The following is a 69,819-nucleotide window of genomic DNA, read 5'->3' as shown; positions in this document are numbered from 1 at the left end:
AGAGCAAAAAAGATTCTAGGCAAGTACCAGGCAGGTTTTAGAGCTGGGAGGTCTAGAGCTGACCATATCTTTACAGTATGTATGATGCTGCAGAAGACTTACGAATATAATGTAAGATTAGAACAGCTCTTCATAGACTTTAAACAGGCCTATGGCAGAGTTAAAAGATCAGCACTGTGGGAAACAATGCAGACATTCAAGTTTCCTAAGAAGCTAATAAAATTAACTAAGATGACCCTGGAAAACAGCAAAAGCCAGGTTAAAGTTCAGGGATGTCTGACGAGATCGTTCCCAACAGAAGAAGGACTAAGACAGGGAGACCCACTATCCCCAGTACTATTCAACCTGGTATTAGAGAATGCAGTAAGATCAATAACCACAAACTCAGGAGGCAATGTTTACAATGGACTTCTGCAAATCTTAGCCTACACAGATGATGTAGTAGTAAGTGCTACAATTATGGAGGCACTAACATCAGCCTTCAAAGAGTTTGAAGCCACTGCCAAGAACCTTGGTTTAAAAATTAGTGAGACAAACTCTGAGTATATGGCAAATGAGAGAATAGAAGAAATATGGATGGTCTACTGTTAGAAGGGTACAACTTTGAAACAGTAGATAGCTTTATTTATCTTGGCTCAGTAATAACATCAGAAAACAAAGTGGAGGCAGATATAACAAATTGAATTAAGGCTGCCAACAGATTATACAGAGCACTATGTATCATGCTCAAAAGTAAGAACCTAAGTAGGAAAATAAAGCTGCCACTGTACAAAACAGTGATCAAACTGGTTCTTATGTATGGCAGCGAGGCATGGGTACTGACAGAGGCTTTGGTGATGAAACTAAATATATTCGAAAGGAAAGTGCTGAGGTAGATTTTTGGTCCTGTAAAAGAAGGTGAGATATGGAGAATTAAGACTAATGAAGAAATAAGAGCTCTATACAAAGAATCTGATTTGGTAGCCTCAATCAAAATGGGAAGGCTAATATGGTTAGGGTCCAGTGTATGACAGAAGAAATGCTCCCAAAGAAGATGATAATGGGATATCCTGGTGGTAGAAGAAGGAGAGGATAACCACGTGTGAGATGGCTGGAAGATGTGGAAGCGGACCTGAGAGGACTGGGAGTGAGGAGGTGGCGCAGGGGTGCTGAAGACTGAGATGATTGGAAATCTGTGACTGAGGAGGCCAAGGTCCTCAGAGGACCGTAGTGTCATGGAGTCAGTCAGTGTGTGTGTGTGTGTGTGTGTGTGTGTGTGTGTGTGTGTGTGTGTGTGTGCACAAAGTACAATCTAACTTCTGTACCATTTCAGTGCAGTAATGTGTTCATTGTAAATAAGTACTGTAGTAGTTCTATTATATATTTATTACCTTCCAAAAAACGTGATGATCATTCCACTTGGTACCTGTGGAAGGTACATTAGCGTATTTGTTTTAGTTGTAAATATCTGTCATGTATTATTGTTTTTCTGACATGCTCTACATCTTGGAGGACCTCCTCACTACAGATCAATTGGAATGAAAGTAAATCTAATCTAAAATCTAATCTAGTAGGGGGACCTTGTAGTGTTTTTCTGTACTGCTGTTCAGGTCTCATTGGTTGCTGCATCTGCCAGTATGTTGCCCCTATGTGACCCCATGATATCCAGCTGAATTTTAACTTCTTCCATATTTGCTGGAGGTGAAGGTGAGACAAACTGGACTGATTTCTCTGCTGGCAACATGGATTGGATGGCTTGCAGTAGACTAAGGGAACCACAGCAGATGATTAATTTATACACTTAAAATGTGTGTATCATTGACACTTGATTTATACGGTAAGCAGCTCTTGAAGACAAGACCAGGGCACATCGCGAAATAGCACTTCTCCTTCTTGTATTGCTGTAGTTTTAGAATCTTACTTGACTTCTTGGCTTGGTGGATGACTCTAATCTGCAATAAGGGATTAACTTGGTCCACAACAAGTCCCACAAGGTCTTGCTTGTGATGTTTCCTAAATATCTTTGTTGTTCAAGGGCAGATGGAGGAGGCTATGGCCATGGGTAGTTGATGGACGAGACTGAACTTTTACAAGAATCTGTATGCATGACAGTCTATGAGGGGTCATTACAAGATGTACAGTTGTGCATCTATAACCTTTGCTTCGGCAAATACATTATTTTCCCTTGAGTTAACATTTTCTGTGTACTGGAGGAGAATGAAATATTTTGAACTAAAAGTAATTACTTACTGGGGGGTCATACCCTTAAGAAATTAACAATTTTTCTACCGCTGCATTTTCCGAAATTCCTACCTTCCTGTTTATCTTAACTAACATATTCATTGAATTAATACAAACAATATGTGTCGAAGTATGAATAGCCAAACCTCCAAACAAATAACATTTTATCTTAATGACAATTTCTTTGTGGGTGACTCCACATTTTTAAGAATGATATTATGCACCAGTTAATCAATGATCGACAAAACAAATAGATTGGTGCCAATAATAACTTTTACAGGTATGTTCTTGCTATACTGAATACAGGTAAAGATCGATACTACAGAGGTGTATTCTAACCTCCTTGGTGAGTACCAGTGGCTGTGGAACAGGCGTCTAAAGCTAGCGGAATGAGGGATGCTCAACTACCGGACCTACCGATAGATGGCTCTACCAGCTGATCACTATCGTCTGTATTGCCCGCCATATTTGAATTTGCCAAGAAGTTTCTCTCGGTCTGTACGGTGTATAAGGAATTACGGATTATCGAAATGGTGATTTCTTGTTCTGCTTTCAATTGTACGAAGCGATGGAGTAAGGAAAGTGACTTACCATTTCACAGGTAATAGGACTACCGATACAGTACGACAACAATACAGACTTAGTGCGTTTGCTAATTCGATGTTTTTGAACAGGTTTCCTCTAAAGCACCCAGAGCTGCTGAAGAAGTGGATTACTTCCGTGACGCGGAAAGATTTTAAACCTACGTCTTGCAGTTTTCTTTGCGGAAACCTTTTCCGACAAGATGATTACGTAGTGAGCCCTGGAATGTGGAAGAAACGTCTCAGGCCCGAAGCAGTGCCATCAGTTTTTGGCTTTCCGACACATTTGATGCCGCCAAATAAACAGCCACGACGACATGTTAGGATTTTGAGTGACAACGATGCTTCTCCATTTGAGGTAGCTTATTAATTTCCTTGCTATGTGTGTGCTTTTGACTTTTGTGAATTTATTTCGTACGGACACAAATGGACTACATAGGTCTAAGCAATGTTGTAATACACTTCCATATTTTTGTTTTTAGTGTTCTGTCCTGGAATCCGTGCTTGATTTGCCCTCTGCAGAAGCTAGTGATTGCGTGGAGAATGTTGTCAATGAGAATTCTTCCGTGGAAAGCAAGTCCCATTTATCCAATGCAGAAGCTGCGAATTGTGTCGAAAACGTTAGTATAAGGATGTTTTCACACCCCCAAAGTTTTCTTATAATATTTTTTCATCAAGCCTTGAGTTATTTCAATCATATATAACGAAATTATTTCTTTATTTCAGAGTGCAGTTGGTTCTCAAGTAATTGATTGTGGTATACAGTCGAAAGTAGAAATGGAAGACAAGGCGACCGAAACGTGCAATTTTTTCTCAGACATTGTTCACGAATTAAAACGTAAACTGAAGTGTGTCTGAGAAAAACTTCGAAGAAGAGAGAAGAAAGTGTTTTCCATGGATAACATCATAAGTTCATTGAAGGAGAAGGGGCATCTTCCTGAGAAGTTACATAACTTCCTCAATCATCAGAAAGGAACACAAGTGGAATTAGTGTGCAATTTAGTGGACAACTCTCTCTTGTCAAAGGGTAATAGATACACAACAAATGTGAAAATGTTTGCGATGACTGTGTACTTTTATTCACCAGCAGCATATGAATACCTGCAAAAATTAATGCCTCTGACCCGTACATCATTGATTTCCAAATGGGTGGCAAGTGTCGACTGTAAAACTGGCTTCTTAAAAGATATTTTTAAGTACGTTGATTCGAACCCAATTGTAAGGGACCAGTTCAGCGATTCATGTCTAATTGTAGACAATTAGGAAGCAAGTAGTTTGGGACCAAGGAACTAAGCAATACACAGGTTTTTTAGAGTTTGGTGGGGAAGTGCCTCAGTCAAAAGAAGTAATAGAGGCATCTGAGGCTCTGGTTTTCATGCTTGTCTCTATTAAAGGCAAATTTATATGCCCGATTGCATATTTCTTTATCAACGGTGTACAGGCAAATAATCAGGCCACACTGATAAAATCCGCTTCAGAGAGGCTGCATAGTTCTGGCATTAGGGTTTGGTGTGTTACATGTGATGGCTGCAAGGTAAATATAAGCACTTTACGTACACTTGGCTGTACTTTAAATTTTTCCAAGGGTGATTTTAAAAGCTACAATGTTTATTGTATCTTGGACATGTCATGTGATTAAGTTTGCCAGAAATGCTCTAGCAGAAGTATCTGCTATTGAGTCTCCAACTGGCATTATTAGATGGCATTTCATTGAGCAATTGAACAAGGTACAACAAGAAGAAGGTATGACATTTGCCAACAAACTATCAGGACAACATATAAGTTATGTAAATAGAAAAATGAATGTTTCATTAGCTCCACAGACTTTGAGTTCTAGTGTGGCAGATAGTATAGTGTTTTTTGAGGAGGGCTGGTGATCCAAATATTAAAGGAAGTGAAGCAACAGTAGAATTTTTGTATAATATTGATAGGATTTTTGATATTCTGAACTCCAGAAATCCATTAGGTAAAGGGTATAAGAGCCCCCTGAGACTTGACAACAAATCTTATTGGCTTGGTATTTAAAATAGAATTAAAAAAATGATTCAAATGGCTCTGAGCACTATGGGACTTAACATCTATGGTCATCAGTCCCCTAGAACTACTTAAACCTAACTAACGTAAGGACATCACACAACACCCAGTCAACACGTTGGTATTTTCAGACACACTGAAAATTATATCAAAAGCTTAAAAATCATTCGTGTTCCATTGCTGCTCCATGCAAGAAATACTTTTGCTTTTGGGATAATTTTCATAGCTCTGACAAGTATGCTTCGTGTTGAATCTCCTTTGAAGTATTTGCTAACATATAAACTGTCACAAGACCACATAGAGCTTTTTTCCCCCTGCATTCGGTCCAGATGTGGTTGGAACAACAATCCAAATGCATACCAGTTCAAATGTGCCATGAGAAAGTTGCTCTTGGGTAACAGTGTCACTGCAATGAATGGGAATTGCTCAAATTTTAATGTGTGTTGTTTGCCACCTGTTTATGATTTTCATGCAAGAAAGCATGTAGTAGAAAGTGATGAAAGTGCTGCAGAAAATGAAGTAGAGGAGTGGTGTGCACTTCTTGATGATAAGATTAAGTTCTCATTTCACAAGTAAAACATACTCTATTATATTGCAGGGTATGTGTCATTGCGCCTTTCAAGGCAGATCACATGCAAAGACTGTCATCACATACTGAAGCCACCAGTAGTTAAATCTGCATTAGAATGTGATTCCCTCTATGCTTTTCCCAACATGGCCAGTAAAAATGCATTTGTAAATTTTGTTAACCGGGGAAAACTGGTTAATACAAGTGACTGCGTGTACTCTGTTGTAGAATACTCAGAAACTGTTTCAGATGTTTGTGATTGCTGGGGATATGCGACAGAAATATATACAGGCCAAGATTTTGCATTGGGTTAAAAATAAATTTGTAGATTACCCATTTCTTGCTCTTGGTCATGATTACCATTATGAAATTAGGATTGAGGACTTACATCAGACTCAACTTGTTTGTAAGATTGCATCCCTATACTCCTGAATACGCTTAAAAACATGTGGAAAAAAAGCCTGCTGAGAAAATTTTAAACAACAAATCAAGTATAAGGCAGACGTTAAATAAACTCGTATTGTTTAATCATGTATAGTGCTCAAATTGGAAAAATTATGTAACAAGACATTCTATGCAGATGGGTGTGACATTTTGACAGATTTTTTAAAACTATTTTGTCCGTAGAGTTGTTGTTGTGTAATGATGAACTTCAAAATATGAATCACATTGAAGTAAAATTAAGTCTTTACGTCCTGTGTAGATATTGTAAAAAAATTATAATTGTTTATTATATAAGCTTATTTTAAGATGTTTGGTGTTACAAAATATGCACTTGCATTAAAAACGGGTGATTTGTGTGAAATTAATGAAAAAAAAAAAATGTTCTGAGACTTATTTGACAGATGGCTTTCAGTGTGAGAAAATATTTCCCTCAATAATTACGTTAACTTGAATTTTTCACTTCAAGAAAACAGTTTAATCACAGGATGGGTGTGATCTAATGGAGTATGCAGTGGCCCTATGTTTCAAACAGTAATGTTTGTGGATACTCTGCAACATAAGAGCTATAAAATTGTTACTCTGTTAATTCTTGTTTTAATACTTCCTATAATGAACACAATGTTCCAGTTGATCATAAGCATTCTTATTACTTTATAACCATTCTAGAATAAGGGGGCCCGAGTCAGGCAAAACCTGTCTTTATTTTGCTAGGATGTCTTTCTATTATATTTTCCTGTGTTGGGCGGGGGGGGGGGGGGGGGAGAATGCAAATAATCATATAGAATTATCTTTCTAGCACTACAAAGTACGTAATACAGTGATTACAGGTACACCTGGAAATCTAGGAAATTTCAGTATTCATTTTACATGCCTAATTTTCATCAACATTTACCTTAATTATACGGTTACATTTTTTGCTGATTTGAACTGTGTACTACATGTTAAAAAGATTTTGTTTGGTCATAGTAATAAAAGCATTTCATTTTGTTAGTTCATATGTCCCATACGGAATTGAAATTATCAAGTTATGATGACAAAGGAAGGAAATAACATTAAGGAATCTTACTTCACAGAAATTATGTAACAATGGTTACACTTTTTGCTAGTTAACTTTAACACAAGCCATTTGGTTTCCATTAAGAGTGATAGCAGTTGCACGAGTCACGTAAAGAACAAAGTTTCCCATAGGGAACTAAAGTATTTTATGTTTGAGTTATTGCAGACCCAAAGTATTGTGATCTTCATATTTCTATTTAAAAAAGTTTGTAACTCAAATTCACAGACATTTTGAAATCTGTACATACATGTGTGTAGCAAGGTACTTTTCATGTGCCATGTGGAACCTTTAATTTTCTGGTTTAAATATAGTTTATTTCATGAATTACCTTTAATACCAGCACTGTCTGAATGCATTATTTACCATTTAGAAGAAGAAATACTAGTGTACAGAATAACAACCCTCATGAAAAATGCGAGAGATTGTTCTGTACAGAACTTGGAATGGCTCTTTATCAATAGCAGGTAAAAAAGAAGGCTTGTATTAAATGTTCAAAGAAACCAGTCAGTACCTCTTAATTCACCATAGAGGGGATACAGTAATAAAACAATTTACTTTTTTCAGAATTTCTGCTAAGTATTAAAAGTGTGAAGACCTATTCAATTAGTATTTGCTTTACCAATAACCTGTAGTACAAGCACACGTATAAGCAGATAATTATGAGAGTCAAGAGTTATGTTAAAATTAAAGATACTGACTGTTATTACTTGCTCACAAAGCATTGTAGTTGCTGTACAGTTTATGCTGTATGTGGTGTACCCAATGTGATTCCTGGAGGACATAATATTCTGTTATCCTATGGGAGTGCACTGGTACCACACCTATTGAAAGTACGTTTTGCTGTGGAATAGTTGTATCAGATGTCTGTACCAGAAAACAAATCTCCACTGTGACACCCTCATGTTCTTGGTATGATATTAGCTATTATTACAGGAATGCTCTTCACATGGAGGAGGAAGCATAGTGAGATTTTCTTTTTCATCATTTCCAACATTGTACACAACTTTCTTGCACTTTTATGTTATCACATTTTTCCCTTCATAATCGAAAAGAGAGAGGGAAAAAAAAAAATGTAAGCGAGCTTCATAAAAACTGAAAACTCTACTTGCATCATTTGTTATTTTCAAAATGTTACTCTCTATCCAAATACTGTTCTATTTCTTCCAACCAATTTTGAATTTCTCAGGTTATTACATATTATTTACTGTACTTTGTCCACCAATACTTCTGTTGTTACCAGATAGTTTGTAATGTGGCACTACCTTTGTGCCACTGCTATTGGCTAGTGTACTCTTACAGATACGAAAATCGACTGGACTAGAATGTCCTGTCAGTATAGGACAAATTCAGACAATATGGAACTTTTTACACTAAATTTGCAATATAATGTCACCCTTGTCTCACACAGATTGTAGCAGCCATTGGGGTGCCTGTCTGGCCAGCTTCTGTAGCTTTCACTTTCAGGTTTGTTTTTTGCTTGGGCCGTATACTGACAACTAATCATTCCAGTGATTGACACCATGTCAAAGACTGGAACCAAGATTCACAGAAATAGAATTCTATGGTTGTAATTCAAAGTGTAATTAATTTTGCTCACTGACATGTTTTGAATTCAATTTTAAAATTGTTTGGGTGTCAGACTGGAAAATTAGAGTTTTAAGACACCCCAACCTTAAAATTAACAGCTGTGATCGAGGTTATTTTCAACAGGTCCCTTCACTGCCTAGATCATCATGGATCAGTCCAATATAATATTATTACTAGACTTAACTTCCAAATGATACAAGTCATGCATTTACGAGAAGCCTCAACGTTGGGCTTTGTGTTTGTCTCATTTAAATGTATTTCTTGTCTCGTATCAAAGAGTGAAGCACTGTTAAAAACTGGTGCTTCTACCATATCACTCAGTTTAAATACACCGTATCATGTACAGGCGTTAATAAAATCATGGCATTTAAATTACTGATCAAACAGAGAGCCAAATTCGTAAGTGCGTGTTGCAATTACAGTGTCAGCATATATGTAGATCGGTAATGCATCACTTCAGATAAAGAAAAAATAACGATTTTTTCCGTTTATACGTAAGTAATACTTTAATAGTTCAGTTGTAATTTCTGTTGTCAGTAAAGATACCCCTAAGCAAACGAGGTCAACTTTTTTTCAAGAGACGTCTTCACTGTTGTCCACACTTGATTTTCCGAATTATACCAGCTTCGGCAAGTAAGGTAATTTGTTGACCTCCATTGAATCTTAAATAGTGTTTTAAAACGGGCAAATAAGTAAAGCACTCATAAAATAGTAAACAATTTATAGATCAGCTTGTCAAACTTTCAAAACACACTCGAATTTAGGAATTTCATAGCAGAACTGTCACTGTTTTTTCTCGCTAGATTAGAAACACTTCATTATGTTGATGTGTAGACATCTAGAACATCCAATATAAAATACTTATGAGGGCGCAGAACGAAAAACATTTTCATCCGTGTTTTGACACTTCGTTTTTTGCCAAATTCAGATATGGCGGACACTCAATGATACGGTCTCTTGCCGGCACGCGCTACAGCCATCTATCGGTAGGTCCGGTAGTTGAGCATCCCTCATTTCGCTAGCTTTAGACGCCTGTGGCTGTGGATTCCAAAGATAACAATAGTACGCACAATGTTAAGTTGCGACTGAGTTCAGTCGTCAGTGCTGTTTTAAAATTGTGCCACGATGGGGGAGATGTCAGTGAAGTCTCTTTTGTAAACAGTTCATTTCAATTATTATGTATACCCTTTTTTACGGACTTTACAAATATCTAGTACAAAAAGATGAATACTGTATTCTTATTCTCGGACTTGATAATGCGGGTAAATCCGTAAGTATGCACATTTAAATAAATACACAACAACAGTGTATTTGTCTTCCTGTAATGACGTAGATGCAAATAAATATAACAGCTGCTTGAGTTTGCCATGTCATTAATTCTATGAGTCTGTTTCTATGTCACGTTGTTGGGAAACAAAGTTATGGAAACATTCTTTCGCCCCTCTCGCATAGACATACCTCGAAGCTGCCAAGACAAAGTTCACGAAAAAATATAAGGGAATAAGTCCCAACAAAATAACCACCACAGTAGGTTTAAACATTGGAAAAATAGACATTGCTGGAATCAGACTTAATTTTTGGGATTTGGGCGGTCAGGAGGAACTCCAGTCTCTGTGGGACAAGGTAATGTTCAGCTATGTTGAAATTTTCAGCGCATGGACGTATATGCTCTCATTTCGAACATTGTATACATTTTATTGAAAGATGATTGAACGACATTTTCTTTACAGTATTATGCAGAATCCCATGCTGTGATATACATAGTAGATTCGTCAGACAGAGATCGGATTCCTGCATCAAAGGAAGCTTTTGGTGAGCAATCAATGATTACAATATTTATGTGCTAGAAGTATTATGATGGTGATTGTAAAATAGTGTATGTGCCTGTGGAAAGAAGTATGTTAACTAATTGAGTGAAATTTAGAATTTAGGTAGCTAGCTATGTTGAATCTCGGATATGAACATTTTTGTATCTTTCCCTTGTCACGCACATATTTGAACTAACAGGAAGTTTTTTCGTGGAAACATATTACGTAAGAGATGTCAATGTTGTAACAAATGTCATAGAGTTCTGTTACGCATGGACTGTACATATAACAATTTTATCAGAGTATTCACTATTGTGACCATCTCAGCCTTTTCAGGTCGTTATTAAACCTGGGAAGTTAATTTTTACATCCGTGCCCATTCTGTATCTGCGTGTATGATGATTGTCTTCATAGCTGTTCCCTGTGCATCTCTAGATTTCAGTAGTTATCTGCATTTTAGATATGTGACAAACAGGTATTGTTTGCAGAGGAGCATTTGTTTGATGACTCATAGGCATATACTCATCAGTATGTAAGCCTAATATTCAGTTACTGTACAGGATGAGGAAAAAAATCAAGGTGTCTTGAAGAAAGTGAACCCAGAAGAAAAGCATCATAAGAGCTTGGAGATTGGGATCCTGAAAACATCACTGATAAGAACTAATTTACATTTATTTTATTGGTCCTTTTCATAATTTTTTGTATTTAGAATGCACAGTGATGTAGGATATTTTATAATAATAAATCTAAAAAAGTTGAATAAGAAGTATAATGCAAATATTTACAGTCAAACTGAATTATACATAAAGTTTAGGGGATAACAAATAAGATTCACATTAAGTTTCTTGTTTCAAGAAACTCATTTAATGAGTGATCATAACCCTGAAAGTCGATTAACACACCAATATATGATATTATTCTACATGCTATATTGTACTAAAGTATGGAACTGGGGACCTAGAAACAACGTAGGGGCTGCATCGCCACCGTAGCTCTCAGTGGTTCACAACCCCACAACAGGCTACAGCAGTCCACTCACCCCACCTTCGTCCGACACCAAACCCAGGGTTATTGTGCAGTTTGGCCCCCCAGTGGACAAACCCCCGCCCCCCCACTCGTGGGAATGTCTCACACCAGACAACTGTAACCCCAATGAATGTTTGCATGCTAGAGTAATTATGGTGTATGCGTTCGTGAAGAAAGTGTTTGTGTAGCAATCGCTGACATAATGTAGCTGAGGCGGAAAAAGGGGAATCAGCCCTCATTTGCTGAGGCAGATGGAAAACTGCCTTAAAAACCATCCACAGACTGGCTGGCACACCGGACCTCGAAACTAAGCTGCTGGGCAGATTCATGCCGGGGACCCGCACACCTTCCCACCGGGACCTGGAAAGCAGTGCATTAGACCACACGGCTAACCAGGCAGGCTATGTAGTATATTACTTGGTGCACTATGACCTCGGGCCTAAGAACCTGCCTGTGGTCAAATACTGAATGCCTGTATTTGAAGTCTGACATCTGAAGAGTCTCACTGACAAGAGAAGATATCACAGCAAAAAGTTAGATAAAGAAAAAGAGAGAAATAAATAAATCAGTGACTGACTGATGATGATGATGATGATGATGTCCCATACTCTTCGATAGAGCATAGGGGACAATGCGGGAGACCCGCACCATCTTACTAGGCAAGGTCCTAGCGGAAGTGGTTTGCCGTTGCCATCCTTCGACCGACTGTGTTGGAGACATATTATAGTCGAGAATATCTGTAGTTGTGTATTAAGTTTCTGTATACCATCACACCTGTAAGTGTAATTGCTTGTAAAGGATAAAGATGTAACATAATTTAAATGGGAAAAAAATCAGCTTGTGTTCAAAACAAAATATTCTAGAGTGCATATAATCATCTAACCAAAACTCTACTAAATTTTTCAAGTGTGGTCATATGGGAATTAAAACATAGAAAGGAAGCCTTGAGATTGGGCAGAGATGTAAATAGTAATCTTAGCAATGTAGACTGTTAGTTTGTTATTGTCATTTGTCTTCTCTTTCTTTTTACAGATAAGATGATTTCAAGTGAAAGCCTGATTGGGGTACCTCTTCTTGTTCTGGCAAATAAACAAGATATCCCTGACTGTATGGGTGTTCGTGAAGTTAAGCCAATCTTCAACAAAAGTGCACATCTTATTGGTCGTAGGGATTGTATGGTGATGCCAGTGTCTGCATTAACAGGGTTAGTGTAATACATCTTAGGTTATATTGTTGATGTCCATGTTTACAAATCCATCTTGTGGGATTTTTTTAATGGTCTTTGATCCTTAGTACTCCTGTGTTTTAGCTTTGAGGCATAAATACTTCTAGTGTAAGGACTTCTCCACATTCTGCCAATGCTGTTATCAGAAGGGGCAGAGTAATGGGTAGACGGTAGATTGTATTGTATTGGTCCTGTAGTCTACAAAGCAGTTTATGAATAAGACATTGGACAAGTCAGTTTATAAATTTATAGGTGAAAGTTATTTCTATGCATACTTATTTCAGGTTATAATAATACACTTCATACATTAAGCACTCATATAGTGCACTTAATAAATTTAAATATTTTTCAATGGATTAATACTGAAGTATGACTTTAAAGACTCTCCAAATGTTTCAATCTGGCAGCTGCTTTTATGTTTCTGGGAAGTTTGCAATAAAGTTTATCTGCCATGTGGAAAGTATAGTTTTGACCCAGAGATGATTTGGGTCATGTGTAAGTTTTTGTTTTGTCTGGTAGATTGACCATGGATGTCGCTGTTTTTTGTAATCTACTGTTCTTACCTATAACTTTTATTTTAAAGAAAATAAAGTTTACCAGACTGTAGATACATGGTAAAGAATAATATGAGAGGTCTTCGACAGAGGTTTACACGACTCTCTGGGTTTGCACCAAAACATGCTTCTAATGGCTCTTGTTTGCAGTTTAATAGTCTTCATTGTGGCGTTAGTTTCCCCAGAAAGTGACCCAATATTTAAGGCAAGAATGAAAGTAGGCTTGATATATGTTCATTAGGCCTTACTGTTTCCTCGCTACAGCAGGATTTTAGTGAGCAAAGAAGGTAGTAGGTCTTGCCCAGTTTTGAAATAAAATGTTCAGTATGTTTATTCTAGTTTACTTTGCTTTTCAACCACAATTCTAATGATTTGGTGTCAGTATTGGTACCAAATCGTTCATTGTTGATAGACAAATAGGCTATACACAGTCTTGATTGGAACATTGCAGAGTTTAAGTGCAGTAGGTTTTTTTCACTATTTATTGCAAGCTGAATATTCTGTGCACAGTTGCTAATTTGTTTTGTGGCAGTATTTACTGAGTACTGTAATTCTTACTTACTTCCCCTTTTAATACAATTGTGGTGTCATTTGCAAATATGAATAGTTTTCTGTTAAGCTTCTAAGCCTAAAGATCATTTATCTACAGAAGGAATAAAAGGGTTCCCATTATTGATCTGTGGGTACACAGCATATATTTATTATATAGTCTAAAAAGTGTTCAGAAATAGTTTTTACATTGAGATTTTTATGCTTGATGCACACTGCTTGCTTATTAATCAACCACAGTATTGTTGCACTTCAGAGTAAGGCTGTTTCAGTTGGATTATCATGAGTTTTTATTGTGATATTTGATGATGAAATGCTAAATCATGTGATAGTATATGCACTGCTGTCTTGAAATCATTCAGTGTGATGCAGTTTTTGTAATCACCACTGTACTTGTTAACTTTACATCACCATGCATTCCTGATAACGGGCACAAGACGCCAAGTGCAGCAATAATGTGGTCAGGTAGTACAGTTGCCCAGGAAGAAAGGAAGTGATCAATTGCTGGGCAGACCTCATATACTATTCTTCTTCTTTTTTTTTCCCCCAAGCTTTGACAGCAGAATACTCCACTACATCAAAAGCTTTTGATAGGTCAATAAATACTCCTGTTGATTCCTATCAGGCTTGGTATGCAATTGATGTACTCATAAACAACAGTTTCTCTTCTGAATCATTCTCTCGCATGATTTCTCAGGCTACACCCACTCCAGCGACTTTTAATTGTGACATGGATACAAAAATAGTGTCTTTTATGGTAACAAGTTGTGTTGGTATCTCTATCAATGCTTTCCAGCTGGAGGTTCTTCATTTGTAGTTGAGTGGTTGACCTTTTACCTGATCCATCAACCACTGTAGTCTGTTTTACTCTAGCCAATTATTTGCTCTGCTCCTTTTAAGTGTCCTTTATTTTGTGTTATTGCGGTGTTCATTTTAGCTCTGTACCCCTTGGTGTTCCCTCCCTCTGGGTGCAGAGGTTACGCTTTTACTGTATAGGCCTTTTACAACTATGTCTGTCTGGAACAGGGGCCTGATTACCTCGATGTTTAGCCCCCATCAAACACCAAACCAACCAACTTCTGAATCATTACATAGGATATTGTTTTTACGTACAAATGCCATAAGTTTGTCATCAGTGACCTTTTTTATATTTTTGAAATACAGGAGGAGATAGTCATGAGTCTGTAGTTATTACATTATCTCTTAATTTTTAATATATTGTAATAACCTCAGATGTTTTCAATGCTTGAAGTGAGCTGACACACAAATGTGAAAATAATTCAATTAGGTTTGACGCAAAAGAAATGGGGTTAATACATCAGCACCTCTTAGTCACCAACTGGTGCCATGGTGGACCAAACATGTTAAAATAGCTATTCAGTATTGTAGAGGAGCCCTGCAACGTCTTGAGTAACTTCCTTCATGCAGTACCCTCCTCACTTTTAAGTGGCTCCTTGTTAGGGCTCCCTATATAATGAAATGCTGTAAGAATGAATGCTTGGAGTGCTATATTTCCTCCATGGAAACACATTCCTCTTCATTACATATGTGGGCCAAGCTTTGTAGTGTAATATGCTGCCAAAGATCAACAACTGTTCAGAGTCCCTCCTTGTGGTGGTATTTCTGCCAAAGGATCGGTTCTTGCTGAACATCTTACCATCCACTTCACAACAGTTTTGGCATCCTCTTCTTACCTGGTTACCGCTTGAACACTTAAAAGACAAGTTGAAGACATTGCTTTATGCTTTACACTCTGTTACACTGAATAACACCGTGAGCGTGTGACTGACTGGGAACTACTCCACAGTCGTGACTTGTCACAAAATGCTGACCCAGTCCCCGATTAGATTCCTAATCGTATGATCCAACACCTGTATGTTGCTCGCCATCTACTCAAGATTTTAAAGTGTATTTTACTAGAAAGAGTTTTCCTGGCAAGATGTACTGGTGTGCAAAAATTAAGGCAAAGAGTAACTGCTGTGTGATGCCACTGACAAGTAGCCTTGTTGGATGAAACTTGGGTCATATATAGAAATAATGGGCCCTCAGGGGCTCAGCATTCATTTGATGAGTACGGGCTTGGCGACCCCGGGCTTTCTGAGCTGGGCACTGGTAAGCACAGCCAGTCTCTTGTTACCGTAAGCTCTGGTCATGCTTCAGTGACCACTGTATGGCACAGCAGTGGAACATTGTGTGTCGCATGGAATGGTTGTCTTGGCTTGACTGCCTGGATCACAAGGACAGCAAAAACCTCTATAAAAAAGCCACTCAATCGCAATGTGTTCTGCGTGCTGATGAGATGTGTGGCTGTTGATAAGGAGCAGTCGTTACCATGCAACGTCTGGGGAAGCTGCCACAACTCGGTTGTATAAGGCTTACTCAGGGTTGCAGGGCTCTGTCTGAGTGGACCCTTGTTCCCCAGCTGCTCGTGGGATTGAGATGGAACCCTCGAAATAATTATCATAATCATCTCCTCCCAGTGGGGTGTACCGCCTGGGAGTATTCACACCCAGTACTCCAAATGAAAGAGAGAGGCTAGCTCTCCTGGTAACCTGCATCAGTTGAATTATAGTAACAGAGCTCAAGGAGTCATAAATCAAAATGTTTTTAGTCATTAACAGAAAGGAGGGGATGTTTGAAAAAGTGTCCCCCTTCTGTATTCGTAAAAGCGTGGAAGGACTTGCTGGAATCCTGAAGTCTGTTAAGCAGCTGCAGAATGGTTCCCTACTGGTATAGACGAACAAGACAAAGCAGGTGGAACTACTTACGAAGAACAAAAAATTGGGTGAATATGGTGTAACTGTTAAACTGCATAACTCCTTTAACTCTAGCAAGGGTGTGGTCACATGCCACACTGTTATCGATATCGACATAGCCAAACTTAAACAGAAATGGGCATTACAGGGAATAGTGGACGTAGAGCAATGGGTGCATAGGAATAATGGAGAAATTGAGAAGACCGCCACCTTCATTGTGACCTTTAATTCTCCAACTTTGACTGACCACATCATGGCAGGTTTCCTCTGACTTAGGGTTAGGCCTTACGTATCTAACCCTATGCGGTGCTACAGATTCGAGGTTTGGTCACACATAGTTTCAGGGGTGAAGTGACCTGTGGGAAATGTGAAAAGGCAGCCCATGAAGCTGAGATTGGTTGTCCACCTCCAGCAGTCTGTGTTAACTCCTCTGAGAGCCACCCAGTCTGGAGCCGAGACTCCCCTACTTTTGCAGCGGAGCAAAATATTTAGGAACTAATTCACTAAACGGATCCCCTATGCTGATGCCAAAAAGGAATATAAGGCGATGAAACCTCCCGTCTTTACCACTTCTTATGCTTCCATATCGCAGAAACCTGTTCCTAACATCAACACAGATGTTGTTCAACTTACAACCGTCCACCATCAGCACCTGCACTCATGTGAACATGCAAGGCGAAACAAGTTAGGATAAAGCAATCCAGGCAGCCACCACAGGAAAGATCAGCAACAGTTCCGACAGGTTCACATTGCTCAGGTCAAAAGCTGTCCCAAACACTGTCAGGCTAAGGATGGCAGCAAAGCTTATTCACCCCGGTACCTCATATGTGCTAGAGTTGATGGGGAATCTTTCTTGTCAATGAAACCTCAGTTTTTTGTGCAGCATTTGGAGGACAAGTTTAGGGAGGTGGAGGGCTTGTCCAAAATGTGGTCAGGGTCAGTCTTAATCAAAGCAGCATCCTCTACCCAGTCACGGGCACTACTTGCCTGTCATAAGATGGGGGATGTTTCCGTTTTCATCAAGCCCCATAAGAGCTTATATAGGGTCCAGGGTATTGTATTTCACAGGGACCTTCTTTTGCAGTCCGACGAAGAGCTGCGTGGCAATTTAGTGGTGAGGTGTCCATTTCGTCTGCCGCGTCCACCAGGGTCCGAGGGATAATCAGGTTGCTACTGGTGCCTTCATCTTGGCCTTAGAGGGTGACACGTTACCCGAAGGTCAAGGTGATGGTCTACCACTGTGACTTAAAGCCATATATCCCTCCCCTGAAGTGGTGCTTTAAGTGCTGGAAGTTCGGCCATATGTCTTCCCGCTGTACTTCCAGCATCGCCTGTCGGGATTGTGGACATCATTAACATCCCAATACTCCCAGTGCCCTGCCTCCTATCTGTGTCAGTTGTGGAGAGCACCATTCGCCTTGCTCGCCAGACTGCAGGATTCTCCAGAAAGAAAGAAATATAATGGAATACAAGACCCTGGACCGACTGGCCTACACCGAGGCTAAGAGAAAATATGAGAGGCTACATTCTGTGCATATGACGTCAACTTATGCTGCCGCTATGATAACAATTCTACCATCTTCCATTCACTGCGTCCAGTCGGCTCAGAGCCGTCAGACTCCACCTGCCCCTTTGATGGTGGAGGGGCACTTCCATCCCTGTTGCTTCTGCACAACCTACTTCAGGAGCAACACACTCCCCCCCTCCCCCTGCCCCCCCCCCCCCCCCCCACACCTTCTCAGCCAGAGAAGTCTTCTTCGGCTCCTCTCACCAGGAAGGGATCCCTTGGGTCACTCCCTTCCCAGGTTCCTACCAGTGGCAAAGCTGACACCTGCCAGTGGCTGAAGCAACCACAGGTAGCTTGATCGTAGGGCTTCACAGTCATGCTAAGTCCCTGAGACTGAATCAGTGAAGCTCCCCCAGCCGGACAAACCTTAGGAGCAGTGAGAGAAACCTAAAAAGAAAAAGACCCCCAAGAACCAAGGTGCTGCAGTGGCACCCACACCACCACTACCTACAAGCTCTGAGGATGAGGTGGAGATTCTGGCATCCGCTGAGGACCCAGATCTTGCTGGGCCGTCAGACGCAATGGTGTTGATCACACAGGTGCTCATCTGGTTGCAGCAGGTCACCCTGAGGCGTAGATGCCTCATTGAGTGTTTCATGCCTTCCCAGTCTCACAATCACATAACCCTCCAGTGGAATTGCGGCAGTTTTTTCCACCACCTGGCTGAGCTACAGCAACTGTTAAGTTTTACATCTGCTTTCTTTGTTGCCCTCCAGGAAACCTGGTTCCCAGCAGTGTGGAGCCCCTGCCCTCTGTGGCTATAGGGGATATTACAGGAATGGAACCATAGTGACTATAATAGTGTGTCAGGTGGAATTTGCGTCTGTCCTGAACTCGGTATATAGTGAACCAGTGCCCCTTCAAAACCCTGTTGAAGCCGTGGCTGTCAGGATAAGGACAACACAGGAAATAGCTGTCTGCAATGTATATCTTCCTCCAGATGGTGCAGTACCCCTGAAGTATTGGCTGCTCTGACTGGTCAACTCCCTAAAACTTTCCTACTTTTGGGAGATTTTAATGTGCATAACCCCTTTGGAGTGGCACCATGCTTACTGGCTGAGGTAGGGAGGTTGAAAATTTACTGTCACAACTCAACCTCTGCCTCTTAAATGCAGGTGCTCCCACACATTTCAGTGTGGCACATGGCACATATTCGGCCATTAATCTCTCGGTTTGCAGCCCTAGCCTTCTCCCATCTATGCACTGGAGCGTACATGACGACCTGTGTGGTAGTGACCACTTTCCCATCTTCCTGTCACTCCCCCGGTTTCGTGCCCATGGATGCCTACCCAAATGGGCTTTAAACAAGGCAGACTGAGAAGCGTTCATCTCTGCTGTCACCACTGAATCTCCACCACATAGTGCCATCGATATTGTCATTGAGCAGGTCACTAAAACGTTCATTTCTGTGGGTGGAAAATGCGATCCCTTGTTAGGGTGTCCCTGGCAAAAGACAGTCCCTTGGTGGTTGCCGGAAGTCGCAGAGGTGATTAAAGAGCTTTGGCGAGCTCTACAGCAACATAAGTGGCACCCTTCTGCAGAGCACCTAATAGCCTTTAAGCGGCTCTGTTTCCACATTCGCCAGCTTATAAAACGTCGGAAACAGGAGTGTTGGGAGAGGTATGTGTCGACCATTGGGTGCCATTTGTCACCTTCCCAAGTCTGGACGATCAGACGTCTTTTTGGATACCAGACCCCAACAGGTATCCCTGGCATTAACATCAATGGTGTGTGATCTACCAATGCAAACAAGATTTCCGAGCACTATGCTCGAGCCTCTGCCTCGGAGAACTACCCCCCAGCCTTTTGCACACTCAGTCGGCAAATGGAAAGGAAAGTCCTCTTGCTCACTACATGCCACAGTGAACCCTATAATACCCCATTTACAGAGTGGGAGCTCCTCAGTGCCCTTGCACATTGCCCCTACACAGCTCCTGGGCCGGATCGGATCCACAGTCAGATGATTAAACATCTCTCATCTGACTACAAGAGACATCTCCTCGTCATCTTCAACTGGATCTGGCACGAAGGTGTCTTTCCATTGCAATGGCGGTAGAGCACCATCATTCCGGTGCTCAAACTCGGTCAAAACCAGCTTGATGTGGATAGGTACTGGCCCATTAGCCTCTCCAACATTCTCTGTAAGCTGCTGGAACATATGGTGTGTCAGCGGTTGGGTTGAGTCCTGGAGTCACGTGGCCTACTGGCTCCATGTCAGGGCGGCTTCCGCCAGGGTCGCTCTATCACTGATAACCTTGTGTCCCTCGAGTCTGCCATCCGAACAGCCTTTTCCAGATGCCAACATGTAGTTGCTGTCTTTTTTTCGACTTACGTAAAGCATACGACATGGTCTGGCAACATCATATCCTTGCCACATTGTATGAGTGGGCTCTCTGCGGCCCGCTCCAGATTTTTATCCAAAACTTCCTGTTGGTCCGTATTTTCTGTGTCCAAGTTGATGCCTCCCACAGTTCCCTCTGTATTCAGTAGAATGGCATTCTGCAGGGCTCTGTATTGAGTGTCTCTCTATTTTTAGTGGCTATTAATGGTCTAGCAGCAGCTGTAGGGCTGTCGGTCACACCGTGTATGTATGCAGATGACTTCTGCATTTCATACTGCTCCTCCAGTACTGGTGCTGCTGAGCAACACCTACAGGGAGCCATTCACAAAGCGCAGTCATGGGCTATAGCCCACGGCTTCCAGTTTTCAGCCGCGAAGTCGTGTGTCGTGCATTTCTGTTGGCGTTGCACCATTCATCCAGAACCAGAACTTTACCTTAATGACGATTCACTCACTGTCATGGAGACATATTGATTCTTAGGACTGGTTTTTGGTGCCTGATTGACTTGGCTACTTCACCTTCGTCAGCTTCAGCAGAAGTGCTGGCAGCACTTCAATGCCCTCCTCTGCCTGAGCAACACCAGCTGAGGTGCAGTTCTCTCTATGCTGCTGCAGCTCTACAGAGCCCTTGTTCAATCCCACCTTGATTATGGGTGTCTGGTTTATGGTTCGGCAGTGCCCTCAGCATTGTGTTTACTTGAACCACTGCACCTGGAGTCCCTCCATTGAAGGTTAGGCGTGCACAATTGCTTGCCAGTTACATTGCACACGTTTGTAGTTTTCATGTGCATCCGAATTACCATCTTCATTTCCCAACCACGGCGGTACATCTCCTGCATCGGTGGCCCAGGTCAGGGCTTACATTTGCAGTTCGCGTCTGGTGCTTTCTGTCTGAACTGGATTCCTTCCCGTTACCACCTCTCCTCGAGGTCCATTCACATACACCTCCATGGTGTATACCTAGGCCACAGCTTCTTCTGGACCTTTTGCATGGCCCTAAGGACTCTGTTAACCCTGTGACACTCTGCTATGACTTTCCTCTCAATTCTCGACATGTACTGGGGCCATGAAGTGGTTTACACCGACGGCTTGGTGGCTGATGTCACGTAGGCTTTGCGTATGTTCATGGAGGACATATTGAGTTGCACTCCTAGCCAGAAGGCTGCAGTCTTTTCACTGCAGAGCTGGCGGCCATATCTCGTGCTTTTGAGCACGTCCGCTCATGTCCTGGCGAGTCATTTTTCCTGTGTACTGACTCCTTGAGCAGTCTACAAGCTATTGACCAGTGCTACCCTCGCCATCCTTTGGTTGCATCCATTCATTAGTCCATCTATGCCTTTGAATGGTCCCGTTGTTCAGTGGTGTTTGTGTGAATCCCAGGCTACAAACTTGCCAACAGGCTACATGGCAAACTGCTTCTGGAGACAGGCATCTCCGAAACTGACCTGCGTTCTGTCTTGTGCCGGCTTTGGAAGACGGAATGGCATAACAATACGCACAACAAACTGCATGTCATTAAGGAGACTATGAATGTACGGAATTCTTCCATGCGGTTCTCTCGCAGGGTATCAGTTGTCCTCTGCCAGCTCCGCATTGGCCATATGTGGCTAACGCATGGTTACCTCCTCTGCGGTGAGGACCCACCTCCGTGTCGCTGTGGCTCACGAATGAAGATTGTCCACCTCTTGCTGGACTGCCCACTTCCTGTCACTCTGTGGTGGACTTTCAACTTTCCCAGCAGCCTACCTTCGGTGTTGAGTGACAATGCCTCAACAGCAGCTTTAGTTTTACATTTTATTCATGAGGGTGGGTTTTATCATTTGAGCTAAGTTTAAGTGTATGTCTTTTGTCCCTCTGTGTCCTTCATTCTAGTGCCTTTAGGGTGACAGTTTTAATGTGTTGCAGAGTGGCTGGCTTCTGCTTTTTATTCTCATGGTCAGCCAGCCATGGTAATCTGCTCTCTTGTTTTGGTCTCTTCTACGTGTTTCTTGCGTGTCTCTGTGGTTTTCTTGTCAGATTTTGTCCATTTTAGAGTTTGTTGCCCTTCTGTCATTCTTGTGGTTTTCTCCTTTCTTCCAGCTGTGTTTTGTATGTCTCGATTATTTTATTCCCACCCGTGTGGAATTATTTTAATCGGAATGAGGGATCTAGCAGTTTGGTCCCTCTTTTAAACAAACAAACCAACCAACCAAGCAAGCAAGCCTCATGCAACTAACTCTTCGACATTTGGATTAATGGGTGCAGAACAGTGGTTTCAAGTTTTTCACCAAGAAGTCTGTGTGTGTTCTTTTTAACCATTCTTGTTTCATTTAAAACTTTCCTGAGTTGAGGATAAGGGATGCTTATTTGTGAAGACACAGTGAGGTTTCTGGACCTCATATGTGACTCTAAGCTTACATGGTTATTACATCTTAAGGAACTGAAAGTCACTTAAGGCTTTAAGCATTTTAAAATATCTTAGCCGCAGTAAATGGGGAGCAGACAGGAGTTGCTGCTGTGGTTTTAGAGGGCATTTGTGTGATCTTGGCTCGATTATGGGCGCACGGTGTATGGGTCTGTGAGACCCTCTTATTTAAAGATGTTGGACATGGTGCATCATGAAGGGATTCGGTTAGCCACTGGGGCATTCAGAACAAGCCCCATACCAAACGTCTGTGCAGGGGCTGGTGAACCGCCAGTTCACGTCAGGCAACTGCCACTTATGATGTGCCAGGCATACAAAACACTGTCCACATCATACACACCCACCTACCATACCGTTGCTCAGCCTCCACTGGAAAGGCTTTTTCATAACTACCAACAGGCAATGGGACCCTATGGTATTTGTGCACAGGATTGCCTTCTAAGAGATGGGTGTGGCCAGTCTTCATGTTTCACATCGTGGTGGGAGCAGATTTCTGCCTTGGCTTCTCCAGAGGTCCAGGCTTATTTTAGATTTGACAAATTTTAAGATGGATCATACGTCAGATTTTACATTTCAATCTCTGTTTTTTAACATTTTAGATATGCATCACAATTTCACAATAGTGTACACTGGTAGCTCCAAGCAAGGGAATTCAATTAGCTGCTCTCTCATGTTCCCTGACCATGACCATGTCACGAGGATTTGCCTTGAAGATGAGTATACGGTTTTCTCAGATGAGCTCCACGCGATCCTGAAGGCACTGGAGCAAATGAATCATACTTGGGACAAACTGTTTCCGATTTGCTTAGTGCCTTAAAATCATCACAGAAGTTGTACCCAGCTGAGCAGTTAGTCCGGCTGATATACTACCAACTGTACTTGCTCCAACGGCAGGGTAAGCAGGTGTCATTCTGTTGGATGCCAGGCCATGTAGGAGTATGGGGAAATGAACAGGCCGATCGGGCTCCCAAGGAGGCCTGCAGAGGAGATGGTGTGGCACAGTGTCCTGTTACCTTGCAGGCTGTCATTTTGACACTACACAGAAAGTGCATGCAGTTGTGGGTGAGAAATGGCTGGCAGTGATGGCCAATATGCTGCAGTTTGTGAAGTCAACAACCTGGCCGTGCCGTTCCTCCTGCCAGTTGCTCAGGCGGGATGAAGTGACCCTCGCGCATCTTAGGATTGGGCACTGCCCTCTCGCTTATTGATTTTTACTACGGCAAAGGGACTCCCGTTTTGTGATGCTTGTGGCATGCACATCTCTATTTGCCATATTTTAATGGAGTGCATTTTATATCGTGATGCAAGGGCAGAAGCATATATTGGTGGGGATCTGCCCTCTACTTTAGATGATGAGACGAGTGTGACTAAGGTTTTTACATTTTGTGATGTGCCTGGACTGTGGCCTAAACTTTTAGGCTGGAGGTTTTAGAGTGTTGCAAAGTGGCTGGCTTCTCCTCTTTATTTATTTTTTTATTCTTGTGGTCAGCCAGCCATGTCCACCTGCTATATTGTTTCAGCTCCTTATGCTCCTTTCTTCCTGTGTCGTTAATGTTTTACTACTGACGCAATACTTTGTTCTATGGTTCTGTGCTGGTATGCACTTTGTTACCTGTATTTTATGTGTTGTTTTATCTTCCTGTTTTGTGTATTTTACTGACATTCATCTTAATCTGTTTCTGTGCGGGATTCGTTTCAGTCGGCGTGAATTAGATGCCTTGTCAAAGGATATGTTCTGTATACATCTGGAATTGGCAGCAAGATTATCTTCTCTGTCATGGGATTGGGTCGACGGTGTGACATGGGCTAAAGCAAATTGGAGCCATGACAAGGCTGTGACGAGGCAAACAGCCAAGATTAATAGACTTTCTACACAGATGCAACAGGAAGCTCCTTGACGATCTGTTGTTAATTTGACAGAGAAAGATTTTGATGATGCGACTATGTCTGTGTTAGAAAAAGGTCTGAATTTTGCCCCCACACCTGTTTCACCACCATTTGTAGACTTCGTCAGTGCCATTGAAGAAGCTGCACGCCGCCTTGATACAGATAAAGCGGAGGAAGTTCGATGTGAGTCTTGTCGTGTGCTGACTAGAGGTGCACCTATGAAGAGTAATATCTCACCTATGGAAAGAAGAGCTCTCCGTAATTTAAGAGCAGATGTGGATACAGTTGTCTTAAAATCGGACAAAGGAAATTTTATGGTTCTTATGACAAAGGATGATAACGTCAATAAGATCAATGTTTATTATGTGATTCCACCTATCACAAAATTGATAAGGACCCCACGAGCCGAGTTATGCGAAAAACAGCAGAACTCTTGTCAAATAGTTCTCTATCGAAGGAGGTCATAAAGAGATTGAAATCAAATAGTGCGGTTCCTCCCAGGCTATACGGTCTGCCTAAGATCCATAAGGAAAATGTACCATTACGTCCGATCGTGAGCAACATTGGGGCAGCCACCTACGACCTAGCAAAATTTCTGGCATCACTGCTTAAACCAGTTATAGGCAAATGCCCTCATCACATAAAAAACTCTAGTGATTTTATCAGCCGTATTCAGTCTTTACAGCTGCAAAGTAACGACATGCTGGTCAGCCTGGACGTGGTTTCTCTCTTTACCAAGGTGCCTCTTGTAGATTCATTACACCTGATCGGTAATATGTTTGATGCAGATATTACAACATTGTTCGAGCATACTCTCTCTTCTACATATTTTACATTCAACAATGAATTTTATGAACAATCTGATGGTGTCGCCATGGGGAGTCCTTTGTCTCCCCTGGTGGCAAATCTTTTTATGGAAGATTTTGAAGAGAGAGCTCTCAACTCTGCCACTTTAAAACCGACAGTGTTTTGGTGTTACGTGGATGACACCTTTATAGTATGGCCTCATGGCGTGGACCGTCTCCAGGAATTTTTACATCATATGAATTCCATACATGAAAATATTAAGTTCACTATGGAAACTGAAAAAGATGGTTGTTTGCCATTTTTAGATGTTCTGGTACGGCGCAAGAATGATGGCACACTTGGTCATTCGGTGTATAGGAAACCGACCCATACAGATTTGTATCTGCAAGCTACCAGTTGCCACCATCTGGCACAAACAATGGGTGTCCTTAAAACATTAATCCACTGTGCCCATACTATTTCTGACGTCGACAGTCTTGAAGCGGAACTGAAACACCTGCAAAAAGTATTCCTGATGAATGGTTTTTCAACTAAGCAAGTGAACAGAGCTATGCAGTCCTACAAACGCCGCAACAAGGAAGAAGAGGAGGTCTTCAGGTCAACGGCTTATCTACCTTTTATTGGGAACATCTCGTCACAGGGGTGGAATATTGAGGAAGCATCAAGTTAGTCATCTTTCGCCCTCCTCCTAAAATATCATCACTGGTAGGATCTGTTAAGGATGACCTGGGCCTACATAAATCAGGTGTCTACAAGGTTCCGTGTGATTGCGGCAAGTCATATATAGGGCAGACAACAAGAACGGTGCAGGAACGTATTGTGGAACACCAGCGGCATACTCGCCTTCTCCAACCCACCAAGTCCGCAATCGCTGAACATTGCATTTCTACTGGCCATTCTATAAATTACAATGATACAAAAATTGTGGCTCAAACATCAAATTTCTGGAGTTCAATTATAAATGAATCCATAGAAATAAAATTGTCAGACAGCAAGACTCTTATCAATCGAGATAGCGGTTACCAGTTAAATTCCGCTTGGAATCCCATTGTAGAGAAACTTCTTAGTCAACTTAGTTATCGGTATAAAGATGAAGATCGATCTCATATCGAAATGTCAAGTTTTCACCGCGGAGGGCGCCAGGCGCAGCGCACGGAGTTGTGAACGCGCACGCTAAACAGTACATGTGCAGCGCATGCACAATGCAGCCCCCTTTGGCTTTAAATAGCAGAGCTCAGCGCGTATTCGCCAGTACTTCTCCAGCTGTAATCACCTGAAGATGGCCAAAAGACTTTGTGCCGAAATATTGTGGCAAGATGTTACTGACTTACAGCAGTTCTCCCGTGTTTTTATGGAACAATCAGTACGCCGGGAAAATTTCAAACATCACATAGAGATCTCTCCTCACTTGAAGATGGAACATCATGTGGTAGGCTACTACCTCTTCTAATAAACTCTGCTCTGTCAAGGAGACTACTGCTTTACGGTGCTCTCCTGCCATTCCTCGTAGAAGGAATCTACCATCTACTGTCGCTTCCATATCGTTCGCACTAGATTAACTCATAGTTTTATTTTATGTAATGAGTCACCGACATGATGTGACAGCAGAGCCTTATGGATTCTCCATGGTAAGCATGGGCTTTGAGGTTCTTTGCTTCTAATAATGGCAGATGATGTATGATGGATAGTTGATTGTCTCTTTGATTTCTCAGAGAAAGTGGTTTTTATTCTCAAGCACAACATTTGAAACTACTTTTTTCTTGGGTGGGGGAGGGGTTTGTTGGGCATTTCAAGCCGCATGCTGGGCCTGGGTGGGGGGACCCACAAGAATACAGATTACAAAACATTTAATCATTCACAGTCTCAGTTTGCAAGTTTAAATTATGGTTGGTAAAAAAAAAAAAAAAAACCTCGAAAATGTCAGATACAGATGTTGTTTCTCTATTCACAGATGAGCCATGACTCTTGTCAGCTCTCTGACTGACATATCAGTTTGACCTGTATGCTTTTACCTTCATATACATTATTTATTAGCTCTGGCACAATATTGCTTTCAGTGGCTTATATGTGCCACTCCTACAAACATTCATAATTTGGTAAAATTTATGGATGATCTCACTAACTTCAGATGACTCATGTCTTGACTGTGGGACCCATAACCTGTTTAGTTCCCTAACCTTCCTACCACAAAGTATTTAACAGCAACAGCTTGAATCTGTGATCGCTAAATTTAATTATGAATGTAACAATAGCTGCTATCTGTAAGATATTCAATTTTGCTCATGGGAATGTAGGTATGATCAGTTGGTTTACTTTGTCAGAAAATATTGCTTTCTAAAATAAGCATTTTTTGTCACAGTTATCTAACGTTAATGCAAAGGGTTTGTAGGAGAGGTTAGCTCTATGTTAGCTCTAGTAATATATTTAATATTACAGGAGGAAAGATACTTAATCCAGATGTAGTTCTGACCAGTCATATCCTTCCAAGTCATGCCAGATGTACAAAGTCAGGTGTGAATACTACAGGATCCTCGCTTCAATAAGTCATAGTTGCAAAATGCTGATAGGAAATATTTATGGAAAAGTGAAAAGACTGGTAGAAGTCGACAGACATCAAGGAAGTTCAATTTGAATGTCAGATAAATGTAGCAACACATAAGACAGTACTGACTGGCATAGTTTATCTTAAAAGATAAGTTGAAACATTAAACCTATGTTCATAGCATTTGTAGATTTAGAGAAATCTTTTGACAATATTGATGAATACTGTCTTTGAAAGTTTGAAGGTAGCAGGGATAAAATAAAGTGTGCGAAGGATTATCTCTAACTTGTACAGGACAATTGCAATAGTGGAAGGGCATGAAAGAAAAGCATTAATTGGGAAGGTACTTTGACTGGGTTGTAGCTGTCCCCCATGTTGTTCAGTGTGCATGCTGAGCGAGCAGTAAAGGAAACCAAGGAGAAATTCGGGAGAGGAAAAGAAATAAATATTTTAAGGGTTGCCAGTTACATTGTAATTCTGTCAGAGATGGCCGAGGACGCAAATGGCCTTTTAAATGGAATGAATAGTGTCTTGAAGAGAGTTTATAAGGTGAACAATTACAAAAGTAAAACGAAGGTAATGGAGTCTAGTTGAATTAAATCAGCCAACGTTGAGAAAATTGGCTTAGGAAATGAGGAACTAAAAGTAGGAGATGAGTTTTGGTATTTGGACAACAAAATAACTGCTGATGGCTGAAGTAGAGAGGGTATACACCTATGAGCAAAAACATTGACCACCGTCCACTGCAAGATTTGTGCTGCCTGGTGCAAACATGTGGTGCAGTAATAATACTATATAAGAAGAGCAGAAACGAATGAGGAATCATTCTAGCAACAATATGGGCTGCAAACGACAACTCACTGACATAAGCAACATAGGCAAAGGGCAGATTGTTTTGGCTTTGCACTCGGGAGCGGCCAGCTCTGAAATGGTAAAGCTGATTGGCTGCTTGTGTGCTACTGCTATGAGTAGCTATGGGAAGTGGCAAAGAATGGTGAAACCACAAGTAGGTGATGAAGTGTTGGACATCTATGCTTAATCACAGAACATGGGTCAGAGGCTTGCCTGCTCTGTAACGGTGGCTAACTGTTGCAGACGAGATGACAGAGTACAACTCTGGTGCAGGCACAAGCATTTCCGGAAGTCCCATTCAGAGCACTTTGTTAAACATGGTGTTCCACAGCAGATAACCCCCTTATGTGTTCCCATGTTGACCCAATGACATCATCAGTTATAATTGCAGTGGGCACGGGATCATTGAGATTGTACTGTGATTGGATGTATAACATTTCTGATTGCACCAGGTCGATGGCCGCGTCTGAATAAGCTGTTATCTAGGCGAACGGCTGCTGAGATCATGTACCACACCATAGACGCAGGCTTGCAGAGGGGACATTATACTGTGGGGGGACATTAGTGTCTGCCTCTGTGGGACCTGTGGTAGTAATTGTGAACTTTATTGCAGACCACCTGCTTCCCTTTAGGCTCAATGTCTTTCCTAATGGTAATGGCATCATCCAGCAGGATGACTGTTGGTGGCACAAAGGCAGAATTACTCTACTGTGGTGTGAGGAGCATGTCATTGAACTAGTGTGTGTTTGTCCAGCAAATTTGTCTCAGTTGAATGTAGTGGAACACATTTGGAATGCCGTTAGACACCAGGTCTGCTCCCATGAACCACTGGCTTATAATTTATGGAATAACTTGACCTGTGCTTCATCATTTGGTGCCCAACACCTCTAGAAACCTACCGAGGGCTGGTTGAATACATACCCAGAGGAATCACTGTTATACTTAATTCCAAATGTGGACCAACATGCCATTAAACAGATGGTCAGAATGCTTTGTCTCAAGAGTGTAAAACACAGATTGGCAATAGTGAGGAAAGCATTTCTGACTCCCAAATTTTAAGATACTATAAATATATGATAAATGTACTTCTGAAGGAGTGTAGCCTAGTATAGCAGTGAAATTTATATGATAAACAGTGCAGACAAGAATAGAGTAGATACTTTTGAAAAGGGGTGCTGGAGAATAATTCTGAACATTAGATAAGTAGAATGGATAACTAATGAGGTACTGAAATGAAGTCGGGAGAAAAGAATTTTATTGTACAACTTGACAAAAGAAAGTTAAAAGTTGAAAGGGCACATCCTGTGGCATCAAGGAGTCCTCAATTTAGTAATGAAGGGAAATTGAGGGAGGCAGGGTGTATTACAGGAAGACCCAGGCTTAAGTAAGCAGGTTAAAATGAATGAAAATTGCTGTAGTTATATAGAGCTGAAGAGGCTTGCAAATGGTAGACTAGCATGGAGATTGGCATCAAAGTCTTTGGACTGAAAACACCACCAGACATGAAATAATTCACAAAAATATTTAAAGTTAAATGAAAGGAGAAGGTACCGTCTAGTCGTAGGAGTTGACATACCCAACTGGTAATTTAAATTGGTTGTATTAAGGCATGTACCCGTGAGTTGGTTACATAACGTTTATAAATGACATTCTTGCAGAGAAAATTCATCCTCCAGTTATGAGAAGTTCTCGTGCTGCATAGCGTCTAGATCCTGACGTGTTGTCAGTCAGCAAAGTACGCTGCCATATTAATGTTTTTTTGGAGGGGGGGGGGGGGGACTTGATCAGACCCTAAAGACTCTCAATAGTTGACCAACAGCCATGTCATCCTCAGCAATCATCATCAGATACAGTGCATAGGAGCATGTGGACAGAACACAACACTTCTGGCCATTGTCAATGTTCTGATCTAGGATCTGCTACTCTGTTGGCTTCATGAGGTTGAGTGTACCTCTGTCAAGTTCTCCTACCAAGAAAAAAATCCCAGGCAGTAGCGGTAATTGGATCCGGATACCCCGCATGGAGGTCTGTCACATTGAACATTTGACTGTGGGGGGAGGGGGGGCTTCCTAATAAACTTAATATCCAGAAGTAATTCTACTATTTGATGTACTTTAGTACTTACATTTATACATTTGTATGTATTCATTTGGAAAAATAAGGGGAAAATGTAATTGCTTGTGTTGACAGATTTGTTTTACCCTGACAATCATAAGGGAACGGGATTTGATGTAAACATCAGAATCTTCTTACTTACACATAGTAAACAAGTAATGTCAGTCACTGTTGCATAGAAATGTTGTGCACTTCGTGGTTAACTTTCATGTCAGTCTTTGATATGAAAAATGTATTTCCAGCCACTTACAATTGTCACCAGGTATTTGTTGCTGTCCTCAGTAGCTTAGTGTATTCCACATAATTAATATATATTTTCTTTCTTTCCACAAAACAGTAATTTGGATTCTGAAAGGCACTTTATCTCTCTCTGGTTGCTTTTTGTTTCAGAGATGGAATAAATGAGGGAATACGGTGGCTTGTAGATTGTATAAAACGGAACAGTGACATACGCCCACCAAGAAATCAAGATGATACATAACAGTTCCAGTGACCAAAAATGTGATAATATTTACATTCCTATGGAAGAAAGCTGTCCTTGTGTGATGTTGACAAGATAAAAGATTTTGGAGCCTGGGAAGTTCACACACAGGGCTAAAAGTGATATGTCATATTTCATCTGTTGTACAAAATATACATCATTTTATAAGACATAAACATTAGTTAATCCTGCCTTGTATTTCGTGTTTGATAAATAAAGTATTTAAAATTTTAACATCTATGAAAAGGATAGGTTTGTACGCACAGTAAAGATAATGTATTGACTCACAGACAGACACAGTGAAAAAACTGTTACACATTGAGCTTCTGCCCAAAGCCTTCTTCAGAAAAAAAGGAAAACACACACAATCACACAAGTAGGCACATTCACACACATGACTGCTATCTCTGGCCACTCGGTCAGACTGCAACTATTGCACTGAACAAAAGCAGCAGTTTGGAGTGGGGCAGGGGAGGAGTGATACCAGCATATGGATGGGAAAAGGGGGGTGGGGGGGAGGAGGAGGAGAAGAGTGCTATCTGGCACGGGGTGCAGGGTCTAGAAGGTGGCAGGACAAGGTTGCCATTAGGACCCTTGGGAAGGGGGAGGGTAGGAGTGGAATAGGAAAGGAGCAGAGAGGGGAAAAGACTATTGCTGGGTACATTGGCTAAGAGTGGTGCACAGTGAGGGTGAGGGGATGTGAATTGGGATCAAGTAATAGAACAGGAGGCCGAAACTGTTGGATGAAGGGTGTGGGTTCAGTAGGTTATCAAAGGTTGAGGCTGTTATAATTTTGGGAGTCGAGAATTTGTTGTAAGGATAACTCCCATCTGTGCAGTTCAGAAAAGCTGGTCATGGAAGTATTCCGGTGGTCTGTACTTAAAATTTTGTTTGTAACCGCCTATTCTATGCCGGAGAAGATAAGAAAATATTTTAAATGTCAAGCTTGAGCAATTACACTAAAATCTTTCGCATTAATAACATTGAGAATATATTTCTTGTAATTGAGGGAGAATCTAGTCCTTAACTTACAGGTTGTCTTTGTGAAATTGAATTACTCAAAGACACTGAGTGGTAAAGGTTTGATTGTGTGAATATCTTGTTGCAACTAAAAAGGTTACGATGTCAGATGCCACAGTGAGAGTGAAGGTAGTAATGGTAGAGCAGTGGGATAGTGCACTTGACATAGAATGAAAGGATGTTTGTGATAAAAGTTTACAGCAAATATCCACATTATTTAATTTCCATGAGCTAAAAGTAAAATTTGGCAAAAAAAAAAAAAAAAAAAAGAGAAAAAAAAAAAATATGCACTGTTGAAAGTTCTGGAGTTCATTTCAGGTGGTTAATTTTTCTTTGTAAAGGAAACCTTATGTAAAGTTAGAGCTGTTGTACAACTCTGAAGAAGTTATCTTGGGTTATTATTTCAAGAGAATGACTGTACTTTCAAGACTTGCATATTAACAAAACAATGTGCCTCTGTACAGATAGTGTAAAATGGACTTTGTTGTGATTATATTAGTAAGATATGTTCCTGAAAGTTTCAGAATTGATGAATTTTGGGAATTATCAGTCAGTGCATGCATTAATCAACGACATCAAATGAATTCTGCGAGTAAGTCTTTTTGATTAGATCAACTAGTCTCTGTACGTCACAGTTGTTTGTTCTTCAGTCTGTATTATTAATGATAACACTTTTCAATTACTGTGTTTATTTTCCTTGCTCAAATACATCCACAAGTGAAAATACATAAAGATATGTATTATTTAAATTGTGGTTTTGCTAGTATGTAGTGTCAAAGGCAGATTAATCATTGCATATTAGAAGATCCCAACTAGTGCCGATTATGTTCTGTTTCTGACAAACTAAGAGATCTTCAGTTTTTGGCAGTCAAGTCACATTTTTCAGAGTGTTACATCTTGAAACACTCTTCGTCATTTACTTAACGGGTTTCAAACTGACGTAACCTGTTGAGGGAGCTGCCTCCAACTCTCACCACAGTTCCATTACATGCATCTCTTCATTACCAGCAAGTGGCACACTTCTTCATAAAAAGTTGATTGTGTAAATGATATTTTCTAAGCCCAGAAGAACTGAACGTATTGTGAAAACATCTTATACCTTTGTTACAGTATGTCACAGCTGCAATTTAATTTCCTTGAGCTGCCAAAGTATGCAGTATGGATCTTGAGTGAAAAGATAGTCAAATGAGATTAGCACAAGCAATACACTGTTTTTGTGGTGAAAACTTTGTTTTTTACCCAACTGTTGCTGCTGTTGTCAGTTTCATCATCATACTGACCAGTTTCCAGCCACCAAGCTGGGTCTGTTTGGAACAAAAGCCTTTTCATCTAGCCCTGTTTTCCCACCATCTTCCAGTGTTCATTCTGGTCCAGTCATTGCCTGTTTTTTCAACATGCTCCTCCACACCTTTCAGCCATATAGCCCTTGGCATTCTTCTTGGCCATTTCCTTCACATCTTCACTTTGTGTAGCTTCTTGGGTATCCTCTTGTTTGCATTCTCTTTAAGTGCTCATATCATCTTAACCTTGACATTCCTATCATGCTGAGAGTGGTTCCTCTTTTACTGTTTCCCTTGCTCTTTCATTCCTCATCCTCTTGTCACCTTTATTTGTATCCTACTCCTGAGGAACTTCATTTCTCTCTTCCCATTCCCTTCTTTTTTAGTGCTTCCCAGACCTTTCTTCTGCTGCAGATCTTATTATATGTCCTATCTATGTTGAGAAAGACTATCAAAAGGTCTTCCCCAAGTTCAGTGATGCTCCTGGAGATGCCTCACTGCAAATGTGAGGCCAACAGTTGACCTCCCAGGTGTGAAGCCATGCTGTTCCTTGCTCAACTGGTTCTTGGCCCTTGTTCAGTTTCTTTCCATATACCTTGACACAGTGTGCTATCAGTGTGACTCCCCTGTAGTTTCTCCAGTCATTCCTGTGTGCAGAAGACATGTAATATGTTTGCCCCCTCCCTGCTACAGAGTGTAAACCAGCCTTGGTGTTCAGTTTAAGAAGGTAAAATTTAAATTAACACACAACATAGCTTTGTAATAAGATTTATTGTCATAATAGATCAGCCAATAATTTAGCAAGCAATTTTATAAATACCACAAAATGTAACTGTGAAATTTAAGGGAACATTTATGTACTTTTTTATAGAATCCTCCAGGATTCAATTACCTTGTTGTTGCCCACACCAATGAAACCAAGGTTAATATGTCATTCACTTGCCTCAGAGCCACACTGTGCATCATCATCATCTCTCTCTCTCTCTCTCTCTCTCTCTCTCTCTCTCTCTATCTATCTCTGTATCTCTTCTGTAGATAACCAGGTGTGTCACTTAAGAGTCGGGGCACATCTTCTGTTGTTTTGGCAGATGTTTACAATTTAGTTCCTTCTATTTGCAGCTTGTCAGCCCAAACAAATACTGCTCATCATGTTTTTCATGTGATGTCCAGTGTCAGTGGGAAACATTGGTTTGTTTCCCATGTAGAACAAAATGATTTTTAAATTAGAATTTTACATGTCAGTTCAATAGAATGCTACAGAGTAGTCTAATGTGATATTCATTTTACCGACATGTATTAACAGCAATGATAAAAATGAGGAATAGCTGGTACTCCAGCAGTGACTGAGAAGCAAACTTCTACATGGAATTAGCAGTCAGTGCTGGCCAGCGCAGTTTTATTGCTGCAGGAGTGCTCATTATACCATGTGTTTTGCTGTCCCTGTTAATAAATATCGGTAAAACAAACATTGCACTACAATAATTTAGGACCGCTCTGTCAAACAGGTACCCAAATTAACCCTTCAAAATCATTTTGCGTGTAACAGGAAACAAATTGACGATTTTCATTGACACTGGGTGCTGTTTGGAGGACACAATGAGCAGCGTTTGTTTGGACTGTCTTCAGCTACACATTGTAAAAACAAAATTGCAAATATCTGCCAAAACACCAGAAAGAATGCTCCTGACAACTCTTAGGAGAGACAGCCTGAATATATGCCTTCAAAATGCTCCCCTCCTCTATCCCTACAATGCTACATGGAATTTTCCATTGATGGATACAGTGCTGGAAGCCTTCTTTTGTGAGCTCCTTGATTTGCATGCTGCTTTGTCTGTCACTGTTTCACTGGACTGAAATCTTTTTCCTTTTAATGCAGATTTGACCTTGGGAGCAGATAAGTCACATAGTGATAGGTCTAGCAAATAATGTGGGTAGTATAACACTGGGATGCTGTGCTACACTAGAAACCTTTTAACAGACAATGCAGTGTGAGCCACTGCGTTGCGTTGATGCAGAACCCAATTTATTATTTCACAAGTTGGGTCATGTTTTTCTTAATTTCTTGTGGAGTTGAGCAAGAACCTAAAGATACTAATGTTGATTAACAGTTTGACCTTCAGTAACCCAGTGAAGATATAAAATTCCATGAATATTGAAAAAAAAATCATCACTTTGAACTTGATTTTCTTATTCGAGCTATGTTTGCTATTGGTGTAGTTGGCCTTCCAGTATACGGATTGGCACTTAGTTTCTGGATTTTAAGTGAAAAACCAAGATTTGTCACACAGTATCACTGTTTCCAAGAAATTACAATCATTTTAAATGGTATTCAAAGTGTCAACAAAAGCATTTTCAGAAGCTTCTTTTTGTTAGATTTTGAGAATTTTCAGTGGGAGTTTCGCACACACTTTTCTTGTGTTAAAAAATTGGTTATGTAAAATTTGTCTTATGCATTGTTCGTCAATTCCACAGTTTCAGCAATTAATTGAATACTTGGCTGACAGTCGGGTCGAATCAGATTACATACATTTTTGATATTTTCATCCATTTTTAATGTTGAGGTGTCTCCTGGGTGTGAGTCATCTTAAGCATCTTCTCAGCCATCTTGGAAATGCTTGCACCACTGAAAAACTCATGTACATGATAAACAGTCTGTGCCATACACTTTTTTTAGTAAAAGGTGAGTTTCAGTAGCAGTATTCGCAAGTTTTACATGAAATCTCATGACAATCTTTTGCTGTATTATTGTACTTATCATTTTTCAAACAAAACAAAATAACAGCTGTTACACAAACAAAGGAAATGACCACACTGATTTGTCTACAGAAACTAGAGATGCCACATCCAACTGGTAAGGCTTTATGCTTCACAGCTCTTGGTCGCTCATCTTTAGAACATGTGTCCATACACTATGATAGGATCAGTCCTTTTATTTTATAGTCACACCTTGAATATTGCTTATTGAAGATTTTGTGATACAAAATATATATTGTCATCATTTTTATTTTGGCTGTGTGTCCATTGTACCATTACTTTATCATTTGAGATTTCTGTTGAGAACCCAGCCATTGACAAGGGAAGTTTGTGACTGACTTCAGAATGTGAAAGCATGCATGTATATTTGTTGAAACACCAACATGCGACAGCATGTTCCGGAAAATTTGCTGAAGATTCAAATTCAATTCATACATCCATAGGTCCCAATTTAATTATCTGTCAGCCTATTACGACGATCAAGTATGGCTCTTTGAATTTCTGTGGACCGAGTAGACACCCTGCTTCTTTATCAGCACTGTCATAGTACGAAGCACGAAACATCACATACATATCATATGACAGACTGTATACATTTTCATCCCACTCTAGGTATAAATTGTTATATGGGTAGAACTCTGAATTCAAGTAAACTCTGGCTTTAATTAACTTGCTGTTGTCGAATACAGTGGAATCATTTGTTATGTTCCCTCTTCTATCAGTCTGAAACACAAGTGTGATGAATCTATGTGTCTCTAGCTGCAAAGAGATTTTAATAACTCATGTCTGTCTGTTTGTAGTCGGTAGCACTGGATACTTGAAAACCTCCCAAGAGCGGAATGTTAGTGATAGATATGTACCAGAATTGATAACTTTTAAACTCTTCAAACGATCCTCGTCTGATGTACTGATGTGAGGCATTTTCCATATTATCTTGCTGATTATGATCATATTCTCCTCTTGAGCTCCTTGAATGTGTGAGTTATTATCCATTGCACCCCGTACCAGAATGTATTCCTGTTTATCATTCACAATAATCTGCTTCATGTCCCCAAAGTAGCCCATAAGCATTTTTAGAGGCATGCATGCAGTAAATCTTTTGTACTCTGTAGCCGTTCTATCCACTGGATAGTCTTTGAACCATCCCATATTTTCTAAACCACTCACATTCGTGGATGATGCAGAGATGTATGTTTCAAGGTTTGATGTTATGCCAACATTGTGTGTACAGTCGATCTCAGACCCATTGAATTCATAGCGTATCTTTTGGAACAGGAATTCTGAAGCGTTACGTGTAAGCTTGGATCCTAATGTATCGCTGCCATCAGTTTTCTTGAATGACCCTTCCAGATATGTGAAACTCTTGCACGGAAGTGTCAGTGCATCTTGGTTCTGGATGATAACCCTAATTTCATCGTTCTTGTTAAATGTGGTTGGAACGTAAGGTTTATGCGAGAAGTATTCCTGACATATAATTCTCTCATCATACTGTACTGGACTGGATATTTTGAGTGAGGACGTCATTGCGAGGTTTCAAGCAAACTGACTTAAGAAACTCGTAGTTCACAAGTGTTATCACTTTGCGATTCAGCAGCGAAGTAACATGCTGTGGATTTTGTGGATACGTGCGTAGCGAGCACGGGGCCCCGAGCTAATGTGGCCTTCCTTCCTTTCCGGGCTGCATACCTTCCCTTTCCGCATCCTTCCCCATCCCCTGTCTTCGCCCCCCCCCCCCCCCCCCCCCCCCTCACCTCTGGCTCTTTCCTTCACTTTCTCCCCTCTGGGAGTATGGTTTGCGCCTACGTCCGGAGACGGACGCTTGTAAATGTACCGCATTCTTCGCCTTCCTTGCTTGTATGTCTTCTTCCTTCCTTTGTCCTTCTCTTTTCCTTACCTCTTCTCTTTACCCTTTTCTCCGCTGCGGCGTTTGAGACCCCCTCTTCTTTCCTTTCCCTTTCTCTTTCTTCCTCCCTGTGCGTGTCTGAAGGCCGACCCACGCACTTCCATGCGTAGCCGGTGACGGGGTAACGCGTAATTCCCCGCCCCGGGTAGACAGGTAGGACACGTACGTACCCCCTGGTAACGGCCAGGCCCAGGGAGGGGTGATTACCCGAGCTGATACCTTCCGAAAGTGCCGATTGGTCCGTCCGTTTGTCGGGAGGTGTGACCTGAGGTGTGAACAATCACCTAAGGCGGGAGTGCCCTCAGAGAGGGCCCCCACAAGGGAGGAGCGCGCCATCGGAGACGCTGGTAATCATGGGGGATTCTTCCGCAATGGTTTCCTCACCTTCCACTTTGTCTGCTCACAAACGTAAGTTCACTGAGTCTCAGCCACAGTCAGTTCTTCCATCGTTGCCACAGTTCCTTGTTGTTTCTCGGTCTGACGAAGGTCACGACTTCTCCACGGTCAACCCTTTCATTATTCAGAAAGGTGTCGACGCAATTGCGGGTCCTGTAAAGTCTTGTTCCAGATTACGGAATGGCACCCTGTTGTTAGAAACAGTCAGTGCCCTCCAGGCACAAAAATTGCTGCGTACCTCACTACTACACACCTTCCCTGTCCGGGTGGAACCGCACCGTACTTTAAATTCCTCGCGTGGAGTCGTTTATACACGCTCCCTCGATGGCTTGTCTGACGAAGAAATTCAGCACTACCTGTCTGACCAGGGCGTAACGGCTGTTCGTAGGGTTATGAAGAGGGTTGACACAAACATCATTCCAACCCGCACTGTCTTCTTGACATTTGACAGAGTTCAACTCCCGTCAAAGATCAAGGCAGGCTATGAGATAATTTCCGTTCGCCCTTACGTCCCAAACCCTACGCGTTGCTATCGGTGTCAGCGGTTCAATCACACCAGCCAGTCCTGTTCCAATCCGGCCAAATGTGTTACGTGTGGCTGGGATGCCCATGAGGGTGCTTGTCCACCTCCATCCCCTCGCTGCATCAACTGTATGGGTGACCACGCTGCTTCCTCTCGAGATTGTCCCGTTTTCAAGGACGAAAAGCTCATCCAGGAGATCAGAGTAAAGGAAAAGGTGTCGACCTTTGCTGCTCGAAAATTATTCGCCAGTCGACAGCCCACCATGCCTCAGAAAGGAAAATACAGCACTGTCCTTGCTTCTCCTCGGCCAACAAAGGAGGCGGCCACGCAGACTTGCGACCTCACTTTTAGTGCCACGGTCGTCAGATCGGCCAGCGCAAAGATCGCCCGTTCAACCTCCCCGCTTTCGCCTGCCCACTCTATGGCTCACCCTTCGTCGGGTTCTGCTAAATCTCGAGCCCACAAGTCAGACACGAAGTCTTCGAAAACAGAGCATACTCGTGAAGAGTTTTTACGTACCGCAACTTCACAACCATCGGTTCCTCCTTCATCTAAACATCATACTTCCAAGAAGGCTACAAAGAAACCCACTTCCTCTCCTTCTCCGCCAAGGCGTCTCCCATCTACAGCACCACCTGGTGGAAATCGCCCTCGGCCGTCTTCTGTGTCGCCGAGGCGCACTGCTGGTGGCCGGTCAACCGGCCGATCGCTGGTGGCAGGAGCTGCTCCTGACCAACCTATGGATCAGGATCTTCTGCCTTCGGCTGAATGCCATTCCATGCTGTCGGTCGCAAGCTCTGAGCAGTCGTTGAGTTGACAGCGACCTTGGTCACAGTCTTCAATTTTCTGTTCACCCTATGTCCATTATCCACTGGAATATCCGCGGCATTCGAGCCAATCGGGATGAATTGTCGATCCTCTTACGATCCTACTCGCCGGTCATCTTCTGTCTTTAGGAAACAAAGCTGCGTCCCCATGACCGCTTTGTTCTCCCTCATTTTCAGTCCGTCCGATATGACCTCCCCTCTGTTGATGGCACCCCAGCACATGGAGGACTCATGATTCTTCTCCATGAAACTCTCCATTATCACCCAATCCCCTTAAACAGTTCCTTCCAAGCTGTCGCCGTCCGTCTTTCTCTTTCTGGATACACGTTCTCTCTTTGTACTGTATACATTCCATCGTCCACACCAATGGCACGAGCTGATCTCCTTCATCTTCTTGGTCAGCTTCCACCCCCCTACTTGCTGGTTGGGGACTTCAATGCCCACCACCCGCTTTGGGGATCTCCACATCCTTGTCCACGTGGCTCCCTATTGCTAGACGTCTTCCACCAAGCGGATTTAGTTTGCCTCAACACTGGGGCCCCCACATTTTTGTCTGCCTCCACGACACATTTATCTCATTTGGACCTTGCGGTCGGTACTGTTCCGCTAGCTCGGCGCTTCGAATGGTTCGCCCTTGATGATACACACTCGAGTGACCACTTTCCATGTGTCCTTAGACTGCAGCCTCAACTGCCATATATGCGCCCGCGACGCTGGAAGTTTGCCCAAGCCGATTGGACACTTTTTTCGTCTCTAGCGACATTCGATGACCGTTGCTTTCCCAGCGTCGACGATGAGGTCACACATATTACCGCTGTTATTCTTACAGCTGCGGAACATTCAATACCACGCACCTCCGAATTGCCCCGGCGCCCCCCAGTTCATTGGTGGAACGAGGCATGCCGTGACGCAATACGTGAGCGGCGACGTGCTCTTCGCATTTTCCGTCACCATCCTACTTTGGCCAACTGTATCCGCTATAAGCAGCTCCGTGCGCGATGCCGTCGCGTCATCCGCGATAGCAAGAAGGCAAGCTGGAAATTCTTTATTAGCTCATTTAACACCTTCACTCCCTCCTCGGAAGTTTGGAGTCGGCTTCGACGGTTCTCAGGCGCGCCTAGTTTCTCCCCGGTCTCTGGGCTCACTGTCGCGCATGATACCTTAGTGGACCCCGTCGCAATTTCTAACTCATTGGGTCAGCACTTTGCTGAGATTTCGAGCTCTTCCAATTACCCGCCAGCATTTCTCCCGAAGAAACGTGCAGCGGAAGTGCGACATCTTGCTTTCTCCTCTCAAAATCACGAAAGCTACAATACTGTTTTCTCCATGCGGGAACTCCAACATGCCCTCTCTTCTTCTCGCTCCTCCGCCCCAGGACCGGATGGTATCCATGTCCAAATGTTGCTGCATTTATCCACCCATAGTCTGCGTTTCCTCCTTCGCCTTTATAATCGAATTTGGACCAACAGTACTTTTCCCAGACAATGGCGGGAAGCTATCGTCGTTCCCGTTCCGAAACCTGGAAAGGACAAACATCTCCCCTCTAGCTATCGCCCCATTTCTCTCACGAGTAGTGTCTGTAAGGTTTTAGAGCGTATGGTGAATTACCGTTTAGCTTGGTGGCTGGAATCCCGCAGTCTTTTAACACCTGCCCAATGCGGATTCCGAAAGCATCGTTCTGCAGTTGACCATCTTGTTGCTCTCTCCACTTATATCATGAACAATTTTCTCCGGAAACGCCAAACGGTAGCAATATTTTTTGATCTGGAGAGAGCATACGATACCTGTTGGAGGACAGGCATCCTTCGCACACTGTTCTCTTGGGGCTTTCGAGGCCGGCTGCCCCTTTTTCTTCGCGAATTTATGGCAGAGCGCACATTTAGGGTGCGGGTGAACACTACTCTCTCCCGTACTTTCTCCCAAGAAAACGGGGTACCCCAGGGCTCCGTGCTAAGTGTTGTACTTTTTGCCATCGCCATAAATCCAATTATGGATTGTCTCCTTCCTGATGTCTCGGGCTCCCTCTTTGTGGACGATTTTGCGATCTACTACAGCTCTCAACGGACAAGCCTTATTGAACGACGTCTTCAAGGATGTCTCGATCGCCTCCACTCGTGGAGCATCGAAACCGGCTTCCGTTTCTCACCCAGTAAGACCGTTTGTGTTAATTTTTGGCGACGTAAGGAGTTTCTTTCGCCCTCCTTACATCTAGGTCCTGTCAACCTTCCGTTTTCCGACGTCGCTAAATTCTTGGGTCTTATGTTTGACAGAAAACTGTGCTGGTCCTCCCACGTTTCCTATCTTTCGGCTCGCTGTCTGCGTTCCCTTAACACCCTCCGTGTCCTGAATGGTACCTCCTGGGGAGCGGACCGAGTGGTCCTTCTCCGCCTCTATCACGCCTTAGTGCGCTCGAAATTGGATTATGGAAGCATAGTCTACTCCTCTGCTCGGCCGTCTATTCTTCGGCGTCTCGACTCTATCCACCACCGTGGATTACGTTTAGTGTCTGAAGCTTTTTACACCAGCCCTGTGGAAAGCCTTTATGCTGAGACTGCTGAACCTCCGCTGTCCAATCGGCGGGCAGTCCTTCTGAGTCGTTATGCTAGCCATCTGTCTCCCATGCCTGCTAATCCAGCCCATGACCTTTTTTTCGACGCCTCCTTTGATGTAGGGGATGCAGGCCGCTCCTCCTCCCTACTACCCCCGGGAGTCCGCTTCCGTCAACTGCTCCATTCTCTTTCCTTCCGCTTTCCTAAAACCTTCTTGACAACTTGGGGTACAGCACCACCTTGGCTCCGTCCCCGGATCTGCTTGCTCCGTGACCTATGTCAATTTCCCAAGGATGGTACCCCTACACTTGTTTACCGTCGGGCATTTGCTGCTCTATGTGCACAAATGACTGACGCCACATTTATTTACACCGACGGCTCGAAAACATCGTTAGGTGTAGGGAGTGCCTATATTGTTGGCGACACCCCAAATCACTTTCGGCTTCCCGACCAGTGTTCGGTTTATACTGCGGAGCTTTACGCTGTTCTCCAGGCTGTCCACTACGTCCGCCGCCATCAGCGGATACAGTACGTAATCTGCTCAGATTCTCTCAGCTCTCTCCTCAGTCTCCAAGCTCTTTACCCTGTGCACCCTCTGGTCCACCGGATTCAGGACTGTCTGCGCTTGCTCCACCTGGGGGGCGTCTCGGTGGCGTTCCTCTGGCTCTCGGGACACGCTGGTATCTGTGGGAATGAGGCGGCCGATATAGCGGCCAAGGCTGCAGTCTCTCTTCTTCGGCCAGCTATTCAGTCGCTTCCCTTCACCGATCTACGGAGCGGTTTATGTCGCCAAGTTGCTCATTTATGGCATGCGCATTGGTCAACACTTCCCCATAATAAATTGCGGGAAGTGAAAGCCCTTCCTTGCGCTTGGACCTCTTCCTCCCGAACGCGTCGTCGGGAGGAGGTAATTTTAGCTAGACTCCGGATAGGGCACTGTCTTTATAGCCATCGACATCTTTTAAGTGGCGATCCTCCCCCACTCTGTCCCCACTGCTCTCAGCTGTGGACGGTCAGACACCTTTTAATTGAATGCCCCTATTTTAATCAGTTACGCTCCCGTCTACAGCTATCGCCTGATCTATCGTCGATTTTAGCAGATGACACGCGCTCAGCCGACCGCGTTCTCCAGTTTATTAGTGACAGTGAAATGACTTCAGTTATTTGAAGCTTTTTTTGGGGACAACCAACCCCTTTCTGTAGTGGATTTTTAAGCATTCCTTCTGCTTTTAGTTTCTCAAATTTTATGACTTTGTTCCCATTGCTGCTGGTTTTAAATTTCGTTTTTTTCCTGTTTCCTAAGTCACGGGCTGGGCGCTAATGACCATAGAAGTTTTGCGCCCTAAAACCACAAAAAAAAAAAAAAAAAAAAAATGCTGTGGATTGCACGCCTGGGTTCATACCGTGCACCCATCCTACCTCAGATGTAATTGTACAATGATTTCCTCCCCACGAAAGTCAAAAAGTTGATTATTTGGTACACAATAAGCAACTCCAAATAGTCCAATGTCTTAACTGTCACTGGAAGGTATATTGCATTGGTGGGAGTCTTAAAAATCTTATACCCTGTTGCAACTGAGGGAAAAATCCGTAAATAGTACGAAACAGACTGTCGTTGAGATGGGAGTTCGTTGCAATGTTACACTCGACTAGGATTGCGCTGACAGGCAGCATGTCCATGGCCTGATCTGACTTGTAAAATTTACTGGGATCCTTCTTCAAAATCTGTTCTTTTGCGAAACCCAGTAGGCGCATAGCTGAACCTTTCTGGTTAAAGTCAGTCGTTGCATTCACAGTCCTTTCAGATTTAAGTGTATTGATGTTTGCACGTAGCTCAGCACCTCTTCCAGATTGTTTTAAGACTTCGTTAAATAGTCGATATTGCACACACCAGGTTCTATATCCACAATGTCTTTCTCACCACGAATATCCAGATGCCGATTTTTGTTAGCCTCTGTGATATTTGGGATGCTGTTGGAAAAAATGGTTCAAATGGCTCTGAGCACTATGGGACTTGACATCTGAGGTCATCAGTCCCCTAGAACTTAGAATTACTTAAACCTAACTAACCTAATTACACCACACACATCCATGCCCGAAGCAGGATTCGAACCTGCGACCGTAGCGGTCGCATGGTTCCAGACTGAAGCGCCTAGAACCGCTCGGCCACAGCGGCTGGCAATGCTGTTGGACGTCTCCAGTCCAATCAATGCAATACTCCGTTCACCAATGCTCAAACCATTTGGCGGGAAGTTCAAAAATGGCTCTAAGCACTATGGGGCGTGGTGATAAGGGGATTAATCCACTCGACGAAGCATATATGGAACACGACATTGCTTACGCTGCAAATAAACATCTCCCAAGTCATTACAATGCAAATAGGATATTAGCTGATAAGGGTAAGGCGATAACCAGGAGAAAGGATATTGGTATAGGTAAAACGCATTGCAGCATTTACAGTTGATAAAACCATGCGTGGAAAAATTAAATGATGAATTTCAAACGAGTTAAGAATGCTGCACATTATACACTAGAGAAGAAGAAGAAGAAGAAGAAGAAGAAGTAGTGTGGGAAGCAAAGGTGTTTGAAGAATTGTATCCTGACAGCGACGTATGCAGCTAAAAACACTCTGGAGCAGAAGGGTGCGGGAAGAAGAAGAGGATGGGTTAAACCAACTTGAGTTCTACCAATACACAAGGCGTCTGATGGTTTTCTTGCATTCTTCATCCCAGCCCTCTCCGCTCTCGCGGCGGTAGGGTCCCTCGCTGGTGATACTGCAACTATTCCTCGAATATTCAAGTCTGCACGAAACTCCCAAGCGCAGTTAGAAGAAGCAAGAAGACATAACTGCATTATGGAAGATGCAGCCATTGGAAAAGAATATACTTGAAACCGTACAGGAAAGTGCTTGGTCTATTCATAAATTAAAAGAAAGCCCATTACCAGTCTTACCAGATCGGTGACTCACAAATATTGATCATCTTAATTTTGCTAGAAAAAAAATTCAACATTCCAAGATTCCGTGGTGTGTTTATGCGGGATACATTACCGAAGACTTATGTGAAAAACTGGTGAACGTGGTATTGTGAATTTAGATATTGCTGGTGGTTCCGGCGCCCACTGGGTGTCATATGTTATGAAAAATCCCAATACTGTCTACAATTCTGAGTCATTTGGTGATCTGCAACCGGCAAAGAATTACAACGATAGTTCACTCACAAAAGACGCGGTCTAAAATTTTTGACGTTGTCAGGACTTTAATACACACCTCTGTGGACATTTATGCATCATGTTTCTCTTGAAATTTTAGGTATATGTGCTAAATGTCTTTGGAGGCAGACGCAGTCACGTGCGTCGTACTCCCATAACCCAATTCGTACTGCACAGTGGGCGTAATTTTATTCAACCATTCTATGTATAAGTTATTCTCTGTCTTAAACTTCACCACTCGTCTTCAGAAAAACTGTCATTTGTATCATGCACAGATTTCCCCACCATGTTATAGTTCAGGATTGAGATTTTAATTTGCCGGATATAGACTGGGAGACTCAAACGTTCATAACGGGTGGCAGGGACAAAGAATCCAGTGAAATTTTTTAAAGTGCTTTATCTGAAAACTACCTTGAGCAGTTAAACAGAGAACCGACTCGTGGCGATAACGTATTAGACCTTCTGGTGACAAACAGACCCGAACTATTTGAAAAAGTTAACGCAGAACAGGGAATCAGTGATCATAAAGCGATTACTGCATCGATGATTTCAGCCGTAAATAGAAATATTAAAAAAGGTAGGAAGATATTTCTGTTTAGCAAAAGTGACAAAAAGCAGATTACGGAGCACCTGACGGCTCAACTCAAGTTTTGTCTCAAGTACAGATAGTGTTGCGGATCAGTGGACAAAGTTCAAAACCATCGTACAATATGCGTTAGATGAGTATGTGCCAAGCAAGATCGTAAGAGATGGAAAAGAGCCACCGTGGTACAACAACAGAGTTAGGAAACTGCTGCGGAAGCATAGGGAACTTCACAGCAAACATAAACATAGCCAAAGCCTTGCAGACAAACAAAAATTACGCGAAGCGAAATGTAGTGTGAGGAGGGCTATGCGAGAGGCGTTCAATGAATTCGAAAGTAAAGTTCTGTGAACTGACTTGGCAGAAAATCCTAAGAAACTTTGGTCTTATGTCAAAGCGGTAGGTGGATCAAAACAAAATGTCCAGACACTCTGTGACCAAAATGGTACTGAAACGGAGGATGACAGACTAAAGGCCGAAATAATAAATGTCTTTTTCCAAAGCTGTCTCACAGAGGAATACTGCACTGTAGTTCCTTCTCTAGATTGTCGCACAGATGACAAAATGGTAGATATCGAAACAGACGACAGAGGGATAGAGAAACAATTAAAATCGCTCAAAAGAGGAAAGGCCGCTGGACCTGATGGGATACCAGTTCGATTTTACACAGAGTACGCGAAGGAACTCGCCCCCCTTCTTGCAGCGGTGTACCGTAGGTCTCTAGAAGAGCGTAGCGTTCCAAAGTATTGGAAAAGGACACAGGTCATCCCCGTTTCCAAAAAGGGACGTCGAACAGATGTGCAGAACTATAGACCTATATCTCTAACGTCGATCAGTTGTAGAATTTTGGAACACGTATTATGTTCGAGTATAATGACTTTTCTGGAGACTAGAAATCTAGTCTGTAGGAATCAGCATGGGTTTCGAAAAAGACGGTCGTGTGAAACCCAGCTCGCGCTATTCGTCCACGAGACTCAGAGGGCCATAGACACGGGTTCACAGGTAGATGCTGTGTTTCTTGACTTCCGCAAGGCGTTCGATACAGTTTCTCACAGTCGTTTAATGAACAAAGTAAGAGCATATGGACTATCAGACCAATTGTGTGATTGGATTGAAGATTTCCTAGGTAACAGAACGCAGCATGTCATTCTCAATGGAGAGACGTCTTCCGAAGTAAGAGTGATTTCAGGTGTGCCGCAGGGGAGTGTCGTAGGACCGTTGCTATTCACAATATACATAAATGACCTGGTGGATGACATCGGAAGTTCAATGAGGCTTTTTGCAGATGATGCTGTGGTGTATCGAGAGGTTGTAACAATGGAAAATTGTACTGAAATGCAGGAGGATCTGCAGCGAATTGACGCATGGTGCAGGGAATGGCAGTTGAATCTCAATGTAGACAAGTGTAATGTGCTGCGAATACATAGAAAGATAGATCCCTTATCATTTAGCTACAAAATAGCAGGTCAGCAACTGGAAGCAGTTAATTCCATAAATTATGTGGGAGTACGCATTAGGAGTGATTTAAAATGGAATGATCATATAAAGTTGATCGTCGGTAAAGCAGATGCCAGACTGAGATTCATTGGAAGAATCCTAAGGAAATGCAATCCGAAAACAAAAGAAGTAGGTTACAGTACGCTTGTTCGCCCACTGCTTGAATACTGCTCAGCAGTGTGGGATCCGTACCAGACAGGGTTGATATAAGAGATAGAGAAGATCCGACGGAGAGCAGCGCGCTTCGTTACAGGATCATTTAGTAATCGGGAAAGTGTTACGGAGATGATAGATAAACTCCAGTGGAAGACTCTGAAGGAGAGACGCTCAGTAGCTCGGTACGGGCTTTTGTTGAAGTTTCGAGAACATACCTTCACCGAGGAGTCAAGCAGTATATTGCTCCCTCCTACGTATATCTCGCGAAGAGACCATGAGGATAAAATCAGGGAGATTAGAGCCCACACAGAGACACACCGACAATCCTTCTTTCTACGAACAATACGAGATTGAAATAGAAGGGAGAACCGATAGAGGTACTCAAGGTACCCTCAGCCACACACCGTCAGGTGGTTTGTGGAGTATGGATGTAGATGTAGATATACATACATAATGCAATGGGCGATATGTTTTTTTTTGTTAATAGCAACAACAAAGACATATGGTAACGACATTTTTCGTTCATTCAGTCCACACAAACACAGTTCAGTTCTTCAGATTACAATTCAGTTCTTGAGATTACTATTCAGTTCTTGAGGTACAATATAGTTCTTGAGGTACAATTTGACTCTGCTATTCCAATATAGAATACTTTTAACTGACACTCTACAACAGCAACACTGGTTGAGAATATTTTTTACAATTTTTTTTCTCAGTAGCACTGGATGAGAATATTTACAATTTTTCCAGGTGTATAAATCTATGTAAAAAACTAATTCGGAGATATTGTTTTTACTACTACAACTAAAATCCACATTCCTAGTATCATAACTCTTACAATAATTCTGACTGACTGTGTACACTTGGAATATAATTTCAACAAGCCCAATAGCAAAGATTTTTGCAATAATAATGATAATTCTGATGGACTGTGAGCTATATAAATATATACACTTAAAAACTCATCAGACCTGTATGACTAGGAGCAGGTGAAAACTTAAAAACCATTCTATTTACAAGACGGACATGGTATAGATATATATAGTTACAGGCCGCTTATTTGTTGCATATGAATAAAGAAATATACAAGCATTCATTTGTTTATGTTTTTTTAAATAAATGTAAATAGATTTTTTGTTTAAGCTTTTTTAAAAGCTTTGTCAACTTTTGATTCATGCAGATAGATATATTTTTCCTTTTAGCTTTTTTTTTTTTTCCATACATGGAGTGTGTGTGTGTGTGTGTGTGTGTGTACGTGCATATATACACACGTACATAGTACACATAAATGAATAAATGTTTACACCAGGCACACACAGACACAAAATTACTTACACTATGATAAAAGGGTCATACTACTACTCTGCAGACTCTCTCTCTCTCTCTCTCTCTCTCTCTCTCTCTCTCTCTCTCTCTCTCTCTCTCATTCTCTCTCTCTAACTCAGAGTCCCCCACCACTTATCTTGCTACAAGTGAGTAGTGTGAGTATGGGAGAGTTTCAGTCCCGTCATCACGAATGCCCTTTATCATCATGAGGCGGCAGGCCGATTTCAGACTGCAGCAGAGTGTACACAATGTGTACGCTCGATTGAATACTAGTTTGCTGTACCATACACAGCAGCTGTGCTGCTGTACCACAAGCACTGATGTACAGGCACCGCAAATATTCTTCGATAGAGGGCTCTCGATGAGATATGATCACACCTTACCCTACCTCTGGGTGGCACCTTTCAATGTGTGATACGCATACATTTGTAATCGCAGACCTACAGACTCCACAATCGGCAGTCCATTGGCCTCGTCTTTCATAAGGCCAATAACCTTTTATGATGTGTGATCTGAGTTTTCACAGACTCATAATGAAAGTGGAACATATGGAGTTTGGATAGGTGTAGTACGCACATCCTCACATAAATAGGTTTCATAAACTCTACCGCAGTCTTCGCCATCTCCACAGCAACAAAGTTCTTATTCAATATGATGACACGCTTAAAATTTGGTATGACAATGCATTTCCTTACCCCATACTGCCCGCCCATCCCGCTCGGTTGTAATCAAAATCCTCCATTGTTTTACTGAAAATTTAATTATTCATTAATTTATAAAAATCTTTCTTGAAGTCACGTGTCACGGAAGCTATCTGTCTCGCATTGACATCAATACACTCCTTCAACCAGGGAGACTGCTTGAAGGAGACAGCTCAAGTGATTGTAACCAGCTCCATCCCAAAGCTGAGGCACTGCTGGAGATTACAATAATAAATAATGTATCTCCGCTTATTCCCCAGCATTATCATCAGTTTTGGGGTGGAGCCTCCTCGCAGAACTAGTTGCTCCGGACGCAGCGGCAAATCGGCGTGCACATCACGCAAACTATAGGCTACCACCACATATCCCACATCAGAATCAGCTGCCATACCTCCAATGATTTTCCAACTGATCCCTTGCATTCGTCTTTGGGCACCCAAGGAAAGACACCAATCGGCTGTGATTGCTGCATGGCGTGCCCATATAAGTTATTTACATTCAAGTACATTATGTTACTTGAATCAAGTGATGCATTGAACCTGTCACACACCCATGGGTTATTTGCCTTCGCATGCCTATGCACACATTGGTAAAGTCCCCCAAGGATCCCCCTCTCAAAGAAACGAAGAATATCAGCATCAGTCAGTAATTCGATGCCGCACTTCGTTTTCTTGAGCATTGTGTCCCAAGAAAGCCCAAGTGACGTAGTAAAAGGCTGGATCCAAAGAATATGTGGCCATACATAGGCTCCATAATTTCTCGAAAACGTCCGCAAGCAAGCTTACGTCTGTGTCCATGTAAAGCCGCGCGTACTCTCCTAAAGTGGTCAATTCCTGCCAGATATCCACGGCATGCTCATACTCTGCATCCTTTATGGCATGGCTTTTAAGGTTGCTGGAGAATGCATTTATCTCGGGCAGCCTGGTGTCGTTGAGTTTTGCATACTATCCACATACTCTTATGGGAAAGCCCCCTTGCTAGTCAGAAGCTAAACTTTTCCTCGTCAGGAGCTGCAGCACTAGTGATATGCATATCCTTCCGAGGTTGAGTTTCAACGAGTTTCTGAAGTGGTGTCTGCATAAAACGTAGCGTGTCAAGGAAGTGGAACGTAACTCTTGGCGTCATTCGTTTGGAGAATGTAATGTATTTCTCGCCGCTCTCAGGTAGGATACTGACCTGATTTTTCTCCCAGCCGAAATCGGCCAAGTGCTCAGCTAGAAAGTGAGCATCATACCCGCTTAAATTATGGAAGAAAACGGGTATGTGCCTTGCTAGATGGTACTTCAAATTGCACGTATTGCGAGCTGTGCCACAGAACTTCCCCATGAGACGACAGTGGTTCCTACGAGAAGTTTCCGCTTTTGTATCTAACGGCAGCCCGCAAGTATGACAGTCAACTGCGTTACTATACAAATCTTCGTTCTCTTTAGATTTGGTCATGAGAACATTGTCACTGTAAAGCTTATCAACCATCCATGAAAAATTTTCGAGCTCAATGTGCTGTCAAACGGCACGGTTATCCTCGACATAAGATTTGCAGTGGTTAAGATTTGAATCACAGGACGACACAAGTTGGTACGCTGCTGCATATGGTACGTGTTTTTCTCTAAAGGTGGTATGTGAGGTCGTGGGGATACCTTCACTGTGGGTCACAGGAGCGAGGAGGTATTCAGAGTCGGCGTACACTACAAACGGGCATCGCTCCTGGTGGCGAGCATTTTTAAACTTTATGAATTTGTCTTCCTCAGTATGCATAATAATATGTATCAGGTTCTTGGAAGCACAATCTACTAGATACTTTGCTAATAACTTTTCTGGGGAAATGGCGTTGAGGCCATACGCTGGTTACCCTCATGTGTACTCAGCTGGGAGGCGAGAAGGCAGGACATATCTTTGAATCAAACATAATGATAATTATCACCTTCAGAGAAGAGCAGCATGTTTACCTGCATCTCACGCTCAGCGGCAGATTTTGAGAAATGGAGAGGGGCCAACAACATGTTTGTCCTGCTCATCTAACTTGCTTTTCTTTTCCAGGCCACAAACATGAAACGATCTTCCAGTATCCTGAGCCTCAAATTTAGGTATGTTCTGGATCTTGACGGTGAAATCGATACCACAAAAATTATAACAGCCACGACTGTTACCACCTACATGATATGTACTGGGACACTAAGTTCAAATGGTTCAAATGGCTCTGAGCACTATGGGACTGAACATCTGTGGTCATCAGTGGGACACTAAGGTTCATCTCTGCAATTCTAATTTCTCTTGCAAGCCAGGATTTACCATGCAACAGAAGGCTGATCTTTTCAATTTTCGGCATTAATGCATCCCCTCTTATTAGCTAAATCCTTAGGGAGCTTGATATAGCTAGACCCTCCATTTACCGGATCTTAGACATGTTTATGAATGTCCAGGTGTAGTATTCAGTTGAGTGTTTTAGCTGGCCCTCTCACTTCCATCTAGGAAAACCGGGCCAATGCAAGCTGCAAACCACTCGGTGATTTACGTATTCCACGTTATCGCGCAATTTTCCTCCCTAAGATAACGAAGAGTTATAGACTTGTCTCTTCAATGCCAGAGACAACTTTGGGGAATGGGGGGGGGGGGAGGGGGGGGGCGACAGTTCGACGCAGAATACTGCAATGAATTTATTGGCGGGATACCGCGAACCATTGGCTTCTTTGAGCAGCTCTGTTTCCATGACAGGAAGGCACGCGCTTAGAAACCCGACAGGGTCGCGGTTTCCTCCCGGCGAATTCTCCATCCTTGTGAACGAGATTCGTTCCTCCAAGGCGTCTGCGATCACCAAGTATTGTAATTTCGATATGGTGTCACTGACCTGATGTCCTTCACTAAAAGAACGGGAGAGGGATCTGTCGCCAGACACAGGATCTCACCACTACTAATACCACTACTACTGCTATTACTACTACACTACTACTACTACAGGGTGAAGATGTCATTTTTCCCTCGCTCTGTTTGGGAGTGGAACAGGGAGAGAAGATGCTAGTTGTGGTACGAGGTACCCTCCGCCACGCACCGTACGGTGGATTGCGGAGTATGTATGTAGATGTAAATGTAGATGTCCATACTGTTGATGATGGAGTCGGCGAGCTGCACAAGGGTATGCACCGAGGCACACATACCTTTCGTTGCCGGTGATGGTTCTGAAAAGGGAGGATGAGGCGGCTCTGTCGCGTCAGGCCAGTGGGAACAGCCTGGCCGTGGCGATGGTGCCAGGTGCTGCTGCTGCAGCTGCTGTAGGCCTGAGCCGGTAGCCTCAGGGGTGGTAACTCTTTGAGCGGTGCTGCGGTGGCTGTGGCGGCATCGGCTGTAGCTTCTCGCGCGGCGCCCTTGCTGGCAAAGCGTGCAGCACAGGACCCCGTCTCGTTGTTATAGGCTTCCGACCCCTGGTACACGATCCGTGCCGTATTGCGAGAACTGTCCCCCTGACGCATCCGCTGTAGAATAACGAACACAATTAAGTACAACGTTCTAGACATTGCTTGCTGTTGTGGTGCAAGGAAAGTAATTACCTTTCACGCTCTGGATCCACGGCGTGAACATTTCATCGACATTGTCAGGTATCTCTACCACCCCTTCAGGAAACTCATCCTCTAAAAGGGCCACGTCATGCTGCCTTTGAAGCTCTTCATCCATGGCCACTTCCCTGACCCATTCAGGTATCTTATCCTCGTCAGAATCGATATGGCGCCTCCGATCCATCCTGTTACAACAACAACAACAACAACAACACACACACACACACATATATATATATATATATATATATATATATATATATATATATATATATATATATACTTGTTAGAGAAGAAGAAGAAAAGCCTTCTGTACTACAGACAAAAGCAAACAGCTGTCTTAGCCCCTCTGGAATTGTTGCTGTAATAAGATGAAACAATTTTTTATTTGAATTACATATTGGGTTGTTTTGAAAATCAGCCTTATCTTAAACACAATAAGTTTAAATTTATATTACCCAGACATGTTTCCACACCTATGTGCCACCTTCAGTATGTCAAATTTTTATTTCTGCAAAGTACAATATCAGATTTGTAATAATTTAACTGCTGTAGGCCTAAGAGTTACAATATGTGCAATTTGCTTTGTTTTGTTATTCCAGATTTGGAGAATTTGTCTGCAGAGGTGTTCTTAGTGGTTAGAAGCTGGACGCTGTGGCCGAGCTGTTATAGGCGCTTTAGTCCGGAACCGCGCTGCTGCTACAGTGGCAGCAGGTTCGAATCCTGCCTCGGGCATGGTTGTGTGTGACGTTCTTAGTGTAGTTAAGTTTAAGTAGTTCTAAGTTCTAGGGGACTGATGACCTCAGATGTTAAGTCCCAAAGTGCTCAGAGCCATTTGAACCATTGTTAGTGCTTAGATTTTTCTGTACTGTGTCATTTCCGCGGAATGATATTTGTAGGCCGCGCGGAGTGGCCGCGCGGTCGTAGGCGCCGTGTCGCAGATTGAGCGGCTGCTCCCGCCCGAGGTTCGAGTCCTCCCTCGGGCATGGGTGTGTGTGTTGTTCTTAGCATTAGTTAGCTTAAGATAGTTTAAGTAGTATGTAAGTCTAAGGACCGATGACCTCAGCAGTTTGGTCCCTTAGAAATTCACACACATTTGAATATTTGATACTTGTAGTACTTGTTTCTTCAGTATGTTTCCCGGCCTGTGGACGTTTTTGTTCCTGTATTAAAGTACGTGCCACGCTGTACTCTTTGTGTTCTTGGTTCTCTGTTGTGACTGGTGATTGGTTCATGGTTTGTCCTCTTTTAATTTGCTTTTTAATTTTTTTTGTTCAGTTTGTTTATCATTTGTGTGTTGTACCTAATCTCTCTGGCTATTTGGTTGAAACTTGAGAGTTTGTGTTCTTGGGGGTGGCTGGAGTTGATGTGAATGGTTGTACTTGTGGCTGTAGGTTTCCTGAAAATCCAAAAATTATGTTTGTTGATGATTCTCTGTATGGTAATGTGTAAGAAGTTAAGTTTCATTTCCTCTCGTGTCTCGATGGTGAATTTTATTTTTGGGTGAACTGTATTTATGTCACCGTGTAATTGTTTCATTTGGGTGTATGTTTAATCAGTCAAGCAAATTATGTGGTCCACCTTCGGTACCACTATATAATCTTGCACTGTTTTGGAAGTATGGTTTCACTGAATCGCAAACACGGAAGAACATCAAGAGGAGCTTGAAACCTTAGTAAAATGATTAGAATTACATAGCTACTACTACATAGATATTTCTTTTTTGCTGTACTTACGCCACTGTTGGCGCTGTGTATTCGCTGCTGGAGGCTGTTCCAAAGCGTGTGTGGCTGCTGCTGTTTTTTCAGTATCCAGCTCGAGCTGCATTTTCGCCATGTTAGCTGTAACAAGTAAAAGTATGAAATAAGTAATAAACCAACGATAAAAAACAAATTACACTACTACTAACATGAAATTTTCTGTTTTTTAACACTCACGTGGCAGCTCTAGTTGCAGACTTTCCACAGGAGGCTGGACCTCGACAGGGAGAGTTCGCTTTGGCCCAGCCTCTTTCTCCTATCCCTGTCTATCCTCGCAATCCAGGATAAAATCCTGGAAGGAAAAGTAACTGAATTACCGATGAGAATTTTTTAACACACTAATTTTTCCCCGATTTCAACACCATAACCACATATTTACAAAAACAAATTATTTACTTATGTGGCAGTTCATATTCTTTTTCTACAAGTCTACTTCGTTTGTCGCTAACGGTGCGGTGTTTGATGTCGCCGAAAGCTTCATGTTCAACAACAAACGGACCCACACGCTACTAAAAGAACGAACACACTCGCGAACTGACGCTGGCAGAATGAAACCCGGTGTGGAGGGGTTGGGTTTATACAGGCACAATGGTTTGGCGGAAACTAAGCAGGCAGGGCGGATGATGGAAAGTCCTGAGCAGCATTTTCAGGAGCCAATACGAGTGCATCATTCCATCCCACCTACCGATGAATGCTGATCTGAGCGCGCAGGGCAAGTTGGTGCTGGTCCGCGCGGCCACAGTTTTCGCGTGCTCATGGGTCCGGCCAGGAAACGCCGCTTGTGAGCTGCGAGCTGCGGCCGCTGACGAAGCGTCGCAACTTTGTGGGTCCCGAGTTACAATCGTGCCTTGAGTAGCAAACTACTGTGATAGTATATTTAACAATATTTTTTTAAATGAGATTTTCACTCTGCAGCGGAGTGTGCGCTGATATGAAACTTCCTGGCAGATTAAAACTGTGTGCCCGACCGAGACTCGAACTCGGGTCGAGTCTCGGTCGGGCACACAGTTTTAATCTGCCAGGAAGTTTCAATATTTTTTTACTTGATGTAGGATCGTCGTCAGAGTTTCTATGCAGTGTATTTGCGCTCATTTATTTTAGTTTCAATTTATAAACAATATGCCTGCGCATTGTATTTTTCCGAGTGTATTTTGCTGTAATGTATTTCCATTCCATGTGCACCTGGGAAGACAGAACAGTGTTTTGTGTGCGAGTCTATTTGAAACAAACTGTTTAAAATAACATTTTCAGATGTATTGAGGCGTTAAACACTTTACCTAATTTGTTTATGCACGCAAATATTCCAGAGAAGTGGAGGAAGACTGAAAGGATTCACAAGTGTGCCGCCATCTTTTTTTAGAGTCTGTGTTCAAGTGAGATGGCATACACTGCAAAACTGAAGCAAACTACTGTGCAGTGATCTTGTTGAAAGTGTATTTAGAGACATATTCACCTGGATTTAGTAACTCCTGAAGCAGCTTGTGCTCAAAGGCAAGGAATTTTCCCACAAAAGCGCGCAAAGTGTCTCAGCGATGGTTTCACAAATGTGTCGCGATCTTTTTTTCAGAGTGCATGTGCAAGTGCGGTGGTGGCATTCCTCAGAATAAAGCATGTAATTGCATCGGAATTGTTTAAATATTCTTGTGTCATATGCAAAGCTTTCACTCTGTCTCTCTTTGTGCAGTGGTGTATGTAGTTCTTGTGACATCTTCAGTTATGTATGTGACAGTATTCCGAACATTGCTTGAACATCAGATGTAATGAGTCCTGAAGCAGTTCATGTCAACGACAAAGGGTATCCGTGCATGGCGAATGGGAAGGAAGGAGGCTGCAGGTATTTCCAGCACGACAGGAAGTACTCAGCCGTCCCCGCGGCTACCACGTGGTGGTGCCATGGACTCCAAAACTTTAGGGTGAACGTCTTGCCTCTTGTGCTTTGGAAGACTGACTGGACTTTTATCGAATGTTCTACAGCTACAGCACACCCACATATCAGAATGAGTTGCGATGTATAACTTTGCCCCATCCTGCTGCATCCGCATTATTTGAAGAAGTGTATTTGTCTTCACCAAATATCATTGCTTTCCAGAAATATTGCAGTTGGCTATGGATGCAGTCCTCAGCTGCGTGATTACAGCTGATATACCTGTTAAACTCCTCTTTCTCCAGCAAAGACATCTCTCGTACATTGAACACAGTAAACAATAACGACCATCCACCCAGTCCACTAGCTAGACATAAACTGAGTTCTTTTCCCACCATTTTCCCCAGACCGCCATCTTGGACTACGTCACAGAAGGGGAGGGGAACGCCGACAGCACCCTCTGGTGGTGGTGTTGTGCACTAGATCAGTTGGACTCTGGACCTCAAGGTGAACACACTGTATGGAGCTACCGCATACGAAAACTCAAATTTGTTAAATAAACAATCCATACAGAGTAAAGACTTACGTCTGTCCTATGCAGCACTCCAGCACAGACTGTGTCCTTTTCCCTCCAATTTCCAGATGGCAGAGGGGAGGGAAGCGAGGAGGGGCTTGTTTAAATAAACAATGCATACAAAATGAAGACTTATGTTCATCTTATCTGGTAGCCCAGCACAGACTGAGTCTTTTTCCCACCAATTTACCGACGGTGAAGAGGAGGGGGTGGGAGGGAGAGGGGAGGCAGGAGTTAGCTCAGTGGAGGTAGCCCAATTGACCTATTTTCCTGCCATGACTACACTGCAACGTTGTCACGTCTGTAGCCGCCATCTTGGATCAGCCATCTTGAATAAATTTGGGAACAATACAGATTAGGGCGACATCTGCTTTGCCCTACTACTCTCAGGACCATGTTCAACGAGTTCAAACAGCTCATCATGCAGATTCCGCAGCTTATTGTAGCTGGAGTGCAACCAGCCACCCAGGCCAACACCACAGCAGCAGCTACAACGTCCAGACATGGCTAATACTCCAGTCCTGGGCATCACCATTTGCGTGTGTAATGAAAACCGTATAAGGACACAGGTGGTCGAGGTTCGGCAGTTCCTGTGGGATGAGGCTGTGGCCGGCTGGGGTGGTCGAGCGGTTCTAGGCGCCTCAGTCTGGAACCGCGCGACCGCTACGGTCACAGGTTCGAATCCTGCCTCGGGAATGGATGTGTGTGATGCCCTTAGGTTAGTTAGGTTTAAGTGGTTCTAAGTTCTAGGGGACTGATGACCTCAGAAGTTAAGTCCCACAGTGCTCAGAGCCACTTGATTTGATGAGGCTGTGGGCGTCTTTCTGGTCACTGAAACGTGACTGAATCCTGGAGTAAACGTGCGTGCACCAAACTTCCAGTGTTACTGCACAGACAGGGAAATGGAGGGTGGCGGGATGGCGGTGCACGTGAGAACATCGCTGCGTCAACTCTCAGCACAGTTTCCCAATAGTCTACACTGAAAGCAACAGCCATCGCCGTCAGCACTTCTGTGAGCCAAGTGACTGCTGTGTACTGTCAGCCGAAATATCTTCTGCAACCGAGAGACTTCAACGCTATACTGTTCATTTGGGGCAACCTATTTATTGGCGGCGACTTCAACACCAAACATTCGGTGTGGAACTCACGAGTGACCACCACCAGCAGCAGACTGCTGGTGCTGCGGATATTGTGTGTCATGACCGTCATTCCTGATATACCTGGTTTTTCTGTCAAAAGCCTATATTATGCCTGGTGGAAAACTGACGGTAGTAATTGGCTACCAGTGTTCATGGGCAACAGGGAAAAAGGATATGTGATAGAAGACATCTCAGAAAAAGAAGTATCCACGTCACGGTTTTCCAGATGTTTTGGACGTAGCGATCATCAATATGGTCGCGTACGACGCTGTCACGACCACACATGTGGATCTATCGTCATATCATCTATCAGTGATCTTTGACCTGGTCACAGATGGGGTGGCGCCACCAGTGGGTCGCAAGAAGTCTCACCATGCCAACTGGACGCGACAGTCACCACCATGCCAGACCCAGATGATGAAGGCACAGACGCAACACTCGCCGTGTTTATGCAGTATTCATTGGAAGCAGCGGAGGAGGCCGTGCTGCACAGAAGACGGAAGCAAACGGATTACTCCCGAGAGCTTTCTCCCCGACAAAGGCCATATGAGAGAAAAACTAGGTGTATCCATACTGGCAGGTCACGAGACAACAGGCAATCAAGAACCTGCTAAGCAGACTGCAGTCACAAATCATCGAAATCGAGGCTGGGCTGGGAAAATTAGGAAACTAACGTCAATACTTCATGAACGACAGATAACGCTTAGTAAAACCAAGTCCAGCTATGAAGTACTAGAAAGCTTATTCATCGTGCAGTTATTATGCCTCCAAACACCCTATATACAAAGGCCGAGCACTATGGCTTACATGGAAAAGTAGGGATGTGGCTCGAATCATATCCAGGTGATAGAAGGCAGAAGGTAGTATTGAATAAGTCTGCACTGGCACCCACCTGCTCTGACTGTGGCACAGTAAAATGTGGAGTATCACAGAGCTCGATGCTTGGTCCCTTACTTTTCCTAATCTTTATCAATGATCTGCCATGGTGTATGACACAAAAAGGACACTTCACCCTATTTGCAGATGAAACAACCATTATGATAGAGAAATACCCAAATTCAGTCTAGAGAACGCTGCGATACTATATTCAAAGAAGCTCTAGATTGATTCACTTCTAATGGTCTGTCTGTCAATGTTAAGAAGAACTCAATTCATATTTTTATATGAATTTCCCATAGTAATGACGAGAATCGAAAAACCATTCGCACTTTATTATTTACGGAGCACTATCACCCTGCCACTGACTCCTTTGCTTATAAAAGCAGTAATGATTTAATTTTTAAAAACAAAGGGTGAATTTTACTTTTTTTTTAAATTGTGCATTTGCCATTGCTATGTAGTTTCCATGCAACATAGTGTGACATTTAAATCTACAAAGGTTATAATATTCTACCACAAAAACCTTAGATTTTTGAACCAAGATTTTGCTACCAGAACGTATGAGAATTAAAGAATTGTCAGACAGATGATGACAAGTGTCAGCAAAGGTACTTTGACGCAATACCACTACTTGTTAGTGTTTGATACATTTAGACTGTCTTTCATAATGTTAAAAAGCCACACATTTGCATTTTTGTGCCCTGTAGAGTAATACTGTTAAGACTTTAGCCCAGTGCTACTACTGTTCAGTATCATCTATAAAAAAGTGGGATATTCCAGATACATGTGACTCACAGTTCTCCGGTACTGATAAAGAAAACTACAATATCCAAAATCCAGTTGAGGCATATTTGAAAGAGCCACTTGTACACAACGAATCACATTCTACTGAACTAATATCTGTAAGAAAACGACTCAAGGGAGCCAGATTCAAAGTGAAGTGTGTCATTACTTTATTACACTGTCTATATGCAAAGCGTCTTAACACATCAATTACTCACTGTCTCAGGGAGACAAGCATAGCAACTGTGGGAATTCGTGTTGCTACACCCGTATGCCAGAATCCCGCACATTTCTCACTTTAGTTATACTGCACTGCCGTATACATATAATAGATGCACTTAGAAAAAACAATATACAGAGGAAGTAATCGGATTTTACAACAGTAGCTGTGGCACTTTAACGCTTTGGAAACTGGGCTCTTAGAAGAATATCGGGCCTAGGAAACGTTCCTGGCAAATATGTAATTGATTTATATTCAAGAGTAATAGATACTAAAAATACCAAGCCCCAAGATCAATTTTTTATATTTACTTTAGTTCTCTAATAGTTTATAAATTTTAAAATAATGATGACAGGAAGTATGACTATGCTTTAAAAAGTCTGAGGTGGGTGATTGAGCAGTTTCTTTCTCTTGAGCTTCCAAAATATGTCCTTCATTTATCAAACATGGCATATTTGTAATAACAGCAAACTGCGAAACCTAACGAGTAAATGCTCGACATTCCGTCAATGCGATCATATTGGCTCAGCCATTTGCGGCAGTAGCTGTTACATCCATTTCTCCATTACTGTTTACTTCAAAATAATTCTGGAAATTGACAACAGAAGGCAGCGCCAGCGAGGGACGGGTAGCGAGACGTCCGTACATTGTTCTCATACAAAGTGTGTCCAATTTTTGAGCGACATTTGACTCGTGTGGGTATGACCTAAACGCGGTAGTTTTACACAAAGTTGTGGCCCAAGCTATGCTCGCGCTTGGTCTAAAGAATGTTGATGTAAACACTGTATGTGGTAGTACTGTCACATGTATTTTGCATTCGAAATCTTATGTATTATGATAAATAATAATACAGGCAATTTCATTTTGGGTATGAGATCGAATTTTGTCGTTCGCAGTGACAGATTTGTAATCACACTTACGCGTTGTGAGAAGAAACTCGTGTGGTGTTTGGTATACGCACTGTAATGCTTCTCTGTATTGCAATATCGCTTGCGTATTAAAACTACCTGCTTGTGTTTTGTATGCATTATTGAAATATAGCCTCAGAGTCTTTTCGTATGAGAGATGTCACTTGCAAGTGAACTTTATGTCCCGCACAGGCAACTATACATAACTGCCTAAGTAAAAGAAAAGGTAATTCCAACCAGCTATTACCGTCAGAAGTTACACAAGTAAAGGACCATCTTTTGTAATGATGTGTTGGATTTTTGTTGTAATGATGTATGCAGCTATTCGCTACAAGTTTGTGCGACTTTTTTTGTGTAATTGAGAATACTATTTGTAATCCAGTACCTGTCACTGTGTGCGGCAGTTATTACAGTGTTTTGTAATATGGCGAAATGTCAAGTAGTGTTCACTGGGTGATAGCAGTTTCAGAAGAAGATGACAAAATAGCTTTTACTGCAAAATTATTATTATTTGACGCAAGTATGGAGGTCACGATAACGAATGGATGACTTTGATATCAGTTTTAGCTTAACTAAGAACACTGACACGATAGCCATGGGAACAATATCCTGATTAATAAGGCCTATACAAAAGTGCAACAGAAATGCTTGGGGAACTTAAATTCCCTGGAAGCATGACAATATAGTTGTTTCGAAACTGTGTTGGGTAAATGAGTGTGAACACCAGAATGGGAGAAAGCCATCGCCAGTGGGAATGACTCCAACGATCCAGAACGAAATGATTATACACAGTATAGTGTGTACGTACTGTGAATTTTACTACAAAATTTATGAAATTTTTTCCTCTACAGTTGCAATGGTATTGTGCATATTTACAAAGTGAAATCTTTAAACTCGGTATTATTAAAATTTACATATTTGTACACGCTCCTGAAAAGAAATTTCTAAGAGACAGGGCATGTGGTATAGATTCTTACAGTTTCATCCAGCACATGGCTATCGTCAAGCATATTCTTTCCCCTCTCCATCAACTGTCAAATTTCCAGTATTCTACAGGGCTTTTCTCTGACGTCACAGTCAAAGTAGGTCATCCGTGCAAAGTACAGAAACCAAGATGGACACGTGTAAAAATCGAAGATCCTAAGAAAGCTTAAAATCCAATATACCCGTCCAAGACGATGGTCCATAGAACAGTCGTCTGATGCGTCCATAGCATAGTCATCCGATGTGACGATCCAAGATGGCAATCCAGACACCAGTGACGTTATCAAAATACAAGATGGCGACCCATTATGGTTGACTTAGGGATACAAATGTGTTTAAAATCCAATATAGTCATCGATGTCGGCTCATAACACAGTCATCTGAAATGCCAATCAGATATGACGATCCATACCTTAGTGACAACATCAGAATACAAGAAGACGACCCATGATGGTAGGTATACTTAAGTATATGGATGCAGCCTGCAACAATGTCAGTCTAAAACAGGTGTTCCAATTTTAGTGGCACTGCAGTCACCTAACCCCAGCACTCATCCACAGTGTCCAAGCTTACTAGCCGTCATACAGACCTTACACTCATGTTCTGTACACTACAGTGGAAGGCTAATCATCACGAAGAATCATTAGACATCTGTTACTTCTGGACAGAAAAAAGATTGGCCTGCACGGTCAAATATAAGTTTTAACCATTTCCTCTCTCTCTCAATGTTTATTATTATTAATTGTGTATGTGTTTTCTTCGTTTTCATTCATTATTTGTCCATCCATGCAGTGGCTCCTGGATGCATTGGAGCAAAAATCAGCTCAACACGCAAGCAGACTACTTGATGCAGCATCTGGTGTATTGGAGGAGGACACAACTGTTTCCAGATTTTGAGTGTCTGCTATGCCAATGTCTGCAAAAATCATGGATCCAACAGCGTTGCATAGTTACACCTGATAAATTGGAGCAGAAAACGAGTCTGGATGCAGAATTGTTTTCATACTTTGAGTTTTCACTATATCCAGTGTCTACACCACTTGTCGAGCCACAGCTTAGTCATTTCAGAATTTTGCTGTTCACCACAACTTATCAACTGACTGGCATTAAATTGAAATGTGTAAATGTAGGCATAGCACCAGATAGTGACTTTGAGGTAATAACAGAAGTCAAGAAGGTTCAACATAATGCCAATGTGTAGTTTACTTGGATGGAGTGACACTGGCTGTGTGACATTATAAAATACATTCGTGGTCTGATGATGCAGAGTGTGACTCGTCTCATCTTCCTCCAGACGTCTATATCTTTAGCAAGAAGGCGTCTATCATTGACATATACGTAGTTCTAACGGTGAAATTAACATCTGGAGACGCTTTGCGGCGCATTTATGTATGTCATTCAAGTGTTGTGGACTTGCACGTTTATCCAACACATTGTGAACAGCAATAGACAGGCTTAGTTGTTGGTGACCATTAAGTCAAGGCACTATTTGATGACGATGTGCGATGTGAGCATGGGCATAGTGTCATGAGGATGAGTTAGATCAACTTGTAAATGCATATATTTGTTTAGTGTGAATTTAGGGCATATAAAAAGACAGTTACTTGGATAGTATTGCAGTGAGGACATTGTAGGAAAAAAAGAATGATATTACTTTAAATTTCCACAGTAGAGAAAGTAGAAGAAAATGCATGTTAAAAGTCAGGTTTTTTTTACGTGCTTTATTCAATATGCTAGGGGTTTAGCGCAGTGAAACACAGTTTAGAGAGAGAAAGAGAGAATCAGTTATTGTTGTGAAGACTGACTCTCCAGCAAATTAACTGTTATGTCTTGTGAAGTAGTGTTTATACGTTGTTAATATACATTTTCTTCTACTTTCTTAACTGGGGAAAATAAACCGCTATCATTAAAATAGTATCGTTCTTTTTTCATATAGGCATTGACATCCTTTGTCGTACATGAGCAATTTAACTACCACGATAAATTGGTATATTATAAATCATAGTGGTCCCACTTTATTCACCAACACAAAAGTTACTCATTACAAATTAAAACAATGCTGTTAAACATTGTATATGTCAAAACCATGTGCTGGTATCGAATTTCCTTACTGTAGCTGAAACAGCTTTCCATCACATAGCACATGAAGAAAGTGGAATTGTACATTTAACACAAGTAGCAATGTGTCTGCATGGAAGGAGCAGCTCTCCCACCTCTTCTTGGTAGCAAATTTTACACAGGCATACATTGTCAAAAGCCCTCTGAAACACATGCTGTTCTGATGCTGCTTTTGAACAAGAACTTTATCACCTTTTTGAAGATTTGATGGAAGTTTAATATTAGTTGCATCCTTTGCAGTAGTTATTGCATCTCTGTTCTGACATATATTATCTACAAAATCGTTACCCTTTACAAGAATCACGAACATCAACTTGGAAGAACATAGAGTATTTTCAACCCATGGACTGTGTATTTTGTCCCAGTGTTTGAAGCCTTTACCACAATGGAAACACACAGTTTCATCTCCATTACCAACTTCAGTTAGTTTGCTTGAACACTGCTTAATAGCTAACGAACAACCATCAAAGGATACTGGGCTGACCTCATATGTTCTACAATTAGTGTGAGGTCAGGATGACATTTGGCTTACTATTTCTCAAATTGCTTTCAGACCATTTCAGAACACTATCTCAAAATAAAAGCTGTTTCATTTCCCTGAGCAGTATGTCAAAGTTGGTGGGACGGTATCATGTTTTGCTGAAAACTAATCGTGTCAATAGTGTGGCCTCCGGAGGTGGGAGGCATATTTGAAGTTATCACTTATGTCAATTAGTGCAATGTTAGTGATATGGCGTTTCCAGATGATAGGAATAGGAAACTGTTTCTGTCTTTGCTACACTCAACCTACGGTGATTCTTCCACAGAACTGGTATGGCTTCAATTGCTGCTTACAAGGGAACGAGTGTAATAATTCTGGTCTTACGAAGGTATTGCTTTAACCCATTATGAATCTTTCTGTATTGTTCGTAGCGTTCAGGCTTGGGATTTGACTTGAAATGTGTGTCAGCAGTATTTCTACTCTTCATCATTCGACATAATTCAGGAGTTTATCTCACTCAGATTGGACGTATAGATGATTGTTGTAGAGGGGCGTGAGCAATAATTCATTAATTTTGCTATCGTGGGCTTACTCATTGTTAGGTGCCTCTGAGTTTCTGAGCAGTCTGCCTTTAGACCGTCACGGTCTATACATTTAATGTTCCTACAAGTCATGGGACGCAATTTGGGCTTTGGGGGCTGACCACGAATATTACGTCATGCGCTGAGAGCTCTGGAATTGAAGCCTGGCTAATAACGACTTAATTTGTCTATCTTTTTCGTTGTGATTACAATGTGTGATTGTGTGCAGTATGATGTGTTAGTTGTAATGGATGAATATTGATGATGTTTGTTGTGGGGGAGTGTCCCTCAATAAGTCTATGTTCATATCTCCCATTACGATCAAGTACTCATAATGACACCAAAGTCAATGTAATTCCAGTTGGAAGGATGTCAGTACATTGATTTTTAGAAGGTTGTATACGACACCAAATACGCTCTTTCAGTCTATAGACTTATTTATATGATCATCAAGTCAGTCCATCTTTCTTCATTAGAGTTCAATGATTGTAAGACTTTGGGTTTGAAATCAGATCGTGTGTACAAGCTTACAACTCTAACCATTCTTCTCTGACACAGCAACCATAAGAAATCTACATCCCAGAAGAAAAAAGGTGCAGAAGTTATGATACTTTAGCCAAGTTTCAGACAACACGCTGAGTGCAGGTTTATTTGATGGAAAACAAGGCACAGTTCTTTCACATGTGCAGACAAGATTGAACATCTCAATGCACCATTAATATTCATACTTTGGGCCTCTTTGACAGTCGGAAAGTTCTCCGTTGTATAGCTGATTGTAGGTGAAAATTCACCTGTATGGCAATATAATGATGACGTAATATTATATTCATCTGCTGTAAACGATAGTTTTTTTTTCTTTTTTTTGGAGTCCTGGCAGCGCTCTGAAGATACTCGTCAACAGAACCGGCACCTCAGAAAGTAACTTAAGTCAGCCGTCAAAATATTACATATAAAAATGAAACTTCGACCTCAGAGCATTTCATCTGACGTCAGAGAACTCGCAAGACTAATGTTCGTCATTTATTTGGGCTAAAATTAACGACTGTTGTCTAACGGTGTCGCTGCTCAAGAAAATGCTCTGTAGTGCTACAGCGGTGTTAAGTCTTTCTGCCTTGCATTACACTGCAGTTATAGCACCTTTAATACTTGCGATTTGGGTACCCCATTTGCCCCTGCGATTGAGTTACATTGTTTACTTAGCATGGTCTAGCCTGCTATCACACTATATTAGCAGTGTAGCGATATAGTGGCGGCAATTAAGTTTCACCGAGTGAAATTGGCGACAGTCGCGCGATTTAATCGCTTGTCACGCGACTGAACTGCGTTTCTAAATCATTGTGACATTGCTTGAACAAGTTGCGAAATGGATTCAGATTTCAAGACGGCAATTCGTGGTGACACACACATTCAAGGGATGACGATTAAACTTTATAATTACCTAGATTTAAAAAATGAAGCAATAGAGGCTCAAAATTTTTTCAAAAACTTTTTATATTTAATGAGTTTGCAAATTTGCATGTCAGTTTTATATGTGACGTGAAGATGGCCGAGAGATGATAAACCGATAACAATCGTACATAGGTATACAAGTATTTTTCCCTGAGGTCTGCTGGATATCTAATCACATTGAAAGGTTATTACTTATTGCTAAGATGGCGATTAACGTTAAAGAAGTCTTTGTACGAATGTGAACCCTTTCATGTACAGGAACACACCTGCACAATGAAAGATGTAACAAGATGCCAGCGCCTGGTAACGTAATGTTTCAGAATGGTCCTTCCACAACGTTCTCTAAGAAATGAACATCTTTCCACAGATAAGTGCCATCCATATTTATTCTACAGAGAATGGAAAAAATGGAAAAAAATAGTAACGTTAGTATGTCAGGAACTGCTGAGACAGAGATTATTACATTTTGTTTTGTTGGAAGCAACGGGTTAAATCCACAACCATAATTAACGTCACCTCAGGAACATATTAAGGAACATTCAATATTAAGAATTAATAAAGAAAGAACAAACTAAGCTAATTAAGCCTTCTCGAACTAAAACGGGGTGGTGTGTCCTGCTAAATCTAGCCGAGGGTTGAGAAACTCCTAACAAATAAAAGATTAGCTCAGAGAGAGAGAAGCTGCGTACTCGACAATCCTAGTAAAAAACTTGCGATAAACTTAATTCGTCAAATTCGGATAAGCTTTTGATGATGGCTTCCAGCATCGTCATCAGGGACTAGGTCCGACTATTGTGAAACTGGCGAGGCACCCACTTTATGCCCAAAGGACGGCATCTGATTTGTTGCGTTACGTCATGATAGCAGATTGCCCCCACATAACTGCTGCTAGAGTTACAAAGAATTTTATAAATCCCTGGTACTTTCAGACTATTATGTTTAACAGGTCGCAACATTTCTTTAATTTTTCTGAGAGGTCGAAATGTCGGACCAAACCTTTGTCTTTTTGGACTCGAATTATGTTACTAGTTTTTGCACGATGGAATCGATGCCGCGCTTTGTGTTGGTCTCCTGTCTTTGTTGTACGCATCACGTCTTTGTTTTCTGGACGTGTTGACTCAATATCAGGGCTGGAAAAACCGACCAGTGTAAGCCGATATTTTAGTTTTGAATAACCGGTATTTTTCGGTATCTGTTTAACCTCGTTTATAACAGATGTTTTTTATTTTTTACTGACGATAGAGTAAAAAACCGAAATATAACTTAGATAAAGCAGCAGTGTCAAAATTTTTCATTTTTAAATAAACCTTTTTCGAAAAAGAAGTAATTTTTGTTGGTATAATTTTCATTGGTTTGAAATATTGCATTATTATAGAAAATGATAAAAGCGATTAGGTCTGTTTTAATAGTAATGCCGACAGAAACGAGCAACAAACGCATGGTATGTGTGCTGTGTGTCGCAGCCAAAGGGACGCATGTGCGTGTAGTGTGCAAGACTTGCTCCCGCCTGGTCTATGTAGTAGTTTCTCTCTGTCGACACAGCACATCCGAGAGGTGGGCAGAATGGCAGCAACCCTAGTTGGGAAATATTATGAAGAAGGTAACTGCCACTCACCACATAGGGGAAATGCCGAGTCATAGATATACAAGACAAGAAGACTGTCACACAAGATTTGGAATGAGGATGAGGACACCCCATCTGCATTCCTTGAGAACCTCGACAACTTCTCGCCCATTTACTCCACCTGGTCCTCCTGAACCCAACAAGGCATCTTCCTTGATGTTGACCTACACCTCAAAGATTGCTACGTCAGTACCTCCATTCATACGAAACTTACCAATGCCCAGCAATACCTCCAATTTCACGGTGGTCACCCGTTCCATACCAAGAAGTCCCTTCCATGCAGTCTAGCCACCCAAACCCTCTTGAAATTTACCAAGTGTGTCACTGAGGTCTTCACAGACCATAATTATCCCCTCTCCCCCAACCTTGTACAGAAGCAGATCTCCTGTGTCTTATCTCTCCTCAACGGTAGTGAAGGCGGAGAAAATGGACTTCGGTATGGCGGAGGTGGCGGAAGAGGCGCCTTTTCTCTTTGGGTACAAAAAGAGTGTAAGTAGCGACTGTACCCCAGAGGGGCGGCTAAAGACAGCGTCTGACTCATAGTTAGTGGCTGATTTTAGGCTGGGCATCCTACTGCCTATGTGGAAAGTAACAGGAAACTACCACATTACATTCCCAAGAAGTACATGGTATGTCTCTCCATGTGAAAGATTCCGGAGTTAAAACTTCCCCTCATTCAGATCTCTGGGAGGGGAACACATTGAGAGTAGACAGGGACAATGAAGGAAGGAAAGATAAGGATTGGAACATGGAATGTGAGGACACTATTGCAAGCAGG

At 42.1% G+C, this 69,819-nt stretch overlaps 1 protein-coding gene across 1 annotated transcript; it reads left to right on the top strand.

Moving 5' to 3' along the window:
* The first annotated feature begins 9,540 nt into the window (after positions 1-9,540).
* Positions 9,541-31,638, top strand: LOC124623869 (ADP-ribosylation factor-related protein 1). The gene is made up of 5 exons (XM_047149069.1): positions 9,541-9,761; positions 9,944-10,114; positions 10,222-10,303; positions 12,358-12,529; positions 31,314-31,638. The coding sequence occupies exons 1-5, from the start codon at positions 9,669-9,671 to the stop codon at positions 31,402-31,404; spliced, it is 609 nt and encodes a 202-aa protein (XP_047005025.1). The 5' UTR covers positions 9,541-9,668; the 3' UTR covers positions 31,405-31,638.
* Positions 31,639-69,819: the final 38,181 nt, after the last annotated feature.

This window comes from Schistocerca americana, chromosome 1 (assembly GCF_021461395.2).
Source record: "Schistocerca americana isolate TAMUIC-IGC-003095 chromosome 1, iqSchAmer2.1, whole genome shotgun sequence".
Lineage (NCBI taxonomy): Eukaryota > Metazoa > Arthropoda > Insecta > Orthoptera > Acrididae > Schistocerca > Schistocerca americana.
The sequence above is the reverse complement of the archived record's forward strand: the minus strand, read 5'-3'. Positions and strand labels throughout refer to the sequence as shown.

Coding starts and splice junctions, on each gene's coding strand:
- LOC124623869 (XM_047149069.1), top strand. CDS start 9,669: ATGTATACCCTTTTTTACGGACTTTACAAATATCTAGTACAAAAAGAT. Junction 10,115..10,221: donor TCCAGTCTCTGTGGGACAAG/GTAATGTTCAGC, acceptor TTTTCTTTACAG/TATTATGCAGAATCCCATGC. Junction 10,304..12,357: donor TGCATCAAAGGAAGCTTTTG/GTGAGCAATCAA, acceptor TTCTTTTTACAG/ATAAGATGATTTCAAGTGAA.